Genomic DNA, 72,089 nt, shown 5'->3' with positions numbered 1-72,089 from the left:
AAAAACTCAAAAGATAACAAGTGCTGGTGAGCAGGTAGAAAAAGGCAACCCTTAGTGTTGGGGGGAATGTAAATTAGTCAGCCATTATGGAAAACAGTGTGGAAGTTCCTCAAAAAGAAAAATAGAACTGTCATCTGATCCAGTAATCCCACTCCTGGGTATATATCCAAAGGATATAAAGTAAGTATGTAAAAGAGAAATCTACACTAAGAAACGGAACCAATCTAAGTGTCCTGATAAATGGATAAAGAAAATGTGGCATCTATACACAACAAAATACTAGTCAGCCACAAAAATGGATTAAGTCATATCATTTGCAACAACATAGATGGAACTTGAAGAAATAATATTAAGTAAAATATGCTAGATACAGAAAGACAAATATGCTAGGAACTGCATGATTTCACCTACCTAAAGAATCTAAAGAAATTGATGTTAAAAAAGAACAACAGTGGTTACTAGAGATTAGGGAATGTAGGGGAAAGTACCATTTTTTTAAATGAATTCTTATGATTTAGAGATACATATTAAATTATTTAAGGATATAAATTATTTAAGGATATAAATTATTTAAGGATATAAAGATAATATTTATTTCATTCCCTTAAAATAATCCAGATGGTGCAAAGATATGTAGGGATGTGTATTAAATAAGACTATCTATATATTGGTGGGCAGTTCTTTACACTATTGTCTCAATTTTTGTTGTATATTTGAAATTTTAATAGTTTAAAAAACAGTAAAAAGAAAGTCCATTTGCTTTCCTGTGACTTAAAGTGTCTGTTCTTCCCCAGGTTTAGTCTTGTCACACTCAATAATTCCTTCCATATGTATCATAGAAGAAAATGGGTACTTTTCAAGCACCTTGTTCCATTCGTTTACAAAAACAATGTGAAGATGATATTATGTCATAATTCTTGAGGAAAAGAAATTAAGGCCCAGAAAGGTTAAAATGAAGGAAGGGCATTTAGTAAATGACAAAGCAAGAACCTCAAAGTAGGAGAAAATAAGAACAAATGCAGATACAAACTAACAAATGGGTTCAAATATTGCTTTATGGAGCTGGATTTCTTTGGATTATTTCCTGGTTCTAAAATTTACTTCTATATATTACTTCAAATCTATTAAAAATGGAATACTCCTCCTCCTCCTACTACTACTACTTTATAGGCCTGTGGAAAGGATTAAGGGGAGATATATTTTAAAACTTTAATGCTATATACTTAAAATCTCAATAAAGTTCATTATATTATAACCCTTTCCTAAAACAACAAAAACAATCACATCCATTTTGGATTCAGACAAGAGAGATTATTTAGAATTATGTTGGGGAGGAGAACACCAAGGATTGAGTTTTCTATGTGCACTATGAAAATGCAGGTATTCTGCGGGCATAGTGGCACATACCTGTAATCCTAGTAGTTTAGGAGGCTGAGGCAGGAGGACTACAAATTTAAAGCCAGTCTTGCAACTTAGGAAGGCCCTAAGCAACTTAGTGAGACTGTGTCTAAATAAAAGATGAAAAAAGACTGGGGATGTGGCTCAGTGTTAAAGTGTCCCTGGGTTCAATCTTTGGTACTGAAAAAAGGCAGGGGGAGGGGGTGCAAGTCTTTTGAGTTCATTCACAACTATGGACAGAGACCCTTACTTATTTTCAAAGAAATTATGAGCACTGAAGCATGATGGAGAGGGAAAGAGTAACACACACACACACACACACACACACACCAATCAAAGGTGTTCATACAATAATCTAATACACAAATGGTAAAGATATAAAATGTATGGATATAGGTTTGCTCATATGTGTGTATAAACACACACACACACACACACACACACACACACACACACATACACACACACACTTTTAGTATAATGGTCCAAAACCAAATGTTTAAATATTCCTAAATGATACCAAGAGCTCCAGTTTTTACTATCTGGTCTTTCACAGCACTTAAGTCCTATCCCAAATGCAGAACTTAGTTTACATACAGGAAACTGGTATCTGGCAGAGATGAAACAGGAGAAAAATGAACAGCCTTGAAGGAAGTCAGTTTTATATCCAATTGCTTTGAATTGGCAACAGCTTTGGAAGCATCATATAACTCACTCTGTAGCCCTGTGGAAAGACAAACAAAAAAGGTGAGCATTTTATTTGAAAAAGCAAATTGCTCCAGTGTTCGTATACTGAACATCATCAATACCACCAGTTTGCTACCTTGTATTATCCTAAACTTACTACACACACACACATACACACACACACACACACACATACACACACACACACATTCACACACACACTTATTATGGCTATTCTCTATCTCATTTTTTATTATTTTTTGGAGAATTTTTGAATTCTCATCACATTGTCACCCACCATAACCTTTCATGGAAAGTTCTGTTGGAAATATCCCATGAGAATTTGGAATTTTGTTGTACAAATTTTTATTTGTTTTTTATTACTTGGACAGATCTAAACTTCTTGAAATAAGGTACAATGTCTTATACCTCTAAAAATCTACAATTGACTATTAAACTAGAATTGTAAGAGTTTAGATTTGTTTGACAAGTTAACTTTAAAGTTTCTCTTCCAGCCTGTTGCCAAATTCTCCGTTATGGTATTTAAGGTGGAAACTGAGTGTTGATGAGATTTATCCTGAACTTTCTCAGGTCCCACTTATTTATTATAGCTATACTGTAGTATTTATAAACCTTTATTCTGTACTTTTTAGATTTAAAGCACTGTGCTCAGGCACTGCTTCACAGTGGTAGAGAAAATTGTCTGGTCCTTCTTTGTTCTTATATAGCTTATAATGAGTCCTCTCTCCACCTCTCCAACTCCCCAGTACTGCATTCTTTCCATTCAGAATCCTGATTAATTATATTCTCTGGAAATTGACTTTCCTTCATCCTTCATTTCCTAATGGCTTGTTCCCTCCCCTCTTGTGAGCCACTTCTCAGTGTGGCCTTGAAACTTCTTAAAAAAAACATAAATGGGAAGCCATATCCAACACAGTGTGGTATTTGAGCCTTGGTTCCACACTAGAGAGTTTAGCCTTAGAGAAGATAAGAAGGCTTCAAGTTGATGCCATTAAAATTACAAATGCCATGGTAGCATTCAATATTTTAAAACTCAAGTTACATCTAAATAATTTGAAGGGTTTTCTATGAGAAAAAAAATAGGCAGCACCAATCAAAGGTGTTCTTAAAATAATCTAATATAGAAATGGTAAAGATATAAAATGTATGGATATAGGTTTGTTCCTATATGTGTATGTCTGTGTCATATATATATATATATATATATATATATATATATATATATAAAATATACACACCCACCCACATCTGTGTCATACACACACACTCACACACACACACACACAAAATACCTATCTATATATCTCTGATACATATATATATATATATATATATATATATATATATATATATATATATATATAAAAGTGGGAAAGGAAATGACTGCATAACATATGTCTTGCATATGACCTCACCTTGTATTTGAAAAACTTGGTTCCAGTTAATGACATCATGTTCTTCCAATAGCTGTTGGTAAGCCCTGACATCCTTGTAGAACACAGCATAGGCATTAGTATAATGGTCAAGGTTATCTGTCTCAGCCTAGGACAAAAGACATAATTATGAAAACATGAACGTATCATCTGGATAACCTAAATCCTAGAGAGCTTTGATATCATTAGCTAGGCATGCCTATCTAATTTTCTGTTACAAAAATTAATCACCTAAAAACACTAAAATGAGAATGAGGCTAATGTGCTGCAGTGTAAAGAGAAATAGTTTTCTTGATTCTTGATTTCTTTTTCTTGATTCGTTTTTGGGGGGATTAAAGAGGTTTCAAGACATTTATTTCACATTTTTCTCAGATTTTATTTATTTTTGAAAGTAAATAGGGGTCAGGTATAGTGATATACACCTATAATACCAGCTGATGGAAGCTGCAGGGAGGCTAAGGCAGGACGATTACCTAAGGCCTTGAGTTTGAGTTTAGGTTGCACAACATAGGAACAGCATCACAACTGTGTGGTGTGTGTGTGTGTGTGTGTGTGTGTGTGTGTGTGTATTATCTGAGTCTTGACTTCTTGCTCAGGGAGTTCAGCCTCAGAAAAAGTAAGAAGTCTCAAATTAATGCTATTAAGGTTATAGATGCTATGGCTGGCATCCCAAATTATAAAAGTGAATTACATCTAAGTAATTCCAAGGTTTTTCTGAGAAAATATTATATATTGTATATGTAATGTATATTTAATATATTTTATATAAAATATTATATTATATATTATTACATAATATATTAGTACATAATGTATATTATTACATAATATATTATTGCATAATATATAATACATAATTATATGATATACATAATATATAGTATATACATATATTTAATATATTTTATATATGAAATATATAATATATAGCTATATATTATATATATAAAGGGCAAAACTCAGTGAATACATCTCTAAAAATCAAAGCTTCATGAATCTTCCTAATTTGGAGGACAGCATGGATTTAATCACTTTAGCTTCACTGGGTCTCAGAGGCAGAATGGGCCGAGTGTTGTCTTCTTTAGTCATCTTCTGTATTTATCCACATGACCAAAGTCATCAGTCATAAGGAATCATCCATACAGAAGAAGCTAGTATATATGTGGTCATGTGTGCTTTATGCTTCTAGAGATGAAGAAGCACTAAAGGAAACACTTTTGGACTAGAGGTCTTCCATAGGTCTGACACTCTGAAGCCAATCACATTAAAAAGTTATGGTGAAAAAAAAATGGTCTGAGGTTGTGGTTCAGTGGTAGAGCACTTGCTGGGTTCAATTCTCAGCACTGCATAATAAATAAATTAATAAATAAAAATAAGGTATTGTTGTGTCCATCTACAACTAAAAATTAAAAAAAAAGAAAAGGTATGGTGAACCTGGCACAGTAGTGAACACCTATAATCCCAGCACCTTGTGAATCTGAGGCAGAAGGATCTCAAGTTTCAAGCCAACCTCAGCAATGGCAAGGCACTAAGTAACTCAGTGAGACCCTGTCTCTAAATAAAATACAAAATAGGGCTGGGGATGTGGCTCAGTGGACAAGTGCCCCTGAGTTCAATCCCCAGTACCCCCTGTCCCCCCAAAAAAAACTAATGGTGAACTATGTAGTATATCAAGATAATATATATGACTACTAAGATCATGCTAGTCCCTTTACCTAATCTATTTTTTTCCAATTGATATCAATTCTTGTTTTCATTTATTTGCCTTTCAAAAATTTACCTCTCTCTGTCTTCGGGTGATAACAGCTTTGAAGTCTGGCCATGAATCTAGTACCACTTCCTTTTGAAAGGGATTCCCACGATTTATGTTCATCACCGCTCCATAAACCTGAGCCAGAGAACCAAGAAGGACAAACCAATCACAATACCATCTGTTTCAATTGCATATTACACTCTTTTGTTCCAGTATATAATCATGGTCATTAGAGGGGAAATTAAAAATATATTCACAGACAAATACATTATATAGACATATAAACTTCTTTACTGTTATCAGGGCACATGAAAACTGGTAAAAAGTCTACTAAAGCCTATAAAAACTCTCCCTAAACCTAGCTTTTACAGTGCAACAGTGAAAGAGTCTTAAGTTGATAGACTTACTAGGTGAGACTTGCCACAGATTGCTGAATAAACCACAATCTTATGGCCTATACATATTTTAAAAGTCCCACAGATATTCTTAATGTTTAGCTGATTTTGAACATACTATTCTATCCAAAAATAACTTGTAAAATACAACTACTCATTCAAGCCTGAATAACAGGTAAAACAAGCCCAAATAAAAAATTAAAAATTGCATTTATTTAAGATTTGATGGAGCAAGGCTTTGTAAACATTCCTTGAGGGTCATATCTGGGTCTCATTCAGTATTTTATCGATGGAACCTGAAGTTGCTGATGGAATGTTTGGTGACTGAACAGTACTGGAGCAGTATTAGAATGTGCCTTTCACATCTTCTTTTTCTCTGCTAAGAAAAATATCTGTCCCCAAAACATATATGCGTGTGCTTATAAAGGTGGGAAAAAGATATAGTGGTAGGTAACAAGGACTGCGGAGTTATGGGAAGAGGTTCCTAGCACTTTCATAAAAAAATAAAAATGAGAAACTAAATATCCATCAATGATGAAATGAAGAAATACATTTTGACATATTTATGCTATAGATTACAAAACAGTAATAAAAGTGAATAGACCATAGCTACATGGAATCACTATGAATCTCACACAAAAAAGTTGTGCAAAAAAGCTGAGTATTTAAAAAAAAATTAACAAAAACCACTACCACTTTTTGTGTGATTTAATTTATTTACATCCCCAAACAGTGAAAACTAAATCATGGCTTTGGAAGTTGTCCAATTTTAGGGAGCAGGGAGAGGTGGTGGTCAAAATGGAGCAGTGGAGTTGAGAAGCAGCCTCTGGAGTAAATGTTCTTGCTCTACCAGAGTGGATGTTACATAGGTATTTGCTTCACGAATATTCACTGAGTTGCATAATTACATTGTGTGCAATTTGTAGAATGTATTGGACTTCAGTGAAACATATTTAAATTAGTGAAAAATATTTAAATTGTAAGGGGTTTGGAACCTACATTTTAATTCCATTATCATGACCTGAACCCAAACAACACACCTAATTCACTCACCTTTTCTCAGTCTAGAACATTATACAACTTTCTTCTGTTTTACCTAATCTGGAATCTCCCTTGAATATGCTCACAGATGCTCACAGAGTGTGTCTTTCCGTATCGAGTGTGGTTTATATGAATGTGTAACTTGGATCATTCAGAGTGCAAACCAAAGAACCAAAGTAACCTGGAAGGGTAATTCTTATTCAGTTAATCATTAAATTCTGCAAATACCTGTCTTACATGTACACAATGATATTTACTAAAATGATGTCATGTAAGGAGACTATACATCCTTATTGAAGAATGTAACCTAATTATGATTGGAATGTTCAAAAGGCTAAAAGGGAAAAACTCTTTTAGTATTCAAATTCTGAAAGAAAAAAAGCTTGTTTGTATATGATTTGGAAATAACTGAAAGATTTGGCATTGGTAAAAAACGAACAAGCTCTTCTAATAGCTGGTGATTTAAAGGGTGAGTGTTGAGTGTGGGGGTTGCCTAGGAGGAAGTAAAGTTGTTGGGCAATCAGCAGTTAGAGCTTAGAAGGAAATTTAATCAAACACTAAGCTGAGGTCATAATACACATAGCCATAATCTCCGTAGAATTGAGGAAGGGTGAACAAATAAAACTACATTTACTTCAACTTTTTAATTCTCAAACATCTTTTAGGACTCCATGAAGGTCACTGAGGCCTTTTTAATTATCTCTGGAAGAAGAGCTAGCCAGATATATTATTAGAGCAAAAAAGCCTACTAGCTTATTGTATTAATTAACTTCAGTGTCAGTATTAAAAATAGGAAAATATAGATCTCATTGAAAGAGGAAAATCTTTTAATATTCAGATTCTAAAAGTAAAATTTAAAAAACAAAACTTCTTTGTGTAAGATTTGGAACCAATTGAAAGATTAGGCATTGGTAAAAAAACCATTCTTCCAGTAGCTGCATATTCAAAGGATGAGTGATGCTGAATGCTTTTTATAGTACTTTTTCTGATTTGGCAGCCATGTAATCTCAAATTATTATTGGATATTTCCTACCACATGCATTTTTAAGAACTATCAATAAGGCAAGATGACCAGATTTAATTAACACAGTACCATGCACCAGGAGACTCCAGTTAGACCCCTTTGTTTTAGATTTTAATGAACATAAGAATTATCCAGGGTATTAAAATTTCAGGACTGTGGTCTCCATCTTCAAAAATTCAGATTTATTATTTGTTTCCTGAGTGATTTTCATTTCATTCCCATTTGAGAACAGGTTGTACAACTGTCTTTTTGCTCAAGAAACTCAGCCATTCAAAGGCAATTTCATTGTAAATGCTTATAGCAGCTCTAGTTACACTTATTGTAATTTTTTTTTTAAGTACTGGAATTGAACCCAGGGATACTTTACCACTGAGTGCCATCCCCAGTTCTTGTATTAGACAGAGTTTAAGATACTGAGTCTGGCCACAAATTTGCAATTCTCCTGCCTTACCTTTCCAGTTGCGGGGGTTACAGGTGTGTGCCACTGTGCCTAGCCACTTATCATAATCTTTTGATTAATGACATCTTCCAAAGTGGCACTGAATTATCTGTTGGCCCTCCTGGATTTTAGACCACAGGTTTGATGGCCAACAGAATTGCTGAAAAAATTATCAATGCCTAAATTTCAGTTCTATTGTTTACTAGGTTTGTTCTTTATTTCAGTGCCAAGCATGCTACACCCTTTTGCCTTTTAAAATATTTTATTAAGTTGATTTTGGGGGGTTAACAGGGATTGAACTCCAGGACACTCAACTACTGAACCATATCCCCAGCTCTATTTTGTATTTTTATTTAGAGAAAGGTCTCACTGAGTTGCTTAGCACCTTACCATTGCTGAGGCTGGCTTTGAACTCAGTATCCTCTGTCTCAGCCTCCCCCGCCACCATTTAAAACATTTTAAAACTCATATTTACTTTAGAAATAATGTATCCCAGAATTATTAAATATCCCTAAAAGTCCTCTAGAGTGATTGCCCAAAATCCTCTGGGCCTTATCCACAATCCATTGTATCACTATTTGGCAGGAGACAGCTGGGAAACTATGTTTATAAAGCGTGCCCAGAGATCTTAACATCAGGGGGAAAAATGGTGTGTGTGTGGTGGGGAGCCACCCCTGACCAGCATGGGCAGCTGAACTTAAGATCATTTGTGTGAATTTTCAGGGACACCAAATAAAACACAGACACAATTTACCTTTATACAAGCTTCAGTTTGGCTTCCTGGCTCTCAGCCTCAGGCTCCCCAAAAAGGAGAGCAAGATAAAGTCACGAGAGGCTGACAAAAGAGGGGACACGGTCGGAAATGAGCTTTTATTGGGGGGACTCTTGTTCTTATAAAGTTCTGTCCAAAAGGGGGCAGAAGTGACAGTACTACAAGGGACAGGTGAGTGTAATTCAATCCTAGGGGCACATACCCACAAAGAAGACCCCTTACTATGTGAGCTAGACTCCGCCCAAGCTACAGCTAATGTAGTGGTTGGTCAGAATCTAAGGCATCAGGACTGGAAGGTGTGATCATTCATTGTGACTACCCACAGTGGGGGGACAGCCATGAGGCTTACATTATTTTACAGATTCATGCAATTAAAAGAAAAAAAACTAATACAATAATAAATTAGTACAATAAAGTTTATAATACCTTGAGTGATTCAGGAAAGTGATTCTTCAATATTTTCTCTAGCATCAGTAATTTGGTAGAACAGTTTAGCACCAACATCTTCTCCAGAACTTTGCAATTCCACACCTAATTTGAAACTTGAAGTTACAATTTAATTTTTGAACCTACTTAGGAATATGCTGGTAGCCGTTTTCCTTGGGTATATTTCTGACTCTGAAGAGGGAAGAAGGAAGAAGGTGGGCAAGCGCTGGGATGAGTAAACTAGAGAACACATGAAAATGGAGATTGCTTCTGACCTAATCCTAGACAGATGAGGCTAACTGTAAACTGGGCTAAATCTCTCTATTATATACATTCAATGTACTCTGAACTCTTCCTTCAGGGCACTGAATTACAATTGTAATTTTATGTTTAATTGTGTTTTCTTTGACATAGGTCTGCCTAAAGTAGCCTGTCAATTTCATGAATTCAGGGTCCCTGTTTGTGTTCCACTGTATCTAGAGCTCGTGCCACAAGGCCTTGCAGAGCAGGGACCTTCTAAAAATAGTTACTGAGTGGATAATATGAAACTCAGGGTAAGATTTCTGGGGTTAAGTAGAGAAACTTCTTAATAGTGTGGGGCAAAGGCTAGAGAAAGACTTGAGTGGTTTTAAAGTACAAGTTGGAAAGAATCAGATGTGGGCAGAAGCTGTGGCTCATTTAATCAGATAAAATTCTGGAAAGAAAAGGACCTAAATGTAATGCATATAACTTCATCTTTTCCCCCAATATTATGAGAGCTTGACTTTATTTAAAAACAAAACAAAACACTTTTCTCCCTACAGTCAATGTAAGAGTTTGTCCACTTACACTCCTGGCAGTCAGGCACTAGGATGACAAAGATAATTCAGGTAGACACCAGAACCTAATGCTTCTGGGATTTGGGGGAGAGCTAGAATTATTCCTTCATAACACATTTGCTGGATAAATTGACTTGATTTCCTTATGTGGCATGCCTCTGCAACTATAGGATACCCAGAATGTTTGGTTATGAGCTACCTAAAATCCCCTGTAAAACTCTTCCATGAGGTTTATGTGGGTATGAACTTCTAGGTAGCATTCAAATAGCCCTATTGCTCTAGAGTTCTCTGAGTGGTACACTTAAGGTGTCTTGTTTCCTACAGGAATCAAAGATGTACAAAGGGCCAGAGAAGCACCAGAAAATCAGGAGGCTTTTGAACCCATGTATTCATAGTCTGGGCCAGTATTAGAGTCTTTGAAAAGATCAAGTTTCTAGATTTTTTTAAGATGAGCAAAGAAAAGGAGAAATGTGCCCTTCCTCTCTTTACCCTGGCATCAACTGAACTTTTCATTCACTTGTGTCATCTCTAAATTAAACTTTTTTTTTGGGGTGGGTATTTGCACTAAACACATTTATTCTAATTCAATATCTTTTGATAGAAAATGAAATTATTTCAAAGGTCAGTTGCTCATAAATTTCTTAATTTACTTTGATGCCTAGAGATCTTTTTATGCCCTAATACTTAGCAAAGTAGTTAATGCAAAGAGTAGGAATAACAAGTATTTGTTGATGATTTGCTGACTTATTACCTGGCTTGTTTCCCAAAGAATATAAGACCACTTATGGAATAAGTAAAATATATGAAGAAAAATTAAGTTGAAAGCTCAAAGGGAAAATATAGTTACAAAAAGAATATAGATTCAAGAGTGAGGTTACTTCACAAAACATGGAATATAGTCCTACATATACAACTGATCTTCCTTATTCATAGATTCCATTATTTGAGAATGTTCCTATTCACTAAAATTTATTTCTAACTCACAAATTAATACTTGCAGTGCTTTTGCAGTAATTTTAAGACATGCATAGAGCAGTAAATTTTTTTCTTCCAACACACTTCCCACTAAGGTTGTTCAGGGCATACTCTGCTTTCTTGTTTCTACTATCAATTACTGTAAACAAGTGTTCTTTTCATGGTCTCTCTAGTACGATTAAAAATTTTTTTTTAATGCTTTCTGTTGATTTTGCTGTTTCAAATAGATAAGTGCTAATTTGCCATTTCTAAGTTCAAAATGGCTGTAATGGGCCTTAAAGACAAAATACATGTAACAGGTAAGTTTCACTAATGCATCAATTATAATGTTCTCAACCATGAGTTCAATGGCAATGAATCAACAATGATGAATCAATAGTAAATATGAAATGATGTATCTTTGAACAAAAGTACATGTAAAATAAGGTTTTGTATTACCTACTTAATGAAACCAGAGGCTTAGAGGAACGTAACTTATTATTAGGTTGTTGTTTCAATATTGGCTAGGTCTGTGTTCGACATTACTATCATGAAACAAAAGGACTTTCATACACAATCAGGAATCAACTGTACTTGCAGGAAGTAAGAGCCCACATTTGATTCTGAGCTGTTTTATTAGCTATCACACAGAGAAATGATCATGATCAATTATACGATTCAGATGCTCATAAAAATATCATCAGCTCTATTTCTTAGCATTTGCTTGTTTTTTTCACTTATGCCATCTCTAAAGTCCAGTTCTCCAAATTCTTAATAATCAAAACCCTCCTTGATCAGGCATTAATCTACCCCTCTAGACTAAGCTCTTGCAACTCACAAACAAATTACTCAGGGTAACAAATTAAAATGAGAGACATTTCTCCCATGGGTTCACATAGGACACTATAGTTAACACAACATTTGAAAATATGCCTTCAGTAAACAGTGACACATTTTATGGGAATATGTCACTAAATACAAAGATCTTTTTTTTTTTTAATGACACAAACAGAATGCAGAAGTCTTCACAGATGGAGAAAACATTTTTACAGATTTTTGAATTATATTAAAAAGTCATAATGACAACTACGAACTCTGAAACCGATAAGATCACCCATACCCTCCGGCTCAACACAGGTTCCCCATAATCAGTATGTGTTCTAGAATCGAAAGGTAAATGTTTGTAACTCCTTTAACCTAATGGTTACCAAAAACAGACTCATGAATTGAAAGTCTTTGTCAAGAAAAATGGTCATATGCATATGGAACTGAAGATTCTTTGGAGCATTTGAAATGTTCATTAGAGCAAGTACCTGAAATGCTTTTGATTAATATTAATCATAAACATTAGATCTGTTTTTATGGTATTATACAGCATTTACAATACAATGGTGGGTCTTTTAGGAAAAACTTTTCTTTTTAAGCACTCACAATTCAATGTTCGTAATTATTTTTTATATTATAAAGGCTTTTGGTTTTGAGAGATTACTCTCTCTTACTCTAGTTGTGCCCAAATCACAATGCAGTTTCATATTTCATAACACTCATTGTCCTCATATTAAGACATTGAAAAAGAAAATACAAACCAACAAAACAAAATGTACTTATTCTTTCTGCATAAGGTGGACTTCATCTCTATTTCTCCCATTCTTTGCTACAATTATAACCTAATGATTTTACTATTTTAGTAGGGGGGAAAAAAGCTTACCTGCTATTGAGAGTTCAGTCTGAAACTGAGATCTCTTAGCTGTGTATCAGTGCAGTAGCTCCTTCTGTATAAATGGTAAATTTATACTGAAGGCTATTTCCCTAATTAGTGGAAAGAGGGAGGAAAAAAAAAAAACCCACACCTGTAGAAGGGGAGGGTTTATGATCTTTGTAAGGAGACAACCATCTCAAACAGAATGTAAGAACTTTTGTTCTACCACTTTCTATCCCATTTAATCTTAATGGTTTAAAAGTAAGGGAGCAATAATCTTGATTTGGAGATGGATATTTTTAAGACATACATCTATTCATCAGGATCTCATGGAAGAGGATAAATATGGAATGTGACACAAGCAAATGAGAAATAAGAAAGTAATATAGAGGTACTGATCTTTGAGGTATTTTTACATGAAGAAAATGCTTTTGCTGCCCTAAACTTTCAAAGCTGCAAGGGAATAATCTCTGGACAGGATACTTGTGAAATTGAGTAATTTTGTAAATTTTAATTCCTTTACCTTATTCTTTGAGAAAGTTTACTTTTCCTAAAATGGCTGTAATCTTAAACCCAGCATAAATATTTGCTTGGACATCTCAGCACACAGTGGCAATACCTAAGTTTTGGAATGGTAAGTCATACAAATGTCTCTTCAGCATATGAAGAGTGGTTCAATTTGAATGTGGTCACATGGGAGGATGTTCTTCACTATCTTTATGTTTCATAAAATTAATAGACATTCTCTACTAGAAGACACTAGTAATACATTGGGCAGTTGGTAGTTAAAAGTGACTGGATAAATTGTTTTAAATATCAATTATGGATCAAAATAAGTCTTTTAACTTTGGTATATTCACAATTTTTAATTTTTACAAAACATGTTACTGAGGGCAATATATTTTCCTGTTTGTACTCCTAGAGAACTTATTTTTTTCCTAAATGTTAATAGTAAAATAGACTTAAAATTTGAATAGAAGCTGTTATTTGCAGAAAAGAAATGTTATGAAATTAAGTACAATATCCTAGGGAAAAACTAATAAATTTAGAGAGGGTAGGATTATTTATGGACTCTGAAACAAAATAATTTCTCTAAGTTTAGATTACATCCTGTTTCCATGAGCATCCAAAACAAACTTCCAATCTTTTTGAAAGTTCTTTGTTCTCTATTAAACATAAAAAATAATAAGAATAGCTGCTCTCTGCCTGAAGGAAAAATAATAAAAAGGGCAAAATGTACTTTCCCAGGAAAACTGCTTTGGTTGAAGGAAATTAAATTTGAGATAGACTAACTGGGCTAAAATGAACTTTTCATTCTGAGATTAAAAGGAAAAAAAAAAACAAAGGAGGTAAATGAAGGTTGCCAATGTCAGATAAATTTAAAGGTATTTTCTTAGGTAAACTCAAGTAACAATAAACCCAGTAATAACAAATTATCATTATACTCCCAAAATACATGATTTTTTTTCTTTAACAGAATTTACTCATTAGATTCAGTAGCCCCTTCTATGTGTAGCTTAATAGAAAATTCTTAAGTGTCAATTATTTTTTTTCCACTTCCTAGTTCAATCTCTTACTAATTGTGTGATCTTAAAAATAGTTAATTAACCTTTCTGTGCCTCAGTTTCTTCATCTGTTGGAGAAAATAGTGACTACTGAGGTTTAATCCCACCGGGGATTAAAGATTGTAATTAACATTGGTATAAATACATGTATACATGTAATGGACTTAGAACAGTCCCTGGCATTCAGCAGGCACTCAATAAACACCAGCCATTTTTATCATTGTTTTTATTGTATAGCCCTCTTGTCCCACTTGAAAATTTGCATTATTAATTTTAAAATCCTCTTTGGGAGCAAAAAATGGGATGAAATAGGCCAAAGCACATTTGTTTTTAAATGAAATGAACCACTCTATAGTGGTTTATGAATTTAAAGAACATTATCTTTCTCTCTGTACAATTTTAAAACATATAACCATCTTTGTTTATGGTTGTTACAGCACATTCATAGCCCTATAACAGAAGTTAACAAGGGAAACAAATACTTAGACCAACCAAGAGAAAGCGGTTCTGTCATGGTTTAGAAGTAAAGAAATACATTCAATAGAAGCAACTTTTAATAAGAAAAGCTAGTTAGAAAACAAAACAAGCTTATTCCCTTTAGACATGCTAAAGCCCAATTGAGAAATGTGTTTGTTCTTGCTTTCATTTTTTCCTTTCTCTGAATATTTCTTGATAAATGAAACACGAGTGGATTTAGTCTTATGCTAAGAAACTAAGCCAATGCAAACCATTCAAATACTAATTAATTTTGACAGGTGCAACTGCGTATTTTTGGTAAACAGAGAATGCCAAGAAATTCTATCCAACCAAATAAAAGTAAATCCCTTAATTTTAGGTTCCAGCACAGGTGCCTCGTATTAAACAAAGCCTATTTGCTAGATATGCACAACTAAGAGTTGGGCAAATCTAAGGGCTCATATAAAGAATTTTAAATGATTACATTACACTAAAGTCTGTAACACATCCATCGTCTCTCTCTCAAAAAATTTAAACCAAATTTTCTTCCTTTGGCAGAATTTTACTTTTAGTTGCTTTGCCAGCTTCCTTTCCTGAAGACTTTCTTCCCCTTTAAAATCCATTACTGATCCTCCTTACCATTAATTCCTAAGAGAAAATTGTGTTTGATCCTTTAACTAAGGTGTTTCAAGATCCCAAAGATGTGTGATTGTGCTCATTACAATTAACATTAACTTCAACCTGCTTAACTACAGATGTGTTCCTGGTGGTCTCTGCCTGGAAGATATTAACAGAATTATGGCATCTTCTAAATAAACTAAGAAAAATATTCTCAGAAAAACAAATGGTAGTTAATTTATTTTACAAACAGATAAAAGAACTAAGACAATATACAGTAGTGGCTTAGGAAAGTTTTTTTCATATATTTATAGCAATCACTTATTGACACAAATAAGCTTACTACATAATAAGGACAAATTTATAAGAAAGGGATTTGTGGGGGTCCAGTTTGAAATGACAATAGCCACATTAGTAGTAAACATCATCTGGTCACCAGGTGACTCTGGTGGTCACCATGGTGACTATGTATTCCAAACTCTGTACAATAAGCAAATTCATTAAGTTAGTCAGCTAAGCATTTGTGTGGGACACTAACACCTGAACTGTCTCTTGACTGACTTTTGACATGTTAACAGTATTTGAGAAAGCCAAGGTGCATTTTGGTTGGCTGTGAGATACCTTCCTCCTGCCGCAGGGTGAAGGGATTCTCTACAGTCTTTAATAAACTGCATTTTATATAATCCTGAATTTGTCCACTGCCTTCTTAGGTTTCAATATAGTTTACCTTTGGCAGTCAGTTCTTATACACTCAGCTTTCCCAAAACAGTTTTTTGGTTGATTTTTGTTTCAAGGTCTAAATGTGCTTAGGTTCCTGTTTAATAATAATTTTTAAAAATAAAACTATGCTTTGATGAAGGCAGAAAATAAATATTCAACATCTATTCCTTAACCAACCAAAGAAATAAAATTTGATGTTACTTTTAAAGTTAAAGATACCTGGCAAATCTTAATCACTCCACAAAAAGTTTGTGAGTTAGGTAAAAGTGAAGGTATTTGGGAATTTCTCAAGTTCCAGGTGACTAGACAAAAAAAAATAAATACAAAAAAATATACAAGCTATCAGCTAAAGAATGAGTGACAGCAAATACTTACATAATTATTCATTAGGCACTATACATAAACACTTTATATATAAGAAATCACGATATGACAATTATATGCTAACCAATAAAGTAGCTTCATACAGTCATTATAAATCATTAGGTCATGACTATTCTTATTTTATGTGTTTAGGCAAATAACTGCAAGATACAACAATATAAATATTGATCTTCTAGATTTAGCAGCTGCTCTAAACAGAATTTTCAGGACTACATTAGATGCTAATTTTAAGTGCATACTAGGCTTTGGCCTCTGTAATACAATCATAAGTTAACAGTTTTATAAATTCATAAACATTAAATTAATATGAAACAATCTTAAAAAAAAAAAAAAAAAAAAACTCTTTACGAGGCATCTAGTTTCTTATAGGCTTCTTCGATGAACATTGACAAGTTCTTCATCTGGGATGAACTGTGAAGAACATCCAAGTCCTTTAGAAGAGCATTTTGGTTTGGAATTAGCATCAAAATTTCTTTCTGTAGGTAAAATGGTGTAATCAGTTTTTAATATTTTCTTATGAAAAATGCCTGTTATTTAGAGAGAACAGTATAATAGTGTCAAGTATCCACCACCCAAATCACCACTCATGACTATTCATCTTTCAAATCTATCTTTCCCTTTCTCTATTCCTGCTCCTCTCACCATTGGTGGATTATGGATAGGAAAACAACAAAATAAAATAAAAACAACTGTTAAAATTTATTTCTCAAAATGTATTCTACAGTTGTAATAGTGTGTGTGTGCGTGTGTGTGCACGCTCCTGTGTGTATAGCATCATCTGTAACACAAAAGTTCTTTATTTTCATCACAATTATATCTTGGTATAGCTGTGCAATGAAATATTACCAATAAGCTATGGACAAGAATGAGAGATCTAGCAAGGCATGGTGGATCATGCCTGTAATCCCAGCAGCTTGGAGGCTGAGGCAGGAAGATTGCAAGTTCAAAGCCAACTCAGCAAAGGTGAGGTGTTAAGCACCTCAGTGAGACTTTGTCTCTAAATAAAATACAAAATAGGGATGGGGATGTGGCTCAGTGGTCAAGTGCCCTTGAGTTCAATCCCCAGTACCTCCCACCCCCCAGAAGAATGAGAGAACTATATGAACCAACAAGGAGATATGTTCAAACTATACAGTCAAATGAGATAAGTGATTTGCCCGTTTTTCTCAGGATTAGATTTTTTTAAAGGAAGGAATAGGATATAATTTTACATATATGGAATTCATACTTGGTGATACAGTCAGTAGGGTAAATGGGTACTTACGTGAAGTGTGGGTGCTTTAAGACTGTTCTGAGAAAGTTCTGGAAGAGAGAGTACCCCACTACAATCCATTTGAAGCATCTAACATAGAAACAGAAAACTAGACATTATTTGAAAATATAGATATTGACCATTTTATTGTTCTCCAAAGTTATCTTATTAAAATTTAAGCATTAAAAATTGTATCTAAATTCCAGCAATACAATTTTTTTCTTTTTTTATTAGAACTTTACAGTTACATGAAGTAGTTGGGTTCATTCTGACATATACACATGGGAACTAATTTCAGTTCATGAGCCCCTTTTTCCCTCCCCCTTTTCCTCTACTCGACCCTCTTCTCTCCCATTTTTCTTTCTTTACTCTACTAGACTTCCTTTTACTCATCTATTAATTTATAATCAATTGGTTCTCTATTTTAACCTATCCTCTCCTCTCCCTTTCCTTTATTCTACTCTAGCTTTCACATATTAGAGGAAACATTTGATCTTTCAGTTTCTGATTTTGGCTTATTTCACTTAGAATGATATTCTTCTCCATTTCCATCTATTTACCAGCAAATATCATAATTTCATTCTTTTTCAGCAACATATTTTTAAGCAATTACCTGTTTTACCTTTTCCTCCTCTTCTTCTACCTCATGTGCCACAATCTGAATTTTGTTCTTTAGTCTATGAATATTTTCAGTCATTGATTCTGTGGTCTCTACCATTTTATCTATTTCTTCCTGAATCAGAAAGAAAAAACAATTAATATTTAAATTAAATGTTATCAAATTATCTCCATTATCTATGTTTATATATGCATATACATATATAGATAGTCTTAAAAACCTCATATATTAAGACAGTTTGGGAAGAAAATACTGAATTTTTCTGTTTCTTTCAAAAAACTGACTTCCTAGAAAGCTGTTTTGCCAATGTAATAATGCCTTATAATGAAACTGAATTTTACTGGAATAAGAAGATATACTTATGTCCATGAATGCTTCTTCAAAAACTTACCAAAACTGCTAGTATCAGAGATCCTTGAAGACCCAAACGTGAGTCCAAGAACTGATAATGAGCACATACAGCAGCCGTCCTTACGTATGATATAATTTCAGGTAGCAGAGAAACTAATTTCAAAGTTTTTTCATTTAGTTAGGAACATTTGCATGTCTGCTATTTTAGTTTGTCAAAGAAGGCAATACTGATCATTAGAGCTGGGATAGTAATAAAAAAAAGTGACAGTTTCCCACAGACATGAATGAAATGAGTATGGGAAAAAACAAAGGAATGAGCTGGTTGTAGGCCAAGTATAGAATTAGTTAGCTTCCAGAATTCTAAAGAGTATTAAGTACTGTACTGAAATTCCTAGCAACAGTTAATGATAGCAATGCTTCTGGGAGTTAGGGAACAATTAAATACATCTTAAAGAAAATATTTAGAGGTAATAACTCTTAATACTGTTCAGCAATACAGCCAATGCTACATCGATGTTCTTCTGCAAATACTGCAAGCAGAATTGTTGCTGGCAATTATAGCAGTATTCTTCAAGAAATATAATATTTATATAAAATATAAATTCTAAATGGCTATTTTCTTAAAAGTGCACCTGCAGGTATTAGTAACTGCCAATTACAGCTTTAATAAACTTCAAGAATTATAAATGGCTTTTACGTTTTGAAATGAGAGTTAAAAACCAAACCAAAAGAATATGCAACAGGGAAAATATGTGTTCCACAAAATCTAACTTGTTTATTGCCTGGCCTGTACAGGAGAAGTGTGCCAATCCTTGAGTGCCTAAAATGTGAGACTGTGAATTTAACTCACTAGAATGCAAACTCCACAGAGGAAGACTTGTGGGTTTTTTTTTTTTTTGCACCAGGAATTGAACTCAGAGGTGCTTACCCACTAAGCAACATTCCTAGCCCATGCCCATCCCCTTTTTTTTAAGATAGGGTCTCACAAAGAAAAAAGTTACCTATAATAAGGATTAAAAGTTTTCATTAAAAAATTTTAGAATTTTTTTGTAGCATTGTTTTGCTTATCTTCTTTGAGTATTATTATCATTCTCATGCTGTTTCTTCATCAAAATTTTGTCATTCTTTTTCAATTCCTTTAAAAAACTTTTTTTTATGATTTAAATTGTTTTCTCGGTTTATCTTCTTTTTAATCATACACATGATCTGTTCAGTCTATTTGCTTTAGTGTTTCTGCTAATTTAACTTGCAAATGCAAACTATTTACCTAAATATGTAATTCTTTCCTGAATTCTGTAACTTCATTTATTAGTAGTTTTAACACTGATTTACGATTTTTTTCCCACACCTTCTATCAATTTTTTCAATTTCTTTCAACTCAGTTGAGATATTAGGTTAGTGTTCTTCTGTTTTGTGCCCTTGTCCTTTTGGCATGCTTTTAAAAAATTTTCTATAGGAATGTTATTTTTGTTCCTCATTTTCAACATTTGTTTATGCTGATTTTGAAATCCTATCGCTCCACTGTTATGAAAGATCTGGAGATTAAAAAAACAATTCCTCAGCAGTTTTAATGCCATCTTCCCAGAATATGAGACTTTGTTCAGAGTTTCCTTTTCCTTAGCATCATCTTTAAGAGCACAATAATCAATCATGTTATATAGGAGTAAAACTTGTATTACTATTAACAGGTTTCAGAAAATTAGTAACAATAACTCTAGGCTGCAGAGGGAAAAAGCAATGTTTCCAAGTAAGAAACATAAGAGAAAACTAATGTATACAAACAGTTTAAAAACTACTAATTTGAAGACCATCTTATGTAAATAAACTCTGCCCAAAACACCAGTAGTGCTTTCACTGAGTAATTGACTACCACAAGTCTTAGACAGTATTTGTTTCTGTCACATGGATGTATTATTTTAACTGTAAAACAGAAATGTTTCCCCGTATTATAAAAATCACACTATTGCTTACTACTTCTGAATATTTTTAATTGATTTGTGGAAATATTAAATATTACAATAACATTCACCATTATTATTCACTGGAATCTTTTTTTTAAATATTTTTATTTTTAGTTTTTCGGTGGACACAACATGTTTTTATTTTTATGTGGTGCTAAGGATCGAACCCGGGTCCCGCTCATGCTAGGCAAGTGCTCTACCGCTAAGCCACAATCCCAGCCCTCACTAGAATCTTAAAAAGATAACCTAACTGATATCATCTCAGTGTTTATTAAGTGGTGGAGGTAGTGCCAATACTAAAAAGACACCCTGATAAAGTAGTAACACTGGGGGTAGAAACTAAAGGTAGTATTACACTAGGAATAAATGAGGCAACCACCAAAACAAAAAACAAAACAACCCCCCCCCCCCATTTATTTATAATATATTTAGATCTGTGGCTCCTATCTCTTCCACTAAATTCTTAAAACTATGGAAGGCTGGAATGAATTACTTGAGAATTTTGAAAAATGCTAGAAATTCTTGGGGACATATTGTTTGCATAAAGCACTACTACCTCTGCTACTTTGCAATCAGAATTGCTAAAAAAGACCTAATCACCACATCTACAAACTACTTCAAATGTTTGAGGAGGACTGGGACTGTAGCTTAGTGGCAGAGCGCTTGCCTACCATGTGTGAGGGACTGAGTTCCATCCTCAGCACCAGATAAAAATAAACAAATACAATAAAGGCATTCGGTCCATCTACAACTACAAAAAAAAAAAAAAAAAAAAAAAAAAAAACAACAACTAAAAAAATGTTTAAAGAATACTTGGTCCAAATTGTTTTAGTTTTTGTAATTAATTGATAAGCTTCTTTAAGGTTCTTATTTGTTCATATATCCACAAATTAAAATTCTTAAAGTTCACCAAGATGGCTAAGGTTATTTCCTATTAAGAAGCAATATAGCATAATGATTAAGCATCAAGCTCTAAAGTCAGACCGATGAGATTAGCATCTCAACTTGAAGCAGTTTGTTTTAAGGTTCCATTAGAAATAACAATGTATGTATTTTTTTCCCATTTGTAAAATGAGATAATTAAGGTTAGACTCTAACTTACTGTGAGGATTAAGAGATATAACTATATAGAAAGCCCTCAATACACTTAAGCTATGATAACAATAATATAATGATTATATCTTCTTGCCATGTACAGGATGAAACTAATGTTTTGAGATTCTATGGCATCTAGTGATGAATTCCTATAACTTTATAATTAAAAATATTAAGATAGTTATATTAAAACAGTTTGATAGAAAACAACAACAACAACAAAAATAGGACTATTACTTCACCACAATTATATCAGAAACATTTCAACTTCAGAGACCCCAAATCCAGTATTTATTACTGGAAAAATATTATGGTAATTCTTAAAAATATTTTTTAAAGTCTCTTTCTCTTCCCCCTAACCTTCTAATTATGGATTCTCTATTCAAATTCCATACCTGCAATAATGCCAGACCTTCTTCATTAGCTGTTTCTTGTGCCTTTTCCATTTTCAGTAGATTTGAAACATTAGTTAAATATTTCAGCTTTCTGGGAGGGACTTTCATAGTTTCACACAACTGTAGTAATCTTAAGAATAGAATAAAATATGATTGTTTATTTCTGTTTTCAAACAGTTCTCTCTCTCTCTCTTTTTTTCTGTCCTGATAAAGGCTATAAAATTCTTCTACCAACAATGGCTAAACTATGGTAGAAACTCCTGTCCCTCCTTTCCCAAAAAAGTTCTGGTAAAATTTATAAAGAATTATCTCAGATCATGGCTTTTCACCAAAAGAACACTTTTTATTTTACACACCTAACAACTTACATGTATTTTAAAATCAAATTTTCCTTTTATTACCTATATGTTTCTTTAAAAAAATTTTTTTTTAGTTGAAGTTGGACACAATATCTTTATTTATTTATTTTTATGTGGTGCTGAGGATCAAACCCAGTGCCTCGCACTCTGCGCTGAACCACAGCCCCAGCCCTTATAAATGTTTTTTAAACTATGATGGCACATAAGTCTATTACTAATTGTGAATTGTTGGGTTAAGAGAGTCTACTTAACCCATTTACATTAATCATACATGAGAGTTTTTACCACAAAATTAATTCAACACCAAGAAGTGCATTACCTAGGCTGGGTCTGAGACTATATCCCAGAATTTTCTAACTGAAGTAAGGGGATAAAAGTATTTTTTTCCTGTTTTTTTTTTTTTTTTTTATAAGACTGAAAGATGTATACTATAGGGAGCTGTATGTTTACGTTTTTAATCTAGAGAAAACAACTGATAGTTAAAAAGAACTAAAAGAATGAAGATAGCATGCAGAGAAAAGCAGAAACAAGACTAATATGTGAAAATAGGTTCCTGTAGTAAACATCAATTTGGCAGATGCTAAGTTAAACAAAATGAAATACATTTATTTACTGTAGAGATATGTTAATATACCCAAATATAATTTGTCACAGATTATAGTTATTCATAGAATAACTTTAACAACAAGTGTTTCAAATACGCTTTGAGAAATGCTGCTATAAAAATATTTATTCAGATTTCTAATTAGGACCTGGTATAGATTCTAATGCTGCACTTTGTTGTGTCAGAAGTAAGAATATCAGTAAGATGATTACTTTGGTAACTAAAGAAAGTGAGTTGTGAAAGTAAAAATATAAAGAAAATAGGCAGGCTTTGAAATATATATCTCCATAGCTACATGAAGAGAACTGCCTATCTGTTGAATATAATTTCATCTTTTCTGACAACAATTATTATGTACTATGATATTGTCATTCATATGCTAAGCAACACTGTTTGTCTCATATAGTTAAAAAAAAATTTTTTTTTGGTACTAGAGGTTAAACCCAGGGGAACTCAACCACTAAGCCACATTCCCAGCCCTTTTTAAATTTTTTTTATTTTGAGACGTGGTCTCACTAAGTTGTTTAAGGTCTAATTAAACTGCTGAGGCTGGGTCTAGAACTCGTGATCCTCCTACTTCAGCCTCCCAAGCTGCAGGGATTATAGGTATGCGTCATCACGCTCATCACTGTCTTATGAGTTTATATAGCTGGTTTTATTATACTTCTATTCATTAATTTTTTTGGTATCCTCCTTGTTCTTTAATAGTGGCCATTATATCTTTATGAAGCTTATAAGCTTGCTTCCAGTAGTCCTTCTTTAATCTGTTCAATTTCTTTTAACAAACTCCTACTCTCACCTACCCCATTCTATCCCACTCTATTTTGCTACTATGGGTTGAGAACTAAAGAAAAGGAAATAGAATTTGTGCTCAAAGGACTCAGTCATAGAAGATAAAAAACTAGTTCACAGACATTTCTAGGCTAACCTGAAACTGAGATGTAAAACATGATTTTATGAAAAGAATAGTTGTGCTAATACTAGAGAAAAGTAATCACTGAAAATCATGGGCAGTGGTGTGGTTTTTAAGAACACTTGAAAAGAAACCTGTTAATGAATTGTCACAACATAAAGAGCAAAAATATCTTGGAAAATTGTACCTGCTCCTTGTGCAAAAAGTGAAGTGGCGGAAAAACCACAGAAAATGGTTAAAAATACAATAGTGAATTGTTAACTTCAAATTGTTAAAAATGAAGTCTAAAGAAGTTAAAGTTGAAATATTTTTCAAATTTTGACACAGGACAATGAAACATGGCAATAAGAGTTTTGTCATTCTCTGGTATTTTATACAAATTCTCTGAAACTGAAATTATTTCAGTAACACATGCAGCAGCAGTTTAGGTGAGAACACATATTTCCAAGCTGTGTACTTTATTAAAAAAAATAACTTACATTTCATAAATGTCAATTTTAGCAACAGAAACAAAATCAGACTTTAAAAAATTAGTCATTTTTTAGTTGCATAACTATATTACCTTATCTTCAGGTAGTTGAGATGACATTGTATTTGTTCCTTTTCTTTAATTTTGTTACTCAAAATTGCTCTAGGAAAAAAATATTTTAAATAAATATTTATTTAAAACACAAATGAATATGTGTACTTTTTCTCTCTGAATCCTCTCTAGTGCTCCTCTTTACTACACAGGCAGAATCAATCACTTTTCCTTTTATATTAAATATGTTTTAAACCAAAGTATAATGCAATTTTAAAAATCATTATATTATAAGAATTTTTGTGCCTCACTCTTCTGATAGAATTTAGCTCTATAATAGCAGAATTCTGTCTTAATTTCTTTGTATCCCCAGTAGCATTGTAGCTTCCATAGAAAGAATCACTTTGAACTCAATTTCTTCCAGCATCCATTTTTACAGAAAGCAGATCAGGCCACAAAGACTAGACTTTTATTTCACTGACAGAATCTTAAGTTTCAAAAATTAAAGAAGACTTCTTGCAGAAGGTTAATGCCCTCATAAGATATTAAATTTATCTTCTTCTGAAATAGAAAAGGAATCCATCACTTTAACATATAGTGATATTTAAAAAAAAAATGTCTATAGGAAACAAATAAGTAGGAACCAAATGAGTTAAAAGGAAAAATTGTATACTCACATTATTACTGATTCTATCATAGTTTGCAAATGCTCTCTGGTACTGTTTGAAAGAAGTTGCCAGGTTTTTCTCTTGTTGGATGCTATCTTTATCTGTTTTAGTTTTATTTGTTCTGTTATTGATAATAGAAGAAGACTTTGGTCAATTCAGAAAGCTTGCTTGTTTTTACTTAAAAATCACTTTTTTAAAAATCTAAAAATGTTAAGGGAATTATGAAAACAAAAAAATTCACTTTTATTACACAGCTATAACGTGCAAGGTGTTGAATATGAGGGTCTTTTTTTTTTGCCTACTATTATGTTAACTGAAACACTAATATTGGAATACAAACTTCAAATATACTAGGGATTGAACTCAGGAGCACTTAACCACTGAACCATATCCCCAGGCCTATTTTGTATTTTATTCAGAGACAGAGTCTCACTGAGTTGCTAAGTGCCTCGCTTTGCAGAGACTGGCTTTGAACCCACGATCCTCCTTGTCCCAGCCTCCTGAGCCACTGAGATTACAGGCGTGCACCACCGTGCCCAGCTCAAATAATTTTAATTGAAAGTTTAAACTAAGCTATAATTATTACAGCTTGGTACTCAGAAATGACTTGAATTCCTTAAGAACTTCACTAAGATAAGAAAATGATTTCTACCAAATACTGGATCGGAACTGGAACAAAACAGACCAATGGAACCACAAATAGATGTTCAGTATGGATTACATTGTACTTATAAGGAATAAACAAGAATACATAGTATTGGCTCCCGTAAATATCTGTTTGAAGAAAAACAATGTTAAAAAATTACAGATGTGCAGAGCATTACAAAAGAAAAAAGGACTGTGCCCTATGGAAGTATAAAACCAGAACCTCATCTTTGGGGAGGAAAGACACAAATCATACCAATGAAGAAATGATGTTCAATGGGGCTGAGGATGTGCCTCAGTGCTATAGCACTTGCCTGGCATATGTGAGGCCCTGGGTTCGATCCCTACCACCACCCCCCACACACACATAAGGAAAAAAAAGAGGCAATGTTTAAGAAAGCAACAACTTCAAACTAATTATTCCAAACAAACTTAGTGGTTCAAAACTAATCTATACAGTTATACAGTAGTGATAGAACATAAAGCATATTTGTCTTGAAGAGAAATAAGTAGGTTTGTCTCTATTCATAGATCAGTAATAATTCAGATTGTGATATGATTCTCTAGTCCTATTAACTTAGTTGCATGGAAGCCTAGATGGTATTTTGTTGGAGATATACAGTAAAATTTCAGTTGACCAAAATAATAACCATATCTTACAAAAATCTGAATTTCAGGATTTATTATTATCTTTAGCTTTTGCAGAATCCATAAACAAGATGCTGAAAATTTGTTCACGGCTTGAAAAAGTCACACGGTAGATAAGATATAGGCAAGGAATACCTTCAGAAGACAAATTCTTTGGATGATTTTTATTTCTTTTTCCTGTGTTTTTAACCTAAAAGGAAACACACACAGAATTAAACAACAGATAAATATCATCGTAACAATAGATTTGTCATATATATTGAAGAGGATTCATATACCCTCTTGTGGGTAGAAAAGAAGTTGCTGGTTATTCATGTATTCTTTAATAGGGAAGGGCTGCTAGATATATGCCTGTAATTCCAGGGAGGCTGAGATAGGAGGATGGCTAGTTAGTGAGACACTGTCTCAAAAAAAAAAAAAAAAAAAAAGGCTGTGGCTAAGTAGCTAAGCACCACTGTATTCAATCCCTGGTACAAAAAAAAAAAAAAGGGAGGGGGGAAAATTTAGTTAGAATTATAAATTTCCCCCCAAACTATTTTCTCTCTATGCTAATAAAAATCTACACCAAAAGACAGACTCTTATCTTTTAACATAGAAATGTGATAAGAACGAATAGACTTTATTCCTAACCTTTGCATTTAAACATCTTAGCAATACCCCCAGGGACCCTTCTTCCTCTAAGAATTCTATGGTCAATGTTTATTTTTAGATTTGGAAGTAAGTAACAATTTTTATTTGACAACTTACTAAATGTTAGAAAGGTTTCCAGACTATGAGATGAATTTTATAATTTGTACGAAGTCTGACCCTCTCGTATTTTCTCAAATACAAGAGATGATGTTCCTAATCAAAAGAGTACTAAATGGTAAGACCTGATATTTTCATTACCTGTTTCTTGGACAACTGCAGTTCCTCATTATCGATTTTTCTTTTTGAACTTCTTTTCAACTGTTGAGACTTCTTAGAAGCATTTGCTTTACCAGGCATCTCAATCTACATAGTAAAAGAGTAAAAATGTTTTAAAAAGTGTGTAAAAATGAAAAGAACACTGAAAAATGCTAAAGCCTACACAATGTTTTGTTATAATTTTTCCTTCTCTAAAAATAATAATTTAAATAAGTTTTAGGGAGAGTATTATATGTTTTTAATACATTTTAAAACAAATAATTTGGCTTTTTTATATCAGGAGATCTAATTCAATTTCATTTTTTGAAACTGTTTCAATTTTGATGGCTTTAATAATAATTTAAAAATGCTTTTGCATCTTTCACCTCCTATCCTCCATACGTTATCTCCATGTTAATATCAAAAAATTGAGATAGAAAATGTCAGATCAAAGAATAATATCTTCTGATTTTAAGTAATGGGTTTTCCCATTGTTCAATTTATGGAAAAGATGGGAGGAGATAATTTTTAAGATTATATTATCAATGAATATTTGTGGATATTAATGTGACAGCCTGACACTTATAAGGATTTAAGTCACATTTAAATACACTATGTACATTTTAACAAGAGTACAAAAGTATACCAACTACAAAATACACATGGGAATGGTGGTGTCAATGAAAATACTTAGAACAATTCCTTTTCCCTAATAGCCCTTTATCACCAAACTCATTTCTGATAGAGGAATGAGTTATGTATTCTTATACTAGGCCACAGGAGTAAATAGGTTACAAGATAGGTATAGTACACAAGGAAATATGTACACACACACACACACACACACATATATACATATGCATACATTGTTTATAGGTACATATACTGGATATATAAAGTACTCACCATTCCTTTTCTAAACATACTTCTCTCCTACTGGTAATTCTGTCATTCATGTACACACTGTCCCTTTGCCTGAGCTGCTCTCTCCCCTATCTTACCTATCCTCTCAGATTATCAGCCATCTTCTTCCCAAAGCCTACCTAAAAATGCTACTTCATTTATTCCAAAGTTTATGGGCTCTTATGTCCTCTCTCATTTTACACTTACAGTTTGGATGTTATTCACTTTCTCTTAATATTCTTTACCCAATAACATGTAATTCAGCACTATTTTAAATTTGATTCTCAAATTGGTGCAATTCCTTTAAATACAGAAATTGAGAATAACTTCAGAGGTAATGCTTTGTTTTTCTCCATTCATTATGATGCTAGCTTTGGGTGTATCATACATATACAGAACTTTTGATGAAGTTCCTTCTTGTTCTAGTTCTACACCGTTTTTTAACACGAATTGGTGCTGAATACCATCAAAGGTTTTTTCTGCATCTATTAAAATGATCATGTATGCAACTTGAGTCCTTAATTATATTTATGTTATAGATTATATTTATTGGTTTACATATATTGACCCAACCTTGCATATCTGAATGAAAACAACTTAATCATGTTGTACAATATTCTTAATGTGCTTTTAAATGTGGAAAGCTAATCTTTACTAAGGATATATGCATCTATATTCATCAGGGATTTTGGTCTAGTTTTCCTTCCTTGATGTATTCTTACCTGATTTTATTATCAGGGTGATACTGTGTTCATAGAATGGATTTGGGAGGGTTCCCTTCCTTTCTATTTCATGGAAATAATTTGGAGTGTACTGGCACAAGTTCTTTAAAGATATTGTAGAATCCAGCTGAGAATCCATTTGGTCCTGAGTTTTTCTTGTTGGAAGGCTTTTTATTACCACTTCAATCTTGCTGCTTGTGTTTTGGTCTGTTGAGGTTTTCTCTATCTTCCTAGCTCAATATGGGTAAGTCATGAGACTAGAAATTTGTCAGTATCTTCTAAATTTTCCAAATTATTGAAATGTTTATGTTCAAATTAGTCTCTGGACATCTTCTGGATTTCAGCTATGTCTGTGGTGATATCTCCTTTTTCATCTCTAATTGATTTGGGTGTTCTGTCTCTCTTGGTTAATTCACCAGGGTATATACATCTTATATGTCTTTTCAAAGAACCAATTTTATGTTACACTTATCCTTTCTATTGTTTTCTATTCTTTATTTCATTAATTTTGGGTCTGATCTTAATTATTTCCAGTTGGAATTAGTTTTTTTTCCTAGGGCCTTGAAATGTAACAATTGATTGTTTATTTGGGATTTTTTTTAAGTATAGGTATTCAATGTACTCTTACCACTCCTATTCAATATAGTACTTGAAATTTTAGTAATGAATAATTAAGACAAAGAAGGAAATTAAAGGGATATAAATAGGAAAAGAAGAAATCAGCTTATTTGTAGATGATATGACACTACACATAGATGATCCAAAAAACTCCACCAGACTTCCAGAGCTGATATTGAGCAAAGTAGCAACATACAAAAATCAATAGCTTTTCTATCCAGCAATAATGAACGTACCTGCCCCCCGTAAATCTAATCAAATTTAGATTTGGTTAAAAGACCTCTATAATGAAAATTATAGGCCACTCCCCTGTACACTCCCCTAGGGCAACTGAGAATCAAACCCTGAATCATTCTACCTCTGAGCCACATCCCTAGCTCCCCAGTTTTTTTTGTTGTTGTTGTTGTTGTTGTTTTTACTCTCACTAGGTTGCTCAGGCCAGCATGGAACCTGGATCCTCCTGCCTTAGTCTCCTGCTTTGCTAGGATTATAGGCATGCACCACTGCATGCACGTTAAAGGAAGAAATTGAAGAAGACATTAGAATATGGAAAGACCATCATGTTCTTGGATAGGCAGAATTAACATTTTTAAAATGGTCATATTACTAAAAGCAATCTACATATTCAATGCATTCCCACTGAGGCAGGACCACAACCCCAGATTAAAACCCTAGGCTAAAGCTTGATTTTTTTGTTTTTATTTTTGGTCGTCTGAGTAGAAGACCCCACTCATGCTTAGATACCTATACATTCTGTTGTTGCCCCAAGTTTCCTTGACTACTCTAATATTAGTTAACCTCATTAAGTTGTTTTGAACCCAAGCAATTCTTTTGTTTTAAGGAACAAGTACAGATAAATTCAGGTAAACAAACACACTAAATAATCCCATTATGGGAATAAGAAATTAAAGCTGTGCACCTTCAACTGAGACAGAGAAAGAGAACAATCAAAGGGGAACTTTCCACTGAAAGGTTGGTTCTTCATCAAAACGGTATAAATCCTCCTAGGCAGTCCCTCTTTGGTACCCCTCCCATGCTGTAGGAGCTTTCCTTGCTTGCTTCTAATAAAATCTGCTACTGAATTCTCACCCTCATCATTGTGTACTTCATTCTTTGGGTGCATGAGACAAGAACCCTCCAGCACTCACATGACCCTGTGTTACACCATCAAAAATATCAAACACATTTTTCACACAACTAGAAAAGAGTCCTAAAATTTACATGAAAGAATAAAATATTAATAATAGTCAAAGCAATTATGAACAATAAGAATAAGGCTGGAAACATCAAAACACCTGATCTCAAATTATACTACACAGCTAGAGTAACAAAAAAGGCATGGTACTGGCATAAAAACAGACATGTGAATCAATAGAATAGAACAGAAGACACAGACACAAATCCACATAGATACATTTATCTGATCTTTGGAAAGGGAGTCAAAAACATATGTGAGAGTAAGGATAGCCATTTAAACAAATGGTGCTGGGAAAATAGGATATTCATTGGCAAAGAATAAAACTAGATCCCTCTCACCCTGCACAACAAACAACTGAAAGTAGGTCAAAGACTGAATATTAGACCATAAATTTTACAACTCATAGAGGAAAACAAAAGGTCAATACTCCAGCACTCCAGCATATAGGCACAGGCACAGACTTCCTTAATGAGACTCCTAAAGCTCAAAAAATGAAACCAAGAATGGACAAGTGGGATGGTATCACATTAAAGCTTCTGCATAGCAAAGGAAACCAAGAGTGTAGAGAGAGTCTACTGAATGGGAGAAAAATCTTTACCAACTATTCTTTCAACAGATTAATATCCAGAATATACACAGAACAAAAAACACTTAACATTAAAAAACAAAAACAAAACAGAATAACCCTATCAACAAATGGGCAAACAATCTATACAGACATTTCTCAAAAGAAATACAAATGGCCAAGAAATATATGAAAAAAATGTTCAATATCCTTAGCAATTAAGGAAATGCAAACCAAAACTATACTGCAATTTTGTCTAACCTCAGATAGAACAACAAACATCAACAATACAATAATAGTGGGGCACAGTGGCATATGCCTGTAATCCCAGCAGCTCAGTAGGCTGAGACAGGAGGATTGTGAGTTCAAACCCAGCTTTAGCAATGATGAGGTGCTAAGCAACTCAGTGAGATCCTATCTCTAAATAAAATACAATAGGGCTGGGGATGTGGCTCAGTGGTTGAGTGACACTAAGTTCAATCCCTGGTGAGAGAGAGAGAGAGAGAGAGAGAGAGAGAGAGAATGAATGAGAATGAGAATACAAATAATAAATTCTGGTAAGTGTAAGGAAAAAGTCTCATATTGTTAATGGGACTAAAATTTAGAACATCCACTGTGGAAATCAGTATAGATTCTTCAAAAAACTAGCAGTGGAATGATCCTATGACATAGCTATTCCACTACTTGGTATTTATGCAAAATAATTAAAATCAGTATACTATGGTAATACACACATGCATATGTTTATAGCAGCGTATTTCACAATAGCCAACTTATGGAACTAGCCTAGATGTCTGTCAAAAGATGAACAGTTCAAGAAAATGTGATATATATATATACATACATACATACATACATACATACACTCACACACACACAATAGAGTTTTACTCAGCCATAAAGAATGAAACTATACCCTTTGTTGGTAAATGGATGGAACTGGAAAATATTATGTTAAGTGAAGTAAGCCAGACTCAGAAAGTCAAGGATTGAACTCTTTTTCTTATATGTGGAAAACAGATGGAAAAAAAAGTGATCCCATGACAATAAAAGGGAGACTAATAGAGTAAGAAAGGAGATTCAAAGGGAAGAGGGAAAGAGGAGGTACTGTGGAATGAAACTGACCAAATTACACTATGTCCATATATGAATATACACAATCATCCTCACTTTTATGTATACTTATAATGCACTAATTAAAAAAATACAATGGAGACAAGTAGAGTAGAGGAAGTAGGGAAAGGGGAGGTACAGGGAAATGAGATTGATCAAAGTATGTTATGTGCATTTATGAATATGTCACAATGAGTCCCACCATTATGTATAAATTATAATGCTCTAATAAAAACTACAAAAAGAAATTGAGCATAATAAAAGTTTCCATAACGATATGAAAAAGCAATTTTATGTATGTCAAGTCTAATCATAAAATAATTGACCTTGTTTTTTGAATCTCATTTTTCTGGTGTAATATTTAAAGAGTGGACTTTATTTTTAGACCAATTATAGTTTTACAGTGAAACTGGGCAGTAAATATAGGGAGTTCCCATATAGCCTCTGCCTATGCCAATCCACTCCAATTTCCCCCATCAACATCTAACACCAAAGTACTGGAGCTGCTACAACAAACCTACCTTATCATATCAACCCAAATCCATAGTTTAGATTATAGTCCATTACTGATGTTGTACAGTCTATGGGTTTGAATAATAATTAATTTTAAATTGTATTTTACGAAAGTATCAGTTGTGCATGACAAGATTTTTTTAAAAAAACAGTCCTTTGTTAAGATTTTAGAAAGAATTGTTTTAATACTTACTTGAGGTCATAAAACACAACATAAAAGGTTTCTAAACCTCAGCACTATTAATATTTTGTATGGGATAATTTTTGGAGTTGTTGTTGTAGGAGGCTATCCTGTGCACTGTAGTATATTTAGAAGTAAGTATTCCTTGTCATCATGCTTCAGAAGCTAGAATCCACCCACTCACAAAGAGTGAAAACCAAAAATGTCTCCATACATTGTGAAATTTCTCCTGGTGCAAAACCGCCCTATGTTGATAACCACTGCTATGGTGGTTAAGAGTAAGCCAGGGATGAGGATAAATAAATTGTCCAGGCTACAAATCCTAGCTCTGCCACTTAACAAGCTATATAGCTTTGAAATAATTAACTCAGTTTCTATATTAGTAAAATAGCTTAATAAGAGTACTAACATCAGAGTGGCTGAGAGGCTAAAATGACTTATTACAGAACATATAAAGTGCATAGAACAATACTTGGGTCACAGTAAGAACTCAATAAACAAAAGTCGTCTTGAGATAGCTGTGGTGTATATTAAAAGAAACAGAAATTTTGTCCTGTTTCTGGATCCACAGGAAACCATAGCCATGTCATAGTGACTAGAAACAGATATGGCAATTCCTATTTATCATGTGGTAACTGCTATGAAAGAGACATGACTGAATGAATACCTCAAATTTGATTGCGTGTACATGTAGGAATACACAGTATTTAAAGAAACCATTATTTGAATTACACTTTGAAATATTTAGCCAGAAGAATGAATGAATGAAGTATTTAAGAGAAATCGGCAAAAGCAATGGCAGGTCAGAGGGAATGTAACTGGTGTCGACGGCAGGAAACCTTCAGCGAGGCTTTCACAGTGTAAGGTAGGAGTAGAAAGAAACAAGGCACCAAGAAGAGTTTGCAGTCGGACTGTACACCAAAGAGGGAGGTATCCCACGTAGTCTGGTTTCCCCATCACCTTGCTGAAGCTCAAATCAGGGTGCTCAACCCAGAGGGCACAAGAGGGTGCACGACCCCTGAAGAAACACGGACACTGCTCTCTAAAGCTGAGCCACCGACTGCGCAGAGCTTCAGGAATGTGGCCAAGGAGGGTGACCACAGTGAGGACCGTGCGCAGCTTCGCGCTCTGGAGAAAAAACAAATACCTCAGCCTTCGGCTCCTGAGTTGCAGACCTTTTGGGACATCGGACATTTCCCCTTGAAAAACCGCCTCGCTCGTCAATCAGAAATCTCGGAGTTGGCTATAAACGCGTTGGCTACGAAACTCATCCCTTAACCTGGATTCACGACTCACCACTGACTGATTCTTCTTCAGTCTCTCTGGAACTTGTGCTCAGACTACTTCGCGCCCAAATAATCAAAAGCCGGAGACCCGGAATAACGTGAGAAGAAAGCGGAAATGCTTGCAGTAGAAGGCGGTCGTCCAGGCCTGCTCCTGACGTCATCAGAAGCGCGCTCGCAGAACGTGTGATTTGATTGGTCTGGCAGAGGGCGGTGTCAGCCTCGGCTCCCTGATTGGCCTAGGAGGCGTTCGCGCTTGCACTGTTGCCGGGACTTCCAGATGTGTTGACCTCTTGGCAAGTGAGGGGCGGGGGCGGTGTGCTTGGGGTCTGCAGCCCTCTCCTACAGAGTTGTCAGCAACAAGTCCGCCAGTGAGTAGAGCTCTGCACCTGAGAGCCTGTACAGGCTTTCAGATACTTCCATTTTCATTTTTCTGGCTCGTCTCTGCTCTACCCCTTTTTCTCTTATCTCCCCTACTCTGTCCTGTCCTTTTTGTTTTCCTTCCTACTGGAAAGGGTGGCACTTTCCTCGACTTTCTTTCTTCTCAGGGTTAAATTTTCATTCAGGTCCTTGGGTATTTGGAGGCACTACTGCAAAGGTGCTCTTCAGTTCAGGAACAATGTCGCCGTCAGCTCGGGCCACAGGAGTACCCGTGAAGCAGAACTCATTTTTCCTATGATTCCAGAGGGGTTGCCCACCGGATCCACGGCAGCCTTCTTTCTAGTCTCCGGCTCATGTAATTAGAGTTTTTCCAAAAAGACGATGAGACAAAACGTAGTTGGGTTAGGAGTGAGAGATGGAATAGGAAAAACAGGTCTAAATCGGCAAAGTGTAAAATATTTACTTGCTCTTGGCTTTGTCTAGAAAGAGGTCTTTTAGAAGCTTGAAGCGTGCAAGGTTTTAAGCCACTTGATTTAACGCAGTATAATTTGTATTTAATGAATTCTTTATGCTAATATTAATTAATTAATTTGCACGTCCTTAGTTGCTAATAATATAATCTCTAATCCAAAATGCCTGAACATGGGAGATAGCTAGCCTTTCTTTAGGTACTCACATGAACAGTCAAACTTGAAAATGGTTTGGTTCAGAATCTTTTTTCCTTGGTATATTTTCTGAAGGTGAGAGGAAGAATTTTATCACCTCTATTTAACCCATTCTAATCATCATATTTGTTTTGCATGTTGTTTCTCTGAATGCTTGAAGCCTTTCCTGATGCATCTTCTAAGAAAATTCAGAAGTCCTATTGCCATCAATAGTGGTTATGTTCTTATTTTAAAAAATTTCTAACCTTCCCAATTTGCCATTTGGTTTTCAGGAAGTCGCTGTTTTACAGGGCTCTCTCCTGTCATTTGTCCAGGTTGAAGAAAGGTTCAGAGTATTTTGTGTGAAATGGATGTGGTACTTCCCATCTTCAATTTAGTCTCAGTTATCAAATTACCTTTTATATTATTGCTCAGGAATGGTTCAGTTATAGCTTCTTAATTTTTCTCATTAATCTTTTAAGCTAGTAAATACAAGGGTAGCTTGCAAAAAGATGGATGACAAGGACCCCCAGGCTTAATAAAATAAAAACCATAATACCTTTAAAATTTATGAGAGTTGTTTTTATTTTATTTATGTTTAGACTTTGTCCTAAGGACTTTTTACCTATTTGAGTGCATTGCATTTACAAAGATGTACCCTATTCTTTATGGGCTTGTCTACTTTTTTTTCAAAAAAGAAGAATCTATACATAACCTAGTTTTAACTTTTTATTCATTTTTATATACTTACAGAAAGCACATACTTTATAGTTTCACAGTTTAATAAATTTCCACAAATGCAATACATCTATTTAATTGGCATTCAGTTCAAGACTATCACCTCAATGGGTTCCCTCTAGCTCCCTTTCTGTATTAGCTACCATAAGTAGCCACTTTTGTCACTTTTGATATAAAAATTAATTTTTGTTTCCTAAATATTTAAATAGCTGCATAAAAAATTCTGTCATTTGCATATGCTGCAATTCAGTTATAGCTAATACTTCCACTAGTGAATTGTTTGTTATTTCATGACCCTATAGTGTTAGTCTTTTATGCTTCATTAAATCTAAGGAATGGTATGGAATATAGAATTTAAAATTCATTTATCTTGTGGGTTAACCAGTATAAAATAATATGGTATGATAAATTTATTAATAATGTTTGCATATAAAATAGTTTAAAATGATAATCTCTATATACTGAGGCTGGATAACTCTAAAGTTATTCAGTAATTCAGATAAACAGTTTACTCTTTTCCTCTATGGGATTTTGATCAAGCCACTTTATTTCTTTATTTTTCTGAACCTCAATTTCTATATCTATAAAGTGATGAAATTGGCTCCATCACTTAATGTAAGACTCTATGCTAGTTATTAAGAATACATAGAGGGGCTGGGTATATGGCTCAAGTAGTAGTGCACTCACCTGGACTGCGTGAGGCCCTGGGTTCGATCTTCAGCACCACATAAAAATAAAATAAAGATATTGTGTCCAGGGACTGGGTATGTGGCTCAAGCGCTAACACGCTCGCCTGGCATACGCAGGGTGCTGTGTTGATCCTCAGCACCACATAAAATAAAGATGTTATGTCCACCAAAAGCTGAAAAATAAATATTAAAAAAATTCTCTCTCTCTCTCTCTCTCTCTCTCTAAAAAAAATATGTTGTGTCCACCTTTAGCTAAAAAATAAATATATATTAAAAAAAGAATACATAGAGCTGGGCGCAGTGGTGCACACCTGTGATCCCAGCGATTCGGGAGACTGAGACAAGAGAATCATGAGTTGAAAGCTAGCCTCAGCAAAAGCAAGGCACTAAGCAACTCAGTGAGAGCCTGTCTTTAAATAAAATACAAATTAGGGCTGGGGATGTGCCTCAGTGATAAAGAATCCCTGGATTCATTCCCCAGTACCAAAAAAAAAAAAAAAAAAAAAAAAAAAGAATACATAGAATATATAGCCCTAATGTTTGAGCAATTCGTAAACTAGAAGGAGCAAGATTACTGATGTGGCTATTTGGCCCAACTTCTGGATTCAGGGAGTCTGGAAAAATATTAATTAAAGGGAAGTTCTTTGAAATTAGGCTGTCAGTTGGGTATAGTGATTTTCATGTGTAATCTCAGCTGTGGGAAGGTTGAAGGCCAGCCTCACCAATTTTGTTAGGCCCTTAGCAACTTAGTCAGACCCTGTTTTCTTAAAAAAAAAAAAAAAAGTAGAAGAAAGAAATAAATTAGGCTCTCTACATTCAAGTCTCTAAAATTAGGACAATATTGATACCTATCTCTTGTTATTTTCAGAATTAAAATTTCTGCTCTCTGTGAAGTCCTCAGGGCCTTCTATGTGCCTGGCATACAGAAAATGCATGTTAAGAGATAATGCCTTAGCTGAATTAGCTAAATAAAAACAGGATATTTTAGGCTGAAGGGAGAACAGAACAAACTCATAAATCTTTGGCATCTGCAGTGAACTGTAGGGAATCCAGTATTTCAAGAATATAATGTGTAGAGTACAAAGGAAGATATGAGTTTGACACAGAATGTGGAGTGGACAAAGTCAAATGTGAGTTTGACAGGTTAGCAGAAACTGGTTATGGAAGTCTTAGATGCCTGTTTGATTTTTTTTTACCACTTTTTTTCTTCACCAGCTACAGTAATGCCTTTCATGAAGTAAATATTAATTAAAACTCTTTTAAATGAAAAAAAATAGGAATTTATACTTTATCTTCAATATGGTGCAGAACCTTTGAAAAATTTTGTGAGAATGTGACAAAATTTACACTGGTGTCAGTGGGTAAATGGATTAGATGGTGCTAAGGCTGATCAGTAAAGCCAACTAAGGGTCTAAAAAGGAAGAAGAATAACTAGAACAATTGTAAATGTGGAGAAAAGGAGCCAATCTTAGGTGCAGAAAGTAGCAAAAGGGATATTTTAAAATATATGCAAACTATTTTTTTTTTTATTTTTCTAGATCAGTTCTCAATTTCCTTGAGTATTTTCATGCTTCACCATGTTGAGGGCAAAGAATCAGCTTTTTTCACTTTCACCCCATTACCTGAAGCAGTTAAAAGAACCATCATCCTCCAGGCTCCGATGGATACGGTGTCTACATCAGCAGAAACCTCTTCATCCAGAATGGGCTGCCCTGGCCAAAAAACAGCTAAAAGGCAAAAACCCAGAAGACCTAATATGGCACACCCCAGAAGGGATCTCTATAAAGCCCTTGTATTCCAAGGAGGATACTAAGGACTTACCTGGAGAACTTCCAGGAGTGAAGCCATTCACACGTGGACCTTATCCTACCATGTATACTTTTAGGCCCTGGACCATCCGCCAGTATGCAGGCTTTAGTACTGTAGAAGAAAGCAACAAATTCTATAAAGACAATATTAAAGGTGAGATTTTAACATGAGACATTATATTTCTCATTACACGTAACTCCTAATCCTGACTTTTTGGTTTTTTTGAGGAGACACTAATAATCTCTTTCAAGATATTCACTTTATAATTTTGTGATTAGATACTATGCTGAAAGAAATGAATGTTTTTCAACTTCTGTGGTTAAAAGGATAAGTGAGTTAGAACAAAGTGCTTATACCTTTATGTATAAAAGCAATTAAGTGAGGTGAAGTTGTATGAAGAAAAGACTTTTGCTTTACCTTTGAAAAGCTTTTAATTAGGGCTGGGGAGGTGGCTCAAGCGGTAGCGCGCTCGCCTGGCATGCGTGCGGCCCGGGTTCGATCCTCAGCACCACATACCAACAAAGATGTTGTGTCCTCCGAGAACTAAAAAATAAAAATATTAAAAATTCTCTCTCTCTCTCTCTCTCTCTCTCTCCCCTCTCTCACTCTCTCTTAAAAAAAGAATAAAATAAAAATGCAAAACATCATTTATAAAAAAAAAAAAAAAAGAAAAGCTTTTAATTAATATTGTTGGAATAAGTATTGGAGGGGAAGATAGTTTAAATTATGACCAAAGAAAGTAAAAAGAAATTGATAATATACTGGTAGATTCAGTGCAATCTTGCATTCATTCTCTGAAAATTATGTTTATAATTTCTTTTTCTGATCTATAATTAAATCATGTTGGTTACATGCTAAACTTGAGCATTCCTAAGTGTGTATTGTTAATGGAGGGCTGAACATATGTTTAGTGTAGACTATATATTTATTTAAAAATTCTGGATGTGGTCTGGGGATGTAGCTCAGTAGTAGAGCTCTTGTCTAGCATGTAAAAGGTAGTGAATTCCATCTCCAGAATTACACCAAAAAACGGGGATGGGGTGTCTTTCATAATTCTGTTAGCTAAAACATCTTCTTCTGACCATGTTAAAGAACAAAAAAGTGAGTAAACAAATGTTCTTGTCTTAACTATATTTGAACAGCCCAATCTTTTCATGAGTTTTAGAAATATTTCAGTCAAAAACTGTCAAGAACAAACCAGGTGATTTGCCGCTTGAGCTTAAGCAACAAATCTCAGATAGACATGAGTATATGAGATACTATGATCGTTCTCTTCTTTCTCATTGATTTGGAACTCAGTTTTTACATTTTTAGCAAATCAGAAACAACATCTAATATCTTTACTTAAAGATATCTAAGCATTAACATGTTGTAAAATAGGGCTAAGACTGTGGATCTGCAGTAGAGTGCTTGTCTAGCATATGCGAGGTCCTGGGTTTGCTCCTCAGCACCAAAAACAAACAAACAAACAAACAAACAAAAAAAAACAAAACAAATAAATAATATAAAGGTATGTGTCCAACTACAACAACAAAAATTTTAAAAATGTTGTAAAATATACAGTAATGAGACAAATCAGTGTTTTGTGTAGTGTGAAAGTAAATCAGTTCATTTTGATGCCACACTAATCTTACATAATATTTCCTTATATATTTAGCTGGTCAACAAGGGTTATCAGTTGCCTTTGATCTAGCAACGCATCGTGGTTATGATTCAGACAACCCTCGAGTTCGTGGTGATGTTGGAATGGCTGGAGTTGCTATTGATACTGTGGAAGATACCAAAATTCTTTTTGATGGAATTCCTTTAGAAAAAATGTCAGTTTCCATGACCATGAATGGAGCAGTTATTCCAGTTCTTGCAACTTTTATAGTAACTGGAGAAGAACAAGGTGTACCTAAAGAGAAACTTACTGGAACAATTCAAAATGACATACTAAAGGAGTTTATGGTCAGAAATACTTATATTTTCCCTCCAGAACCATCCATGAAAATTATTGCCGACATCTTCCAATATACAGCTAAGGTATACTTCATCATTATATGTTTTGCTGTACTTGTTTGAATATAGGAGTTTTTACAGAATTCTGTAACTTCACTTGAATATAGGAAAGGTCTGAGTGATAGAGTACAAAATCATTGTGTTTTATTGTTATTAGTTTTTGTCTTTGATGTATATTTTATGGTCTGCCATTAACCTGCACAATGTACATTTACTGTATTATCTTTATTGTTTAAATTTAATTTTATGATAATTGGTAGAGTCAGGGAAGTCTCATAATTTATAATTTTTATTTTTCTCCAGAATTCAGATGTAGTTGAAATAGACACTGTTGTCAAGACAGATGGGCTCAGAATATCAGTTGTATTTCTGCTAAATGCAGGATTGAAAGATCTGAATTATATCTTCAACATCAATGGGTTCCCTAATATTCATCCCTGAATTAGATTCATCTTCCCTAATCACATTAGCTATAAAAATAGCACAGGAAAACATTTTCCTCCTCCTTCATTTTCCTTTGAGCAGTTCATATATATTTCCACCTGTTTCTCAAATTTTACTTCTTGCTAGGATTGCTCTGCTTCTCCTTACCTACCTTAACATTAGTCCATTATTTAATGGCAAGGGGAAAATCTCTTCTCCATCTAATGTTTTTAAATCTTATTAATTCACACACAGGACTACAAAAAAGAAAAGAAAAAAGATACTTAATTCATTCACCCCTGTATAATTATGGCTATCTCCACAAGCATTGGTATACTGCTTCCCATTTGATATTAGGTTTTACACTCTATAATTTTACTTCTTTTCATGTACAACATCTGCCCAAGTGAAGTGTATTGCATATACTTATGCATTTCTGTCACTTTTAGATTTCAAGAACATGTACATAGGAGGATTGCGTTTAGCAGCATATAGCAAACACACAAATATCAATAACTTAAACTAAATAGAAGTCAGTTTCATCTAAAGAAGTCAGAAGATGGACAGTCAGGGGATTGCTTAAATGGAATCTCTGTATTCATCAGGGTTCCAGGCTCCTTTTATCTTGCTTCTCTTTTACTGTTAGTGTGTACTCTGGTTAAGGAAGGAAGTGGACCAGATATGTGTCAGAGGAAGAGAGACCCAGCTCCTCCAATTAAAAATGAACTTCCATAGGGAACACACCAAACTCCCACTTGTAATTCAGTGGATGCAAATACTAGTAAAAGAACAGTGGAAATGTAGGGCTTCGTATTTTGCTATTCTGAATTTATGGTTCCACTAATAGAAGAAGGGGGAGAATGGTTATTGTATAGATAATAGTAGTCTGTGCTATTTTATAGTTGGGTATTTCATCTTGTGAAAGATTCTAATGCCATCCACAAGTTCAAAATCTCTTGATAACAAACCTTTATGTAAGTGATATAATGCCAACTTCAGATACTGATCAAATAATGTTACTTTGAAGGACTTTGTGAGTGTGAATTTTGTATTTTTTAAAGAATTTTAAATTTTGGCAAAATAATAGGTCATAAAATTACCATCCTAACCATTTTAAGTATACAGTTCAGTAGCATTGGGTACGTTCACATTGTTGGGTAACCGTAATTATCATTTATTTCCAGAACTTTCTCCTCTAGCAAAACTGAAACTCTATTATATCTATTAATCAATAAGTCCCCATTCTGCCCTCCCTACTGCTCTTGGAAACCACCATTTTACTTTCTATCTCTTTGAGTTTGACTATTCTAAGTGCTTTTATAAGAGGAATCATACACTAATGCCTTTTTGTAGTTGCCTTGTTTTATTTAGTGTAGTATCTAGAAGATTTTTGAGTGTATACTATATACTGGAAAAATACTAAATTGTTTAGACGAGTCATTTCATTTAATCCTAAAACAATTCTATGAGAAATTTATAGTTATTGCCTCTATTTTGTAGTTTAGGAAACTAAGGAATAGACTGAGAGACATGCCTACAGTCTCAGCTAGTTGAGTGGCACAGAATCTGAGCTCTCTGATTCGAGAGTGTGTCCTTTTAAACACTGTACAATTTCTTTGTGATTGAGTTTTTATTATTTGATATTTAGTTAATTCTGGAAGGATAATAATTTTTGGACTCTGTAGAACACTTGTGATTATGTACTTTATCTAACATGAAATTTTAGGGTAAGAGTGGAAATGCAGTTCTCTTAGTGATTATGGTAAAAAGAACCCAACTGGGATATTGCTTAGCATTAAATCTAACAATAAATCAAACCATTTTTTTATCTTTTAAAAAAATTTTTAGTTATTGATAGACCTTTATTTTATTCATTTATTTATATGTGGTGCTGAGAATCGAACTCAGTGCCTCACACGTGTCAGACAACTGCTCTACCACTGAGCCACAACCCCAGCCCCCATTTTTTATTTTTAAGCCTTGCCTTTTATCTTGTTTCATTTGAAAATAATTTTTCCACTGTGTGCTTATTCATGTTTGATGCCTTCATTCCAAAGAGTAAATGAGTAACTACTAAATAATATAAAATCGATACATCATCTTCTGAGGCCAGAGTATTGGTTTGGAATCAATGATATTTTCTTTTATTTAATCTAAAGAATGGTTAATGCAGATTCTTTCCATTAGAAAAATAAAACAGGTTCAGTCTTTTTGATGATTTATGGATAGATCTTTTAAATTTGAGATGGAATTTAGTATAGAAATCCTTAAATGTATTCAGTAAATAGTATGAATTATCAAGTATATCTGACTTGAACATCATTTTTAATAATTGCTCTTAGAAAATGGTTTTAATACAATCTCCTAATATTTTTGTTCACTTGTGATTTTTATTTTATATAGCACATGCCAAAATTTAATTCAATTTCAATAAGTGGATACCATATGCAGGAAGCAGGAGCTGATGCCATTCTGGAACTGGCCTATACTATAGCAGATGGATTGGAGTACTGTAGAACTGGACTCCAAGCTGGCCTAACAATTGATGAATTTGCACCAAGGTAAGTAAATTAAATTTAGATATTGTCTCAAAATTAAGAAGATTCTTAAAACCATTTTATTACTGTGCAGCAAAATATGTTGACAAAATGGATTTACAAATATAAATGTCATGCTAGTTTTGGATTGTCTTATGTTTTATCTATATGGTAATGAGAGAATGATTGAATACTGTTTATTGACAAATTATATTAAAATGTAAACATAAGATTAAATAATTTTACTTTTATTAATTTTTCCATTTGAAAATATATAAATTATCTGTTACTTTTTTCTGTAGTACTTATGTAATATAAATATTGTATGTACAGTGCTATGAAACATGTTTCAAAAAATCTTGTTAATAAAGTTGTATGGAAAAGTAAAGGGAAAAATATGGTTTATAAAGTATTTACTTGTTAAGCTTTGCTCTGAGCCAAGCACTAACCTGTATGCTGGCAGTACAGCACTTGGAAAACATGTCTTCTGCCTTTTAGAGATCAGTGAATGTTCCTGCATACCAGGTATTGCATATTTGTTATGACAGCAGTTCTCAAAATGTGGTCCAAGGACTCTCGGAGATTGCTAGACCTTTAATGGAGCCTTCAAGGTCAAAACTGTTTTCATGACTAACTTACAACTTTATTTGCCTTTTTCACTTTAATTCTCCCAAGATTATAGTGGAATTTTCCAGAACTCACATGAGATGCAATGTTGCAACAGATTGAATGCAGCAGCAAATCTAAGACTACAACTGTTATGGAGATTTGCAAAAATATAAAATAATGATTTTTATTACAATTCTGTGTTAGAGAAGTATACCTATTTTTCATAAATTGTTACCTAATGTTGACATGTTGTAAGTTTATTGTTGTTTTTAAATGAACTAGTAAATAAAATATTGATAGATATTACCAAAATGAAGAAATATTCCTTAGGATCTTCATTAATTTGAGTTGGGAGGGGGGCTGGGGTTGTGGCTCAGAGGTGGAATGCTTGCCTGGCATGCATGGGGCACTGGGTTCGATCCTCAGCATCACATAAAAATAAAATAAAGGTACTGTGTCCACCTACAAATAAAATATTTTTTAAAAAAAGAGTTTATGGGACCAAAATATTTGAGAACTCCTATATTAGGAACTTCTTCTAAATGTACATAAAGTATTTTTTTAAAATTAAGTTTTGGTTTCTTAAAACTCATCTTGTTTTACTTAAGATATAAGTAAAATTATATCTTAATTTTACTTTGTGGTTTTAGAGGTGGTTAAGTAACCTGTATCAACTACAGAATATAAGTTAGCAGAAATGGTAAAATTAGAGACAAATTGGAGAAAAATCTGCTTAGACCAAATCATAAATAATATGAAAAAAATAACAAACTTTTTTTGTGTGTGTGGTACTGTATATTGAAACCCCTGAGCTGTACTCCCAGCTCTTTTAATTTTTTTTTTAAATTTTGATACAGGGTCTCACTAAGTTGCTAACACTGGCCAGAAACTTGGAATCCTTCTGCCTCTCTAGTGCTATAATTGCAGGTGTACACTACCCTCACCCAGCCAAAAAGTGTATTTTTGCTACCCATTCAAAGCAAGTTTGACATTTATTCCCTTCATAAAAAACCCTGCCTTACATACTGGATATTGCTAAAATATTTTTTTTATTTTTTAGAAAATGAATATTTAACTAAAGACACATTAGGAGATTATTTCCTAAGGAAAAACAATTGCAAATTGAATAGTTTTTAGGCTACTTCTAAGCTATTTCTTCTACATGCATAAAATTATACTTTTATATGTTAAGGTTTGCACATACTTATATATGTGTGTATTGCTTTTAATTCAAATTAAGATGTTTGATATTAAAATCTGGACATTGATTTTCTAGTGTGTGATACAATTAATTTTCTGTTTTATATTGTTAAATTTAAGCAAATTCTGGATTTAAATTCTTTATATTATTGATGAAGGCATATATGTTCCAAAATATATTTGGAACATAAAATAAATATATTATATTATATTTGTGGATTTAAATTTTTTATATCATTGATGAAGGCATATATGTTCCAAAAAATTATTGTTTTAGGTTGTCTTTTTTCTGGGGAATTGGGATGAACTTCTATATGGAAATAGCAAAGATGAGAGCTGGGAGAAGACTGTGGGCTCATTTAATAGAGCAAATGTTTCAGCCTAAAAATTCTAAATCTCTTCTTCTAAGAGCACACTGTCAGACATCAGGATGGTCACTTACTGAACAGGTATGTATATAATTCAAAATAGAGAATTTTAATGAAGAAAATAAATACTTCCTTATACCAATATGGTACAAGCAGGAAGTAAATGTAGAATTTATCTGTTAACATTTGAAAAATCGTAAATATTCTGAAGCATAATACACACTTAAATTTGTATTCACACATATTGCATAAATAAAATTTGCTCCATCTAGTGGTTAGCAATATAATATCATTTAAATCTTACAGTGATGTTTTACTTTTTTAAGGGAATTTCTCCTTCAGGTATATGTAGAAGGTAGCAATCAAAAATAGCTTGGCATGGTGACTTATGCCTATAATCCCAATGGCTTGAGGGGCTGAGATAGGAAAGCAAGCCCCAGCAAAAGCGAGGTACTAAACAACTCAATGAGACCCTGTCTCTGAAGAAAATAGAAAATAGGGCTAGAGATGTGGCTCAGTGGTTGAGTGCCCCTGAATTTAATCCTTGGTACCAAAATTAAAAAAATCCTGATACCAAAAATAATTAAATAAAATAAAATGAACAAAGGAGTGAAAGAAAGATCAATAGAGTAGAGAAGGGAGAAAAGTGGGAGGGAAGAGGGGATAAAAAAGGGAGGGGTAATGGGAATTGAAGTAAAATACTTTGTATGTATCATTTTGTGAAAAGGAACCCAAATACTATATATAATTATAATGCTGTAATAAAAATAAATTTTTTTAAAGTAAAAAATATTTGATGATGAGAAAAATCTAAAGTCATAATTTAATTACTATTGTTGTATAGTTTTAATAGGAGTCTTAATATAAAACTGAGTAATTAAAAGTTGATATTATACATATATATGCATTTTGTTTATAAAAGCTCTGTGTTCAAGCAAGCGTTAGAGCAAAAAGACCATTTACATACTATTATCTCTGGGGTTATTTATTTTAATTCTCTTTTATTACACTAAAATTGTATGGTCATAATCTTGTCTCTTTTTTTCTCTCAGTGAATAGATGTTTAATGGTTACATAAAGAGCAAATAATTTATAAAAATTATTCATTTCTTTAATACTATTATTAAAACTAATCTTTATATCATTGATGGAGGCATATATGTTCCAAAAAATTACAAGATGGACTCTTCTAAGATGCATACATTTGCAATTTTTTGTAAGGAGTATAAAAAAGGCCAAGTTTGGAACCTTGGCTACATTTCAAAACCTCAAATAATTCATTCAGAATCTAATATGGTATCATATTTTACCATTTTTTTAAATCAAAAGAAAAATATCAATAGAGTAGAAAAGGGAGAAAAGGGGGAGGGAAGAGAGGACAAAAAGGGAGGGGGAATGGGGAGTGAAGTAAAATTCAATATTCCTAAGTATTATTTCACATCTATATGTAAAAATATGCCTGTCTCCAAAATAATGTATAGTGTTCTATAATTTTGGTTATGTTTTTAAAAATAGTGCCAAAATAATTGGCAATTATTTGCACAAATAATGTTGCATGAATGTATTTGTAAAAATTCATTTTTTTTGCACAGTATGACTAAAATCTATCAACTCTATTTGATAGTATTACCAAATCACCCTCCAAATAATCAAAATATAGTTCCATCAACAATATATGAGAATACCTATTTTCTCATAATAAATTATATATTATTTAAACTTGTACTATTTGCATATATCTATATTTTTTCAAATGCCTTTTGGCATGGGGTTAGAAAGATAGTGGAATATGATGATCATTATTATTCAAAATACATGTATGAAGACATGAATTGGTGTGAATATATGTTATATACAACCAGAGATATGAAAAATTGTGCTCTATATGTGTTATAAGAATTATATGCGTTCCACTGTCATATATTAAAAAAAATAAAAATTACTGAAATGACATAGGAACTTGACAGTGTGCAAATTTAGTCTAGAATAGTAAGTGAAAAATGAAGCACAGCATGCAATATAAAACATAATAGCCTAGAATTAAAATGAAACACCAGGAAAATAAATTCATTGTGAATACCTCATACTACAAAAATTGTAATGAAAAACAAAAATTCTATAAAATCGCAGTTTTCATATGAGGAATGAAAACTAAGTAATTTAGTGAAAATATAATATGCAATGTTCTACTAAAGAACAAATTTTGGAGCCAGGCTCAATGGTGCACATTTGTAATCTCAGCAGCTCAGGGAGGCTGATTCAAGAGGATCATGGGTTCAAAGCCATCCTCAGAAATTTAGCAAGACTGTAAGCAGCTTAGTAAGACCCTGTCTCAAAATGAAAAATTAAAAAAGGGGTGAAGATGAGGCTCAGTGATTAAGTGTTCATGGGTTCAATCCCTCGCACTCATTCTACCCCCAAAAATTGAATGAAGTTCAAATTTTGGAACAGGAAAATAAAGTAGGATACAAAATTATAGACAATGGAAAATGAATTATTAACATTAAAGTAGGTATTGAGTGAACCACAGTGGATTTAGAAAACAAAGGTGAAGGCAAATCTTGTCTTTATACATGTTCATTTTACATAAAGTATTTTGATACGTTTAAAAATAATTTATAATTTAAAAGTTCCATTGCTTTTATACATTTAAAAGTGAATTACAGCTTATATGTTCCATATGAAATATAACTTCAGGTCCTTATAAATGGAGAAAGAGATTTTGAGTTTGGGATAAACTTTAATAATACTTTTTTATCTCAATTTGCTTACTTTGTAAGCTAAGGAAATTAAAGTTCAGAGAAATAAAATGAGTTTCCCAAATTATATTTAGGAACAGAATAAGTTCTAACCCAGATTTCATACCTCGTAATCCATTGTTCATTTTATTATTCATTTTTTATTTGTTTTAATTATTCATGTACTGAGTGCCTGTTTTGTACATATCAAGGAGGTCCATATTTTGATGTATAAGAAATAATTAGAAGATAGAGAATTAGGAGATGAGGGCTCATAAAATCTAAGGAGAAAAGACATGATATTGTTATCAAATATTTATGAACTATAAAAGTGGGCACAACAAATGTTTGATATTTCATATACTATACAGTTGGTTTTTAATTCTAATTCCACTAATAATCACTAATTTGTCTTAAGTTTATTTGATATTTTGAAGCCTAATGTGGACATTGGCATAGAAAGTGGGCAGCTTAATTATATCTGCTAAATTATATCCTTTTATAATCACAACATCTATCAACTATTTCCATATTTTGTTGTTTCTATTTCTTACCAAATGTTTTAGGATCCCTATAATAACATTATCCGAACTGCAGTAGAAGCAATGGCAGCTGTGTTTGGAGGGACTCAGTCTTTGCACACAAATTCTTTTGATGAAGCTTTGGGTTTGCCAACTGTGAAAAGTGCTCGAATTGCCAGAAACACACAGATCATCATTCAAGAAGAATCTGGCATTCCTAAAGTGGCTGATCCTTGGGGGGGTTCATATATGATGGAATCTCTCACAAATGATGTTTATGATGCTGCCTTGAAGGTCAGTTTCTCCTCTTTGCAGCTTTGCTGTCAAGATTTATAAATTTATAATGACTGATACATTTATATATCAAAGTTCTTGGGTTTTTGTTTGCCTTATAAATCTAATCATTTTTAAACTTATATCAAGATTTAGAAAATGTGAGAAAAGGGGAAATAGATTTGATTTTGTAGTTTTAAAATTTGAAACAATTTAAAAATGTTCGTTTCTATGTTGAAGTATTTCATTCAAAGAGTTAAAAAGACTACTAAAGTTAAAGAACTTATACTAAAAAAATCAGTCATTAGCTTTTCATTTATTTTTTTCCTATTTCTTGGCATATGCTTCATACTTTTGTTTGTTGTCCTTTTTGTTTTTATCTACTTTAAAGTCATACATGACTGTTTCTTCTAATTTTTTCATGTTTATAGACATTAGCCATACTAAGAAAAGCATTTATTCTTTTCTTAGTTTGATAGTTTAGTATTTTAGCTGACTTGTAGTACTTTCCCTGTCTCTTATCAAATTCCTTTCCAAGTGTTCTGATGTTTTCATTTGATTTAAAGTGGTTTCTAAGATGTTGATCATTGTTGTCCTTTGGTTTCTCTTTGCTTTTATGCTAAAAATACTTTTTCATTTCTTCTATGTTGTATTCTGAATCCTGAATCTCATGCTTCTGTTTTTCTGAAGCACTTCTTTTTAAAAAAAATTTTAGGGGCTGTGTGTGGCTCAGTGGTAGACTAGCATACATGAGGCACTGGGTTCAATCCTCAATACCACATAAATATAAAATAAAGATATTGTGTCTACCTAAAACTAAAAAATAAATATTTTTTTAAAAAGTTTTAAAATTTATTCTTTATATGTATGTATGTATGTATATATATATATATATATATATATATATATATATATATGACAGTACATTTGACATATTATACATACATGAAGTAAAACTTATTCTAATTAGGATCCCATCCTTGTGATTGTACATGATATGGAGTTCCACTGGTCATGTATTCATATACGAACATAGGAGAGTTATGTCTGATTCATTCTATTATCTTTCCTAATCCCATTCTCCCTCCCTTCCCTTCATAATGTTGGCAAGGATGTGGGAAAAAGGTACACTTATACATTGCCAATGGGACTGCAAATTGGTGCAACAACTATGGAAAGCAGTATGGAGATTCTCAGAAAACTTTAGTCTTCTCTCAAGATTCAAGTGAAGTTTTCTGTCTTTACAATATACTTGTTACTTTTGTTATTGTGTTTTCAACAGAAAACTTTAAACTCACAAGTTCTAATTAATTCCCTTGCTAGCTATTTAATTCCTTTCTTATGAAATATTGACTTTCAGCTTATAATTTTATTGTATTGTTAGTAATTATATAACAACACTCAGAGCTAATTTGTGTTCTTTAAAATTTTCTTATTGTGTTCTAGTTTTATTACTCTGTTTTTCTTATTGTTAGCTCATTAATGAAATTGAAGAAATGGGTGGAATGGCCAAAGCTGTAGCTGAGGGATTACCTAAGCTTCGAATTGAAGAATGTGCTGCCCGAAGACAAGCTAGAATAGATTCTGGTAAGAAACAATAGAAGAGTATGTGTATGAAATCCAGTATCAAGAAATACCAATTTTTGTTTGATGATAACATATAGTTAATAAAACAAAAATAATTTTTGAGAAAAATCTCTATATATATCCATATATGTTTATATTTTTGTATTTGTGCCTGCATAGATGTATGTAGGCAAGCATATATATGTATCCATGAATGTATACCCATGTATATATATATATACACATAGATGAGTGTGACATTTTGAAGATTACACTATCTGTGATTATTGTGTTCTATATTGGCATATTCATTCATTCATTCAATCTATGAATCCTTTTTACCATGTTAAATTTGAAGCACTTGCTGTGTCTGGGCATACAACTGTGATCAGGCCAGATCTAAACTCTGTGTCCAGAGAACTTACATTCTAGGGAAAGAGAAAATGAATAAGTAAACAAAGTAATTACAGATTGTGTTAATTGCTATGAAGGAAATAAAGAATATAAGCTAGGGTAGGAGTGTTAAGATGTGTTTAGATAAGAATAATAATCTGTTCATTTGAGGCAAAATATATTTTTTTATCATGTAAAGTGGCGTCTTTTTAATTCTGATTAATCACTTATAGATAGTAAAAAGTGTATTTTATTTATTTATTTATTTATTTTGTTTGTTTGTTTTGGTACTGGGGATGGAACTCAAGGGCACTTGACCACTGAGCCACATCCCCAGCCCTATTTTATATTTTACTGAGACAGAGTCTCACTGAGTTGCTTAGCGCCTCTCATTTTGCTGAAGCTGGCTTTGAACTCATGATCCTCCTGCCTCAGCCTTCTGAGCTGCTGGGATTACAGGTGTGTGCCACCATGCCCAGCTGTATTTTATGTTTGAAAGTGATTTACTGTGAGAAAATTCAAGAAAATTTAGAAAAGCTGTTGGGTGTTGATTCTCTAGCTTCTAAATCTTGCATGGTAACTGCTCTGATTACTTATGTTTTGTAATGTTGTAAGAAGGCTTATCAGGAACACTGAAAAAGCATGTAATTTGGGAGAAAAATAAAAGTCCTCCTTCATAGAAAATCTCATATGCAACTGTACTCTCCCCTTACACCTTCACCCCAAGTTTGAGATTTGCTGTTCTATACTGAAGTTTCATTAAAAGTTAGAAATATTACTTTTATTGTTATGGAAAATACATGATAATTACAGCATCATTGTTAGGCAATTATTTGTGAATAGAATCTCTATATTATTTTCCTTTTGGAAATTTATAGGTTCTGAAGTAATTGTTGGAGTAAATAAGTACCAGTTGGAAAAAGAAGAATCTGTAGAAGTTCTGGCAATTGATAATACTTCAGTGCGTAAGACGCAGATTGAAAAACTTAAAAAGGTATGAATGGCTATTATTTTATAAGTATTTTCTGTTTTTTGGATGCTGGATAATTCCTTACATTGTCCTGTTTTAATCTTCACAACAATTGCATGAGATGGGGATTACTCCTATCTTTTTAACAACAGAGAAACTAAAGATAAGAAACTTGATTGAGATAAATGAACAGCCAAGACTCAATTGAGGTCTGTTGACACCAGAAACTCAAGTATTTTTAAACTATGATATTTGCCCTCGTGAAACTTATATTTTAGTATTAAAAACACACTAAAATAATTGTACCTTACATAATTTACTGATTAGAACTGAGGCTTATATAATTATGTAAATCACTCAAAAGTAAAAAAAAAAGAAAATAAAGTTCAGAGTCCATATTTGAATCTAGGGCTTTTCATTGTAATTTCTTTCTACTGTGATACTACTATGAAAGAATGATTTGCTTTCTGATTATTAAAATCCAATGATAGATATGCTACAGTTTATAATGAACTTAATTTTGAGTATTATATATTTGTTTATTTTGATTATGTATCCTTTTTATTTTCAGTTCCTCATTGAGATAAGTAAAATTATGTAAAATACCAAAATAGATAAAACATTAATTTTTACTGCTGTAACCTGTGTATTTCTCTTGTAACAAGCTACCTGGAGCTCCTAATCTCTGGCATTTGTAATTTCTTGCTATTTCTAAGTCACAAAACAAAATCCCACAATGATTTTTCTTTGTTTCCTTTTCTTCTGGTTATTTAAAACTGCCCAGTTATATTGAATGCATGATTGTCGGTGTCAATTTTTTTCATTGTTAGTGGCAGGTGTTTAATGATATTTTTTACACGTACACCTTCAATCTAATCAGGAATAACAATGATTTTTCACTCTTATAATTTTATCATTTTTAAGAAAGACCCTATTTAGCATGTACCATTTTATTTTCAGTGATCTCCAAAGTCTCAGTATTTATTTTGTTAAGAGAAAACTTTTTTTTCCTTCTCCAGTACTTTAGGTTCTTATTAACTCTATACCCTCAAGCTTGAGGGATTCCATTTATCATAAACAATGATAAGCCTTATTTTTGGCAAGAAAGAGAAATTCAGTAAGGACAATAGTGCAATAATTGTTAACATTTTTTGAGTACCTTATATGTACCACACACTGTGCTAAGTTCTTTTCTTTGACTGTTGTTTTTCTATATTATTTTGCTTTGTAGGTATTTACTATATTTATTACTTTACAGGGATCCAATGATAAGATGTTAAGTCATATATATGAAGCTCTTGTTTCCTAAAACCATGAAATTCTTAATTCTTAATGAAATTCTTAAATTTCTTTCATAAAATTGAGATTTATTGAGTGCCAGTGCTATACTAGGAATTGCTTTAGGAATGCATTTTCTCATTTCATCCTTGTCAGAACTGTTTTTTTTTTCATAAATCCAAATTGACAGAAGATTGATATAAAGAGATGTTAATAATTTTCTTTTATACTATCAGCTAGTAAATGTCAGAGCTGGAACTTGAACCCAAATGTTGTTCCTATGCCTGTGCTTTCAACTCCATGCTAGTGTCATCCCAACTTTTTGGAACGTGACTCACAGTTAAAAGTACATTTCACCTACATGCCTGTCTACATACACTCATGTGAATGTGCTCATAACTGAAATAAAAGTTTTACAAAACAGTACTTTTTCAAACTATGAGCCATCCACTTAGATATTTTCTATTCTATTTCTTTTCTAATTATAGTTCACTAATTCTATATCACCATTCATTAATAGATTAAAACCACCATTCAAGAAACACCATACTACTATATTGCCTCCCTTATAATAGAAAAAGCTTGCAAATTAGATTACATAAAATGAAACTATATATAGAAAAATGAGCATTTCCATAGAGTTTGGAGTGGAATTTTTCTATATCCTAATATAAATTTTTCATCCCACCTCTTATTATAGATTCTATATGATTTTTTTGGCAGCATTTTGAACAGTATCATATTTGAGGCTTATTTTCAGATGGTGCAGCTTATAAAACATTGAATTTGAATAACCATTTTGGCAAAGTGTTGGCAGAGAAGAGTAGAGCTAGGATCTACTGGAAATGTTTTTAACCATAATTTACATTGTTTGTCTTTCCCTCTCTTTTTGTCACCTCTTGGGATTATTTTAAACACAAAGAACAGCAATATATGTATAGGTATTATTAGGGGGCTGGGAATGTGGCTCAGGCGGTAGCACGCTCGTCTGGCATGCGTGCGGCCCAGGTTCAATCCTCAGCACCACATACCAACAAAGATGTTGTGTCCGCCGAGAACTAAAAATAAATATTAAAAATTCTCTCTCTCTCTCTCTCTCTCTCTCTCTCTCTCTCTCTCTCTCTCTCTCTCTCTCCCCTCTCTCACTCTCTCTTAAAAAAAAAAGATTCACTTGTTTTCAATGTCTTGCTACTTTAGGAAAGTCTAAGTAGCTATATCAGCAGTAGTATTTCCCTTTTGTTTCTGATTTGTTAGTATTGTATTGAATTAGTACTATTTTAGGAGATCCTGTACTTCTTAGGTTATATATTATTCTCTTTATTTCTTCTCTCATTTTTGAGGTTAGGATTACAGAAAATTTCATATTGTATACGTCAGGGTCTAATCTCCTAATATCTGTTTTTTAAAAAAAATTTATTTTTTAGTTTTAGGTGGACACAATATCTTTATTTTATTTTTATGTGGTGCTGAGGATCGAACCCAGTGCCTCACGCATGCCAGACGAGCGTGCTACCACTTGAGCCACAACCCCAGCCCCTAATATCTGTTTTATTAAATATTGATGTAAATTTTCCTCTTTTTTTTTTTTTTTTTACCTTTTTTATAAGATCAAATCCAGCAGGGATCAAGCTTTGGCTGAACGGTGTCTTGCTGCACTAACCCAGTGTGCAGCCAGCGGAGATGGAAATATTTTGGCTCTTGCAGTGGATGCAGCTCGTGCAAGGTGAGGATATATACTAAAAGTTTTTGAAATACTAAAAGTTGATCACTTTACCTCTTCAGAATGTACTTAGGTGAAATGTTCTTCCTGTAAACCTGAAAGCTCAAAGGAAAATAATGGAAAACATAACAACTTTAATTATTATTTTTCCTTAAATATCTGTACTTTGGGGTAGTGATACTGGTGATTGAACCCAGGGGCACTGTACCTCTGAGCTACACCACCAGCCCTTTTTATTTTGTATTTTGAGACACTCTTGCTAAATTGCCCAGGCTAGCTTTGAACTTGTGATTCTCCTGCTTCAGCCTCCTGAGTTGCTGTGATTGCAGGCAAGTGCTACTGTGTCCCACATTAGTATACTGTGAATTGGTTATATTAATGCTTGTATATTTCATTGTGGCTCAGGACATTTGAAGCTATTATAAAGAATCTATTTCACAGCTTTGTAGATTGAAATTTGCTATGCTTACAAGTATATTGTCAAGGTGAACCAACTTGATATTTAACCCATTAGACAGGCCTTGGTGGTATATGGGTAACATTTTTTTTTTGAGAATTGAATAAACCAATTGTCATGCTATATATTTTGAATTATTCTTAATCATGAAGGAAACAGAAGAACCATCTTCCCTGTCCCAATCATTTTCCTTGAATCCCTATTCCAATCATTTTCTCTTCTTGCTAAAGGGATTGTTTTAAAAACAGAGTAGTTGGTTTTTGTTGTTTTTGGTACTGGGTATTTAACCCAGGGGTACTTTGCACTAAGCTACTTCCTCATTCTAAGTTGCTGAGGGTCTCAATAAATTGCTGAGGCTGAACTTAAACTTGCAATCCTCCTGCCTCAGCCTCCTCAGTTCTAGGATTGCAGGCATGCATCACTGCACTCAGTAAGGTGCATTTTAAAATTTCCCGGTCTCTTTATTTTAGGTTAACATCTTAGCCTACTTTTTCTGGTTTCTTCTATAGTATAACTGGTCTTACTAAATTCTCCAGCAACCTTCTCTTTGTTGAAAAATGTTAAAAGATATACTTATCAGGACTGGGGTTGTGGCTCAGAGGTAGAGCACTCACTGAGCATGCATGAGGTACTGGGTTCGATCCTCAGCAGCACATAAAAAGAAAATAAAGGTATTATAACTAAAAAAATAAATATTTAAAAACATATACTTATCAAAAAATAAGAGGGGAGTCTTGCTTTTTGTTCATTTGTATTCTTAAGTAGTAATATATTCAGCAATCTTCAGATACTTGTCTGTAGTTTTTAGTCATTCAGGTGAATTTTTGTTACATTTTGAAAAGAGATTACAATGCATATAGACATTCAGAATCACTTTTTCTATGTATTCTCAGGAAAGCTGCTTTGATTATACTTTAAAACATTCTTGTTTAAATTTTTGATAGCATATTTTTACTTAGATAAATAGAATATGTCTAATTATAGTATTAAGGTAAACTATTTATTTCAAAGTAATGATGTTACTGGAACCTCCATTTAATATTTTAGATGTACAGTTGGAGAAATCACAGATGCTATGAAAAAGGTATTTGGTGAACATAAAGCTAATGATCGTATGGTGAGTGGAGCATATCGCCAAGAATTTGGAGAAAGTAAAGAGATAACATCTGCTATCAATAGGTAAAATGTGAGATTTTTTTAAGCTAGAAGTTCATCTTTTCTGTAAACCCAATTCCCTTGAATTTACTGGGACCTTAGCTTAGTTTTTTCATATACAACTTGAAAAATGTTTGAATTGACTTTACTACTAGATTGTAATTAGACTGTAATTCTAATAAAACTAATTAATATTAAATATATATTTATGTATTATATAAGATATAATTATATAATCCATATAAAGTTCATGAATTATATATGATATATAATTTATTATACATAATATATAATTATAAATATACTATATAGTCATGTGCCAAAGTGTAAAATGCCAGTGGGCCACATATGCAGTGGTAGTTTCATAAGGTCATAATGATGCTAAAAAATTTATATCTCCTTATCATGTTGTAGCCATAGCTATAGTAACATGAGGCACAACATATTACTCATGTTTGTGGTGATGCTGGTATAAATCTATATGCTGACAGTTGAATACAAGTGTAGAACATATAGTTATAAGCAGTACATAATAATGGTGATAATAACTCTGTTACTAGTTTATTGTGCTTTTATTGTTATTTTAGAATGTATTCCTACTTATAAAATATATTTATTATAAAAGAGTATGCTATGTTATGTTGGCAGAAGCCTCATATATTGTATAAAGTCTCTTGATCATGTCATTTTCTCTTGTGCTTTATTTAAGATCATGTTTTCTCCATTATATATGTAAATATACATAAGTATGTATACTTACCATAGAGCTGAAGTGTGCAGTAGGCTACACCATCTAAGTTTTTTAAGTAGGCTCTATGATGTTCACACAGTGACAAAATCACATAACTATACATTTCTCAGAATATGTCCTGGTCATTAAGCTGAGCATGATTTTGAATAATTATATGTAATTTTATAACATATTCAGTATCAATTAATAAAGATTAAAAGAACTTTGAAACTGTTAATATTAGTTTTAGTAAAATTAATCATATCTTAAATTTTCACTATAGTTTCTTTTAAGAGTTCTCATTTCAAACAGATGTTTGTGTCATTAACACTAATGTTGCTTCATATTCTCCAGGTATTTTGCTTTCAATCTGTTTACTTTAGTAGTCTTGCATGTTTTCTTAAGTTTATTTGTTCAATTGCTAGAATAAAATTATAAAATCTTGATTTTTTTCCATTTAAAAATAAACATCTGGTTAATATCTATGCATAAATTAAAATCAGTCTTCACTGAACTGACAGTAAATGACACTGTCACAGCATGAAGTGAAAATATGGAATAATGTGATCATGTTTCTCAAGTGTAAAAAACTGGATTTTTTGGTGATTGGTGTCCTGAACCTTTGTAACAAGCTTCCTATTAGGAACTTTCTATTGATTTTTATATACTACAAAGATATTAAAACAACCAATATGGAAGTCATCAAAAGGAAAGTTCTTTTCTATTAACAGAATAAATGCAATATTTTTATGTTCTGCTTAAATTTGTCATATTAACAAAGCAGTCATTTTGATGAAACATTATTATAAAAAATTATATTGCAGTCAACTTGGTAGAGTTCATAGTTGTGAATAGGAGGTAAGATAGAGATAATTTAAAACTAATGGTTCACTTATTGTGTAAAGGAATCTGAAGGGTACCAGATGAAGAGATTGGAAAGTTGTCATTTTTCATCTGGCTTCACTGTGATATTCTCTGGGTAATGGGCTTACAGGCTAGGCTGTCTTTCACCTCTAAGAGGAAAATAGTAAACATTTCAGGCTTTAATACCCATCTCAATGTAAAATAAAGATATTAAGAAAACACAAGTGAAGAGATCAAGGGTTCATGAACATTTACTGTGAATAAATTATAGTTTCTATATCCCACCTTTGGTCAATTGACACTTAACTGTTGTTGTCTTCTAAAATGTTCGTTAGAGTTCATAAATTCATGGAACGGGAAGGTCGCAGACCTCGTCTTCTTGTAGCAAAAATGGGACAAGATGGTCATGACAGAGGAGCAAAAGTTATTGCTACAGGATTTGCTGATCTTGGTTTTGATGTGGACATAGGCCCTCTTTTTCAGGTATGAAAAATTGTGGGGACAGTTTCAAATAGTATGCTATAAGTCTCATTAAAAAAAAGTAGAAAATGATAGATCAATGTGATGTTGTTAAAGTTATAAAAGAACTTGTTTAACCAGTCCTCTAATTATTGAATGCTTTAATCTAATTATGAAAAATTAAAATGAAATTCATATTAATTCTAACTTTTTATACTTAAATTTCAGTTCAGAGTTATAATTTTTATTAGACTTTGGAAACTGTAAATAACTTTCAAAGATTTCATTGTACTCTTTGAGAGGTGACTTATATGTTGTAGGAAAGATAGCGCACAAGGGATGGTGGAAAGTATTTTGAAAGGACATAAAACATAAGAGTAAGCTCAATCTATAAGAAGGTTTTCTTCTTTCTTACTCTCTCACTGGCCTTTCAGAAGCTGAGAGAACAAGGCAGGGAAGGCCATGCTACAAAGGAGGGTCAGCCTTAGCTGAGAGAGAGAGCAATAAGAAGGCATGAAACCTTCAGCTAACTGCAAAGGTAAAATCAGAATGCAGTTCTGGGGATGGGGTGAAAATTATTAATAACCTTTTATGCAATGTAAGAAGGTTCATCTCAAAGGTGTTTGGGTAAGGAGCACAATCAAATTTGTATTTTAGAAAGCTCACTTTCTAGTAAAATCACTTTCTTAAGTTTAATGAGAGGAGCTGCAGCAAGATACAAGGAGTCCAGTTAAGATGTCCAGTAATATGAGTGAGAAGCAATGGAAATCTTAACTAAAGTGATGTCAGGATCACAGTAGAAATCAAGTCACAGTTAAAAGATTTTGCAGAAAATGTAATAATAGGGTATTTACAGATATATAGGCAGTATTAAGAGAACCAGCATTGACTAGTGAAGCATTCAGAAGTTAAATTTGTAGGTATTTTGAAAACCAATTGTTTCACATTGCCATTAACATTGCTGAGTAAATTATATTAAAAGTAAAGGTGAGTGGGGCATGGTGGCACATGCCTATAATCCCATAGGCTCGAGAGGCTGAGGCAGGAGGACTGTGAGTTTGAAGCCAGCCTAAGCAACTTAGTGAGGCCCTAAGCAACTTTGTGAAACCCTGTCTTTAAATAATAGTATATAAAAAAGGGTTGGTTGTGTAGCTCAGTAGTTAAGTGCCCCTAGGCTCAATCCCAGGTATCAAAAACTAAAATAATAAATTAAAAAAGTAAAGGTGATAGGTACTCAAAACATATTGCATCCTATTTATCTTACTATATTTTATTATTATATGTGCTTTTGAGGCTATTTCAATCTCTCATGTTCACATATTGGAGATATTGTATAATTGTGAGCTAATGTGCATTTTTTCTGAGCTGTGCATTCAGCAACATCATGCTGATAGACTAAAACTGCTTATGGTTGGAATGTTTACATCATGGAAATCAGCAAACATTAAAAATTAGGAATTAATTCATTGTCTTCTTCATGATCTAGCTATATAAATGTGATAAAGGGAATGTAAATAAATGCAAATTAATTTAAAGTTTTATCATTTTTTGCTATTATTATGAAAAGCCCCAAAATTTGAGAAATATTCTTCCAGTATTCAAAAAGTATGATTTAACATAACTTATAAACAAGGGAAGTTCTGATACATGTCTATGATTTACTTGTTACTCTCTAATGTTAAAAAAATTAGTCAATTCATGTTAGAACTATTCTTATTGATCAATGATGTGACTTCTTTGCTAAATCAGATGATAAATAACCATTTATCTATAGTCTGATTTTGCCAAATCACAGTTGTTAGGGATTTAAACAGACATTAGAAACAGAGACTGGAATGCTGCAGCTACAAAACAAGAAATCCAAGGATTGCTGGCAGCCTACAGAAGTTAGGAAGAAGCAAGGAAGGATTCTTCTCTGGAACCTTTTGTAGGGAACATGGTCTTGCTGACACCTTGATTTTGGCCTAGTCTACAGAACTATGAGAGATTTCTATTGTTTTTAACTCATGCTATTTGTGTGAATTTCCTACTGCAGCCCTAGGAAACTAATATAGAGGCTAAATTTGATTTTGGACATGTTGTGTTTATAGTATTTATAGACTATTCAGATAAAAGTGACCATATAAGTTAGATATACATGTCTAGAGTATAGAGGGACCCCAGTTAGAAACAAAGGTTTTGAGACTTTTATCAGTGTACAAATGCTGCTTAAAACCATGGTGATGGATGAAATGTCTCATGAGGAGTATGTACAGCAATATGAAAGGAGAACCAGGACATTAAGTGGAAGTAGAGGAGAAGTCAGCAAAGGAATGAAAGGAAATGGAATGAGTAATGGAATAAAAACTAAGGAAGAACAGTTTCAGGAGGAAGGATATAGAATTATTACATACTGCAGTGAGGTAATCCAAATAGTCCTTGCATTTTCTTCAGTAAAGAAGTAAACCTGGGCTGGAGTTGTGGCTCAGCGGTAGAGTGCTCACCTAGCATGTGTGAGGCCCTGGGATGGATCCTCAGCACCACATAAAAACAAATAAACAAAATAAAGGTATGGTGTCCAACTACAACTAAAAAATAAATCTTTAAAAGAAGTAAACCTTCCTGAGGAGGCCCAACCTTTGAATAAGCTCCCATAAGAAGAGTTTTCTCTGTTTGAATTCTTAAATTTCACTCTCAAGAATCTAGAGGAAATTGTAACTGTAAAGAACTAGCCCAAACTTCTAGAGATATGTCCTTAAAGTGTATTGGTATATAAATATGTAAATGTGTTTAATCTTATGTATTCAATGCAGATTTTGTTAAGGACCTCAAATAAGTTGTTTTTGTTTGTTCTTAAAGTTGAATTCTTTTCCATTCTGATTTTTTCAATTAAAACATATTTGCTTTATTTGATTAACTTTACATTTTCCTACTCTTTTGCTTTGGTTTTTATTTATTTTAAATGCTGAGAAAATACAATAGACTTTCAATAGTTAGCAGTTATATTTGGGGAAATATTTTTCCATAAGATTAAAATATTTTTAAAACAGGTGTTGCCAGTTATTGACATATAAAGGAAAATTTTGAAGAAACTGCATTTTTACCCTTCCTTTATTTTAATATATAAAAATATAATTTGCTTTTTAACATCACAAATTTTGGTAACATAACATATATAACATATATGTCACCTATAGTTCATTGATGACTGATTTAATCAATATTTTATTTGAATTAAAAATCTAAATTTCTGGAAATGTAAATGCAGTTTAATATACATAAGCAGAAAGCATGGAACTGTATTTATTTAAATAGAACTTTAACCTAATGTATTTTGGTAATATGGATGATATCAATGGTAATCATGCTTAATTAAATTTCATACCTATAAGAAATGAATAGCAAGAATGTGTACATTTTCTTTTAAGAATTATAATTTCACTCTAGGCATGCCTATAATCCCAGTGATTCAGAAGGGTGAGACAGGAGGATTGCAAGTTTGAGACCAGGTTTGCTAACATAGCGAGACCCTGTTTCAAAATAATAATAATAATAATAATAATAATAATAATAATAAAGGGGGTTGGTGGTATAGTTCAGTGGTAGAGCATCCCTGGGGTTTAATCCCTAGTACCAAAAAGAAAAATAAAGAAGTTTTAATTTTGCTTGTTAATATTTCTCAGACTCAAGTTTTTTACCTACATGCTGTGTGATTTACCTAGGAATGTCCTCGCATGTGGCTCTATTACCTGAGAGTTTAGAATCTTATGAGCCTAAAAATCTTGCCAAACTCAGAAAATTCACAGGCTGATGAATATTTTTGTCCCATAATTGTACAGTAGTTTGTGAATTTCCAAATTTGTACATTTCCAATGTGAGAGTTGTAGTTACCTTTTTACATGAAATGATTTAAATACATGTGAATTAACAAAGCAGTGTCATCAGCTGATTAGTGCTGAGAAAGATCTGAGCTTGGGCAACTCAATTCATAATTGAATAACTTAAAACCATCTTTGTAATCCCATATGCCAAAATGGTTAAATACAGTTAATTGACACAAAAAACAAACCCTTGTTGATGTCATCCCTTCTCTTCATTATGCACTTACCCAGGTGTTGTAGCCTTTTCTTTAATTTCTAAAAGTGTTATATTATTCAATATAGTACTGTTAATTTAGTGTCTCAATGGGAGAAAAAAGTCTGGAGTTTCCTGTCTTTTCTCTTGCTGATGTTACTGTTTCCCATTCAATGGTCAAAGTTCCTGTTTTTATAAAGCATTTTGGTTTGGTTTTAAACTTCTTTATAGATGCCACAAGATACTGTCTCATGTTGCATAACAACCCAGTAAATATTGGTAATTAAGACCACCTATATACTTTTAAAAAGTTATAATGAGGGTCTGGGGCTGGGGCTCAGTGGTAGAACACTCGCCTAGCATATGTGAGGCACCGAGTTTGATCCTCAGCATCACATAAAAATAAACAAAATAAAGATTAAAAAAAGTTATATATATATATATATATATATATATATATATATATATATATATATATATATATAAAAAATAATGGGACCCCTTAGGGAAGAAAAAATGGATGTTAAGTAATGATCAGTTATGAAAGTTATAAAGAGAGCTATAGCTTTTTTATCTTGAAGGTTTTGGGGGGCAACAGTATTTTGGCATAACTTGATAAAATTAATCAATTCTAATGCTAGAAGGAAATAACAGAATTGATGTTTATTGCCTAAATAGCTTTAGCAGTATTTGTAATTTGAGAATGATGAAATATGAAGCGATAGTCATTTTACTATTTTTAATGATAGAAATCTTGGAATGTTGACTTATTGACTTAAGTAGCATAACACCTTTACAACAGGTTTTTTTCCTAGTCATTGCCTAGGAATAAATGATGACTTGTCTGTTTACTTTCTGATTGTTTAGACTCCCCGTGAAGTGGCCCAGCAGGCTGTAGATGCAGATGTACATGCTGTGGGTGTGAGCACACTGGCTGCTGGTCACAAAACCCTAGTTCCTGAGCTCATCAAAGAACTTAATGCTCTTGGACGGCCAGATATCCTTGTCATGTGTGGAGGGGTGATTCCACCACAGGTATCTTTGGTGTATTTTTCTAGTACCATGATCAGAGTCCTCAGTAATGATAGCTTATTTGTAGCTTTAAAGATAAATTTCTTGTAGATTTAGAGCCAAATTATTTACTGGTAATTTCACTAAGTAAATTCTACAAAGACCAAAAAGTGAGTAACGTTGTTTTCTCTTTGAGCTATATTTTTAACTCCTTGTGTACGATTCAACAGTTTACAAAGATTCTGTAAGAGAACTATGTCCTTGCAAACCAATAACTTAGGATAGACATATATCTGCTTCATATTTGATAAACAGTGATAGAGAAAGAGCTGATGAAAGTAATCAAATATCACCACTGGAATGGAGAAGAAGGGTAAATACATGGTGAACATATCAAACCTAGTCAGAGACATAGTTTGGATTTCTTCCTAATGGAGCGAGTTCTGTAGCTAACTTGCTTCTATTGTGGATAAGCTACTTTGTCCATTTCCTCCATGTTCCTACCCTAACTGTTGCCTTCCCTCAGAGCTATCTCAGTATGTTGTCCTGTAAATCCCTTTTATTATTTAAGCTGATTTGATTGAAGTACTGTTTTCTTGGAGCCAAAAAGATCCTACTACAGAAATATGGAATCAGCTTGTCCTGGAAATTACAGGCTGAATAGTGAAGGAACTAGATACATGAAAAAAATAATAGGACCCCTTAGGGAAGAGGAAATGGATGTTAAGTAATGATCAGTTATATCAATTAATTTTAATGGGGTAGGAGGACATCATTCATATATTACATTTCTGATTGGTTAAAATAATTAGTTAAGATGTTGTGTCCATCTACACCCAAAAAACAAATGTTTCTTTTTTTTTAAGATAGAAAAAGGCTCTATTTTCAGTCCAATTTCTGATTATGCCAGGTTTTCCTTTGTTATTGAGAATGGAAAAAAATATTAAGTTAGAAAAACATTGTATGAGGCTATTCTAAGTAAATGATTTGTAGCTGCTCCAAAGGCCCCACCCCTATAAGCAGAACTTTAGGAATGTGGCTTTGTTTCCTACTCTTCAATTTTTCTTCCTCCATTACAACTTAGAATATAGAATAGTGAATTCATATACTACTTATGAAATGAGAAGTACATATATGAATGAGATTGTGGAGTATGTGATAATGTGGGACTAGTGAGGAAACAACATATTATTTATTTTATTTTTAACAATAAATTTCTTAAGGTTATATAGTCAATACAAAACTATTAATACACCTGCCTGTTATTTTCACAAATCTAATATACTATTTGGGAAAATAAAGTACTATTATTCAGTTTTTTTCTTTTTCCTTTTTCTTACTTTATTGAGACAAGGTCTCACTGTGTTGCTCAGACTGGTCTCAAACTTATAGGCTCAAATGATCCTCCCTCCTTAGCCTGCTGAAAGTGCTGGGATTATAGGCATGTGCTACCATGCCCAGCTAAGGGCTTTTATTCTTTATTGCTATCTACTTATGGAACAATTCCATCTATTTTTTTTACTTAGAAGACAATAATTAAATTTTCTTTTTTATTTTTACTTATGCATTATAATTATACATTTAGTGGGATTTGTTGCATATTTGTACACATACATAAAAGAAGAATGTTGTGTGGTCAATTTCTATTTTTTTTTCAAAATTATTCTTTATAAGTCTGAACAATTTAGGCAGAAAATGGGTTAAACAGAAAACAAAAAATTCACAGTATCTAAAGCCACATACTTTCAGAAGTTCACATAGCTCTGTGGAAACAAATTCAATTTCTATATTTCTATCTATCTTGCATTTATTTATGGAGTCTATAATAATTAAGCTCTTAGACAAGATATTTACAGTATATTAGTCACTTTTCCATTATGGTGACAAAGAGCTGAGATAATCAACTTGCAAAGTAAAAGATTTATTTTGACTCAAAATTTTGGAGGCTTCAGTCCATAGTCTCTTAGCTTTATTGGTTTTAGGTCTGTGGCAAGGCTGAACATCATGCTGGGGAGAACATGGAGCAGTGAAATCATTCCCCTCATGGAAGTAAAATGAAAGAAAGAGAAAGAAACATTTTGGAGAGAAACATTCCCCCACTGCCCACCACCACCTAATACCTCCCACTAGGCCCTCTCCTCCTAAAAGGCTTCTCTGTCTCCCACCAGTACCAGGGACTGGATTTAACACATGGGCCTTTGGAGAACACTTATCAAGACCATAACATACTGAATATATAAAATGGTACCATTATTCAGTTGAAAGTCACTTAGTTTTAAAATTAGAAGGTATTAATTTATGGTGGTCAAACAGTTATCCCCTGTCAATGTGGAGCATCCAGTTTTTGCAGTTAAATAAATATGACCTCTTCTTGCTAGTAGTTTACTATAATCAAGATCTTCTAACTATCTTAGCAGTAGTGGCCTCCAGGTATTTTAGGCAAATTTAGCAAACACATGATGCTCACTTACATCCTTACATGCTCACTTACAACCCCTGTCCCAGCTAAGTGGAGAATATTTCAAAGCAAAAAAGTTGTTTGGAGAGAATTTAAAGCTAACAGATAAGGTGCAAAAATAAAAATGGTACAAAGAACATCTCTATATCCTTTATCTAAATTCACTTGTTGCTACCACTTTGCTCCTTCATTAAGGTATATTTCACAAGGTTTATGTAAGATTTTGGTAAGTTAGAAACCCTTTTTCAGTTGCAACATTTCATGGTTCTCTCCAAGTTCAATACTTCATTCCAAATCTAGTATTCAGGTATCAGGACAAATGGCGTGAAGTAATGTTGTGAACTAGAGAGGGAGATAACCCATTTTTTGACTGTCCCCAATTTGGAGATGATTGTTATTAAACAGGTTTCATTCTGTTTTCTTATAAGTTCTTAAAACTATACCACCTGCTCAAGTGCTAGAGATACAAAGATAATTGGACATGACCTCTGATCTCAGAAATTCACAGAATTGAAGAACACAGGTTGAATAGAAAGTGTTAAATGCCATTGGAAAATTATAATATTACAAGAATATTATGCCGGGCATGGTGGCTCACACCCATTGTAATCCCAGAAGCTAGGAGGCTGAGACAGGAGGATTGCAAGTTCAAAGCCAGTCTCAGTAACAGTGAGGTACTAAGCAACTCAGATCCTGTCTCTAAATATAATACAAAATAGGGCTGGGGATGTGTCTCAGTGGTTAAATGTCCCTGAGTTCAATCCTCAGTAACCCCCCCCCCCAAAAAAAGAATATCATATGAATTTGATAGAGACAGAAAAATAGTTGGGGGACCACATAATTCATTATCTAATTTTGATCACTTAAGAGTAGAAATGGATGCTATTAAAAAGGAGTGTTACAACAATAAGCCCAAGCTAGACCATCCTGCATATAAAATAAGGATCAGTGCCCTAAAGCATAACTTGACATCATGGTTATAAATGTTATAGTATTAAAATAGCCTTAAATCTGGGGCAGCATATGTGCCCTGGGAATCTTTACACCCAGACTTTGACTGTCATTAACCTAAAAAACAGTTGAAGCAACAAAGTAAAAAAGCTTTATTTATGGAAAATCTGATTTCATCCTGAGACCATGTTCAAATTACCACCATTCACTAGCTGCAAAATACTTAGGAGAAAATAAACAGTCTTGTACTCAAAACTATATACAAATTTAACCCAAATAATAAATATTTAGATGAGAGAAAATTATGATTTTAAGCTTAGAAGTTCTTTGTTGGAGCCATACAACTTCTGATCACAAACAGTACATAGGCAGAGTGTGTTTTGTTTTTTTTTTTTCATGAGTTGAGTTTGGATGATGTTGCTATTGGCTGTTAGCAGTAGCTCCAGTCAAGAAAGAATTATTTAGCCCAACATGTCAGCAGTAGTTGAGAAAGTTTTTGGCACTGGGGACAGAAAAAAAAGGGAACATGTCATTTTTTGTTTTATTTCCTTCATATTGTAAATAATCATTCTTTATTAATTAAATTCTTTCAACAGGATTATGAATTTCTGTATGAAGTTGGTGTTTCCAATGTATTTGGTCCTGGAACTCGAATTCCAAAGGCAGCTGTTCAAGTGCTTGATGATATTGAGAAATGTTTGGAAAAGAAGCAACAATCTGCATAATATCTTGGTCTTGTTTAACTTTTATCTAAAATACTCTTTCAGTTATGATCAAAGAGAGTAAAGTCATGTCTTCAATTTAATTCTAATTTCCTTGAAAGCTTTAAAGTATCTTACTTATAAACATGATGTCATGCTACAAATATGTATGTATAATTTCACTTTAAAAATTAAAAAAATTTTTAAAAAAGTATTGTCCTTCAAGTATTATATGTAATATTACTTTATCAGAGATATTATTTTAGTAAATCGTAGTGATATATTATTTAGAAATGTTTTTTATTAATCTAGTAGCTTTTTATTTTTAAGAAATAAACTTATGAAAAAAACTGACTAGTCCTTTTCTTCAGTTTATCATTACATTACTTGAGTATAAGAAAATAAAACCCACATATTAATAAATTAATCACATTTATCTTAGAAAAATTAGTGAAGACTATTTATGTTGGAAAATAGATTATGATAAACCTTAGCCAAATTCTTCTAGAATCACCTCAGTTTGAATATTATATTAGACCCTGGTTGAAAGAGGGAACAAATGACAGAATATTTCTTTAAGGTGGGTTACCTTCTCCCTTAACATGAACATATGACTTTGTTTTTGCTGTGCGTGACTTAAGTCCCAAGAGATTGGATGTTTGTGAATATTCTTAAATGAAAGTGCTTGGGTAGTTAATGCGGTTTCTCAAGAATGGAGGTGTAAGCTGTGAATGTAGATCTATGATATAAAAAGAAATTAGTTTTCCAGATCCTAATGATGCTACCGGTGTAGAGTTGCTCATTGAAGATAAATTGCAAAAAATAAAAATAGCCCCCAAACACCTGTAGTTTACTGTTACAAGATTTACTCATTAAAGGAAGAAAGGTATCTTTTGTTGTTGAAACATTATACATTAAGTGAAGATGAAAAGTAACAGGGATTGTTTTGTAATCAATTTCTGCTGATTTTTGTAATCAATTTCAACAGTATTTTGGAAAGTATTATAATATTGTATTTCTGTGGAAATTAAAAACTATGTAACACTATTTAATTTTCAGAACCTGGTGATTAGAAAGGTGTTAAATCATGGTTATTGTCCCTTTTTTTTTTTTTTAAAGAGAGAGTGAGAGAGGAGAGAGAGAGAGAGAGAGAGAATTTTTAATATTTATTTATTTTTTAGTTCTCGGCGGACACAACATCTTTGTTGGTATGTGGTGCTGAGGATCGAACCCGGGCCGCGCGCATGCCAGGCGAGCACGCTACCGCTTGAGCCACATCCCCAGCCCCTATTGTCCCTTTTTTACAGATGAGCAATCTTACTTCAAGTCCAGTGACATCCTCACTATGCCATTTTATCAATTCTCATAAAAAATGCATATTTACTCAGTAAGTTGATTGAATAATTTGGTTTCTCTGATGTGTTCAGTTGTGTGCTAGGAGATATGAAATCTGCCTGAGCTTCCTGAAACTCACAGGGAAACAAGGAAGATCTGAAGCATGCTGGAATCCTGGGCACAAGCTGACGCTTGCTGTCTGTAGGCAGGAAGGGAGAGCAAAGGTAGATCCATCTGCTGTTTGCAGTGTGGGTTCAGGAAAGGTTCTTGCCCTCTTTTTATCATCTGATAAAAGTCAAATGATCCTCTCAAATTAATCTCTTGATTAAAGTCAGCACAGGAAGGACTTTACTTGCATCTACAAAATTCCTTCTGAGCATCATTTTAAGATTCATGTTTGATTGATTAGCTGGGAGAATTGTGTGTGTGTGTGTGTGTGTGTGTGTGTGTGTGTGTGTGTGTATACACTACAGAATGGATTGTTGTGGCCTTTCTCTTTCCCCATTCTCACAATATCTCGTTATGTCATTAATAACCCTGTATCACCTAGGGTTAATAAATACATGAGTGGTTTTTTTGGAGATAGTCATAACTGATAGTCATCATTACACAGATTACATTCTTACACAGGTTGGAGACAACTTTTTCTTTATTTTAAAGACTGCTATGATCATAGCCACTGTTTGTTGAACTCTTTTTCACTACTGGCTCAGGAGTAAATGGACTTGGATGGAACATGTAGTTGTAATAGATGAAGTCACTTAAAGAGGGCAAACAAAATGTTTCTAACAATGTTACAAGTAGGTGAGTTTTAACAGATGTTAATTATTTTTTAAAAGTTCCTTTGTTTTTTAGGTTTTTATTAGTGCATTATTGTTATACGTAACATTTGAGTTCATTTTGACATCATATAAGCATGGATTGTACTTCAGTCCCCAATACTTTCCTTTTTTCCTCCCTGTGGTGAGCCGTTTCTGCGGACTGTGGTCGCCATTACAAGATGGCGCTGGCTCCGCTGTGGTCTGTAACAAACAACTCCTTATTTGGGAGAGTTGGCGCATGGTTTTTTAACACCCTATGAGAAAGCTCCACGTGGCAGCTTCGCATTGGGACTTGAGATGCTTTATTAAGGCTGGGAGAGGCATCCGAGAGGAAGAAGAAGAAATATCAAGGACCTGAATAAACGGCTGAAAGAAGATTCCTGTTGTTGCGTCTTCCTTGCGGGCAAGGGGGTCGCGACAAGTGGTGCCGAAACCCGGGAACCAGAACTTTCAGTCGTCAGGGGTGGTGCACCGGATAGTCCCAGGTAAGTGGGACCCGCCACCAAAGCGGGGATAGTCCCAGTAAGTGGGATCCGCGACCAAAGCGGGGTCAGCTCCTCTACAAAGAAAGAGAGAGCCTCATATTTTATTGCAGCTGCAATGTGTACTTTCACTTTTGTTTTCTGTGTTTCTTTTGTCGTCTGTGTCTTTTGTTTTCTGTGTTTCTTTTGTTGTTGTGTCATGGGTGCCGCATCTTCAAGTCCGCTTCTCCTGGCCCTAGATGGCCTGTTACGTTCCAAGGGCCTGGAAGTGAAGCATCGTACTTTACAGAGATTTTTACAGAAGATAGATATTGCTGCACCGTGGTTTGCATTTTCGGGCAGCCTTACCATACCTAGTTGGGATAAATTAGGCAAAGATCTTGACTTTGCTTCTGAGCAGGGCATATTAGAGGGCGGGGTGATACCCCTTTGGAGAATAGTCCGTAGTTGCCTCACAGAGGACAGATGTCATGACGCACTTACTAAAGGACAGGAAGTTCTAGAACAATTACATGAGGAGAAATCAGAGACGGCAGGAAGTGAGGTATCTCGGGAGGATGGAAGTGTGCGGAGCGTGAAACAGGGGAAGAGGCGATTGTATCCAGATCTCAGTGCGCTGCGCACACCTCCATGTGAAAGTGGGTCAGAGGAAGAGGAGAATGAGGAGGAGGAGCTTGGGAGGCTGTCTCGCCAGCTAGGGAGTTTAGCTGTAGGAGAAGGGAGCAAAGATAAGCAGGGGCTCAAGAAATGTGATCCTCCGGATCCACCGCCGTATGGTGGGGGTGTTTCGGGGAGAGCTTTCCATGCTCAAACATGGAAGGCTGTTCACGCTGAGATGGGTCTTGCTTATCCAGTTTTTCAGGACGATAATAGGGGAAGATTCCATGAGCCTTTAGATTTTAAAATTGTGAAGACCCTGGCGGAGTCTGTGCGCACTTATGGGGTGGATGCCGCCTTCACACTAACTCAGGTGGAGAGTCTGTCTAGATACTGTATGACTCCCTCTGATTGGGCTAGCCTTGTTCGGGCTTGTGTTTCCCCAGGTAAATATTTGGACTGGAGAACATTTGTGTTAGAGGGCGCAATAGAACAGGCCGCCCAAAACCATGCGGCGGGACATCCTCATTGGGATAAGGACAT

General features: G+C 33.4%; 3 protein-coding genes across 3 annotated transcripts in view; 1 reads left to right on the top strand and 2 right to left on the bottom strand.

The window, feature by feature from the left end:
- GLYATL3 (glycine-N-acyltransferase like 3) overlaps positions 1-9,467 on the bottom strand; it is a gene marked incomplete at both ends in the record, with an annotated part of 11,047 nt that extends 1,580 nt beyond the window's left edge. Inside the window, 4 exons of the mRNA XM_081296200.1 lie at positions 1,996-2,122; positions 3,522-3,648; positions 5,320-5,427; positions 9,390-9,467. Of these exons, the coding sequence (XP_081152326.1) occupies positions 1,996-2,122; positions 3,522-3,648; positions 5,320-5,427; positions 9,390-9,467 (440 nt within the window). The remainder of the gene's footprint in view (positions 1-1,995; positions 2,123-3,521; positions 3,649-5,319; positions 5,428-9,389) is intronic.
- Positions 9,468-14,216: 4,749 nt separating this feature from the next.
- On the bottom strand, positions 14,217-34,762 carry CENPQ (centromere protein Q). The gene is made up of 9 exons (XM_081296482.1): positions 34,628-34,762; positions 27,522-27,626; positions 26,769-26,823; positions 25,350-25,461; positions 24,715-24,783; positions 22,277-22,406; positions 18,469-18,588; positions 17,868-17,945; positions 14,217-17,079 (listed from the first exon to the last, which is right to left on the bottom strand). Exons 2-9 carry the CDS (start codon positions 27,618-27,620, stop codon positions 16,948-16,950), a joined length of 795 nt encoding a protein of 264 aa, XP_081152608.1. The 5' UTR covers positions 27,621-27,626; positions 34,628-34,762; the 3' UTR covers positions 14,217-16,947.
- Positions 34,763-34,829: 67 nt separating this feature from the next.
- On the top strand, positions 34,830-69,371 carry MMUT (methylmalonyl-CoA mutase). Its single transcript, XM_081296118.1, has 13 exons — positions 34,830-34,985; positions 38,605-39,028; positions 40,533-40,900; positions 43,703-43,860; positions 45,923-46,094; positions 49,318-49,566; positions 51,021-51,132; positions 52,383-52,498; positions 55,360-55,475; positions 56,977-57,108; positions 59,014-59,161; positions 64,058-64,225; positions 68,207-69,371. Exons 2-13 carry the CDS (start codon positions 38,644-38,646, stop codon positions 68,333-68,335), a joined length of 2,253 nt encoding a protein of 750 aa, XP_081152244.1. The 5' UTR covers positions 34,830-34,985; positions 38,605-38,643; the 3' UTR covers positions 68,336-69,371.
- The last annotated feature ends 2,718 nt before the right edge of the window (positions 69,372-72,089 follow it).

This window comes from Spermophilus citellus (genome assembly GCF_964194105.1).
Source record: "Spermophilus citellus genome assembly, chromosome: 5".
NCBI lineage: Eukaryota > Metazoa > Chordata > Mammalia > Rodentia > Sciuridae > Spermophilus > Spermophilus citellus.
Note: the sequence above shows the minus strand (reverse complement) of the source record. Positions and strands in the feature narration are given on the sequence as shown.

Excerpts from the sequence above, each read along its gene's own strand:
- CENPQ (XM_081296482.1), bottom strand. The coding sequence starts at position 27,620 with ATGCCTGGTAAAGCAAATGCTTCTAAGAAGTCTCAACAGTTGAAAAGA. Across the intron at positions 25,462-26,768 it reads AAAGAATTTGTCTTCTGAAG|AACAAATAAAACTAAAACAG; the intron begins GTATTCCTTGCC and ends TATCAATAACAG. Across the intron at positions 17,946-18,468 it reads AGGAGGAAAAGGTAAAACAG|ATGCTTCAAATGGATTGTAG; the intron begins GTAATTGCTTAA and ends TTTCTATGTTAG.
- MMUT (XM_081296118.1), top strand. The coding sequence starts at position 38,644 with ATGTTGAGGGCAAAGAATCAGCTTTTTTCACTTTCACCCCATTACCTG. Across the intron at positions 40,901-43,702 it reads TCTTCCAATATACAGCTAAG|CACATGCCAAAATTTAATTC; the intron begins GTATACTTCATC and ends TATTTTATATAG. Across the intron at positions 55,476-56,976 it reads GTGGATGCAGCTCGTGCAAG|ATGTACAGTTGGAGAAATCA; the intron begins GTGAGGATATAT and ends TTAATATTTTAG.